At 35.8% G+C, this 72,089-nt stretch overlaps 1 pseudogene; it reads left to right on the top strand.

Annotated features, from left to right (window-relative positions):
- Nucleotides 1–39,565: 39,565 nt before the first annotated feature.
- LOC145689250 (histone-lysine N-methyltransferase SETMAR pseudogene) lies at nucleotides 39,566–40,069 on the top strand (annotated as a pseudogene).
- Nucleotides 40,070–72,089: the final 32,020 nt, after the last annotated feature.

Below are 72,089 nucleotides of genomic sequence, written 5' to 3'. Positions count from 1 at the left end.
CGAATTTCTCTTTCCCCCTGTGCAATAGTGTTCCAGTCTAATTTGTTTGGGTTGGTCTATTGTTTTTACCCACCACGTCATTTAATTCATTGAGTTCATTTTTTTTTAGTTAAAGAGTGCCTTTATGTAGAATCTATTGCTAGATAATTGTTTCTGTCACGTTGAACTTACGAGTTCCTTAAACCACAGAGTATGTTCTTTACTTAAAGAAATTGCATTTGCAGATCGTACTGAAATACAACCCTCTTCCTATAAGCAGTCTTTTATACGTTCACAGAACCTCGTACTTGACAATGCAGTAAAGTGTTTGTATGTAGTGTGTATCTATATAGCGATCTTCACTTCCTTTTTTAAGCAGTCTTTCACTTAAGTGAAGTAGATAGACCTCTGTATTGAATGTGGCAGATGTTAGGATGGTGTAATGTTTCACCTGAAAGCTTGACGAGGGCAAACAGTGGGTGTTCTCGTGTATAATCGATAGAACAGTCTCCTGCCAGGTGCCACAGATCCCACACATCACAAGAGCTTTCCTTACGGGAATTTATCACTAGAGAATTTAAACTCACAACCATACGATATCCTGTAGCTAACCTTGTCCTACGTTAAATATATTATGCAAAAGGGATACATTTGTATAGCAACCTCAATTAGAATGTGTATGTGTGTGTGTGTGTATACGCTTGATTCTGCTTCACTTACTACATCTGGCAAAAAAGGATTACGAGCATTCTCGGTGTACGTGTGTGTGCTTGTCTGCTACTCTTTTGTAAATTAGGCAGTATCCTGTAATGTAGATACATGTCGGAAAATTATATAACCAGGCGTGGCTTACAAATTGCATAGCTATTTGGATACGGCTTTTATCAGTTGGAGTAAGCACTTTCGCTGCTTATATTTTACAACATGTATAAATGGTATTTCTTTAAAGTTTTGTTAGACGATGTTTCCGACATAAATTAACACACGTACTTTAAAATTCTTACAAAAATTTACCACTATGTAGTTGAAAGTTTGGTATTAACCTTCGTTGATACATTAGATTATTAGATTGCTTATTTCTATATTAAAGTTTAGTGTGACTTTTCAACACCGAAGTACTGTATATAAGACATTGACTTACAGTTGAAGATGAAACCCAAATTATAATAATGTGTTCAAAGATTAATACTTTCGACGGGAATCGAACCCGAGACCACATACGTCACAAGCATACGCGCTATCCACTAGAAGAACGGAGAGAACTGTTACCAATAGGCTATATGATAAGGAATGTATTGTTTAAAGTTGAACCCAAATCTCTATTTAGGTTTCTATTCCGGGACCATATACACACAAAAGCAAATTCGTTAGCCGTTTGCTAAACGTAGCAATTGATTGATACACGTTAAGGTCCTTTCAGGCACGAAGCCTATACGAGAAATGATTTATTGCTCGATCTACTGTTCCCTGAGCTCAATCCTACATTTTAATGATGTATAAATTGAAGACAATGAAGAGTAACAAAAGTGCGGGAAGTAAACTAGGCAATATCTACAAAATGCTATTAGATAAAATAATAGCTATTTTCAAACTTTTCTTATAGGCAACAAATTTTGCTGTGCTGTTTATAAGAAAAGTTTGAAAATAGTTGGAGGATGACCGTACTTTGGAATTTTGTGGCCTAATTGCCGAAGATGCTGCGGATCTCTCAGGTGAAGCTGGTGGTATGGTGCTGTCAGGTATAGTGGTATATCTGATGAATAACCTGTCAACACTATGGTTCAGTCACGACTCCAGAGATTGGGCTGAGGTGAACTACTCTCCAGTGGCTATATATCTATATCTATATCTATATCTATATCTATATCTATATATATATATATATATATATATATATATATATATATATATATATATATATATATATATATATATATATATATATATATCCCAGATATGTTCTATTGTGATGTAGATTAAATACATCATATATAATATAATATTAGCCTTTTCGGTATACAAGAAAATACAAAGGACGTTCAATAAAATTTTAGGTGGTTATAATATTGTTAGGTAAATGTACTTTGATCCCTTGGCTACAAGATCATGTTACTCAATGTGGTCTCCATCTTCTGTGACACATCTCGTCTAATGTTCTTTACATGTCTTGAATGTATTTTGGTTAAATTTAAGTGACTAATTTTTACACCATTATTTCACAAAAGAAATGAGACCTTGTAACTTGGAGAGGTCTCAGAGATTTTCCCTGGCAAGAGGCTTTCAGAGAGCCAAACAGGAAGAAATCTGAAGGTGCCAAGTCGAGACTGTAGGAAAGCCGAGGGAGGATTTCCTTTTCCATTTTTATGGTTTTCTGCTGTGTCATCATAGGTGTGTGAGGCTTGGCATTGTCATAATGGAGTTTGATGACCTTTACCTTGCAGCTGCGGTCATCTGGTTTGGAGAGCACATAGTGCCTTATCCAATGACAAACAATAACGTTCCTTGTTAATTGTGGTGTCATGCTCCAAGAAGTCTATGTAAATGATACTGCACTGCTCTCCAAAGAAGTTGCCTTATCTGGAAAGTTTAGGTTTCATAAACCGCTGCAAACAATGTTGGGTACTGACGCGGTCCAAATGTGTGATTCCCATAAACCGGAAGCAACTTCCTATGAATTGATGTGGTTGATTCATCACAGGTTTTGAACAGGAATACCATTAGTGACCAATGTCAAGTCCTGATGTCTACTTCAATGTTCATTGTGGTTTGCCTGGGAATAATAGGAAACAACAATTATTACAATTTTGAAGCCAAAGAATCAAAGTATGTTCACCTAACATTTCATAACCATATTGCAATTAATAAAAATATTATAACCATCTGTGCAAAACTTATTGTACGCCCTTTTCGTAGCTGCCTCTCAAAGAGTTTTTTGCCCACCATTTGCTCCCCCAAGAAATTAAAGGTTGCGTCGTCACTGCTGTGGTCTCAAGTGATTGTAAAACGAAATGTTTAAGTTTTACGTCCCACGGATGTACCGGTTAGACTAAAGGAGATGGTGATCATGAAAAATGAATGAAATGGTGAAATGAAGAAAGTGGGAGGAAATGAAATAACCACGAAGAAACCCACGCACACGGTGTTTGTCCATCACAAAGCTCACTTGGCGCCACCTGAGATTGAACCAAAGACCCAATGCTCCAGAGGTGAACACTCTACCACTTTGCCACGGCGGCCACTCGATTGTAAAACTGGAAAAGTTTTATTAGGATCATTGCTCTCCTTTGTATCTTATTGAGTAACACAATATTTTACATAATGTCTAATGTGAAAGCGTTTATATAACTAATTATACTCTGTCAGTTCAATATTGTTGTGACTAGTGTTTCTTTCAGCAAAAAATTATTCCTGGGAGACACACTTAGTACTCGGAGCGGCATATATTATTTTCATACGGTAATATTCTATTTATTATTATAATATTATATAGACGTATTATTTTGAGTTCCTCTGGGGGCACTCTCAGAGCTCTGGAGGGGCACTGCCCCCCAAAAAAATGTCTGGAAGAAACACTAGTTGTGAAAGTTACATATTCTACAACCAATATTTACAAAAATGGAATTTAACTATTTTATTTTTTTTTTATTATGTACGACTTTTAAATATATATATTTTTTAATCTTAGGAAGAAAAACATTCTAAAATTGATCAATACTGCAAAGTTGAACGTGAGACATTTCTGTTTTACCTTACATAACTTATAATTATCCAGTAAATGAGACAAACGTTTACATTTCTCAGCAGGGAATGAGATTCAATTAGTAGCTACTAACGAAGTTTCATTTTCCTAAATGAATATTGATGATTTCATTACATTACATTCCCTCTTTCCTACTATCCTCAATCAAACAGTAAACATACACAACTGAAAATAGAGAATTTAAAATTAGCAGACATGTTTCAAATATAGAAATGCATTTACCCTACATAAGCAAATGTAATACAATTACAAGACATTGGCTATGATATAAATTATCTCTGCTACTTTTTCACTTTACTGGTACGCTGAATTGGTGAAATATATTTGTTTGGTTTTTTAAAAAGTACTACGTCAAAACAAAATGCAAATTAATTTACATTGCGGACAGTGGGGAAATTAGTAATCAACATTAAGCACAGGGAGAATTAATATTGATTATAGGGCGCCATAGATTGTGTATCAACACAGCTAACAGGTCACAGAATACTTGCTGAGCTTTATAAACGATAAACTGCACATAAACCATGGTGTACAACAAACAAATAACAATGCCCGGTGCGCTATGTGATCAGATATTTCAAGAATAATAGCTCAATATGATGTTCAGTTCATTTTATTTTGGTATACAGCAGATATATGTATTTGACATGTCGGCAGGTACATGTGTAGGCAGGTACAGATGAAATAAACTAGTTATACAAGGGTGAACCAGGATTTCGTGAAGGGGGAGGTCCGTGACATGAAAAACTTTGTTCATAACACCAGGGGCTCGATCTTACTGGCAACTGGCAGTATTTTACTGGCAACATACGGGGGGAGGGGGAGTGGCATAAAATACTGAGGTTATCACAACAGGAGCTCGATCAATCTAAACTATTTTTCTGGTAACATATTAGTTTGTTAGGACAATAAAATTAGGATAGCTAGTAAGTATTTAAATAGCAAATCGTGATGAAAGCTCCAGTAAATGAATAAAAAATAGTATTGAAAAAATTTTACAATATCAACGTTCCTTCCTCTGTTCATTCAAATAAAACAATTTTCCTTTCATTATGACATCAACTATTATAAAAAATACATACCCACTATTATAAAAAAGTATATACTCAATAATGTGTTGTAAAATGTTTTACAATATCTGCGTTCCTTTGTCTGTTGAATCAAATGTTAACACAACTTTCTTTCCACATAACTATTTTTGTTTTCATTATTCCGTCAACTACTATCGGTTCCAAATGACAGGTTAAAGGATCAATGGAAAACTGTTTCTGAAATAACATATTTGATACTGCAGAGAAGCAATGACGAAAAATTATGATTAAAAAAAAAAGTCCATACTGTTACAGGACGGCACTATGCTTTCGAAAGCTTGCCTGACTAGTACCAGAAATTCTGAGAAATCCGTAACTTTTCTAGAAATTTCCAATTCCCTGACTTTTCCAAGATATCTCGCTCATTCACCGCCATGTATTGCAAGTAATACAAATCTCCTTATAAGAAAGACTACTAAAAAGCTTGCTGTAGCTCTTTATTTTTAACGATGATTCTTCTTTTTCTCGTTTCTTTTTGTTTCTTCCTTCCTTAATTCATTTTATTTCTGGTTTCGAAGTGGGGGTCCGAATCCCCGGACCCCCCTTGACTACGTGCCTGTGTGGTAGGACTAAAAGACTTCAATATAGAAGAAGTGCTTTTAGTTATAGCAATATTTTTCCAATAATACATTTTAGTCCACATTGGAAATCGAACATCATCACATTTCATTAGCTAATGATTTCCCCGGCTTTTGTGATAGCTCATAATATGCAATTTTACAAATAGAAATATATTAAGCGTAAAAATGGTTGATTCTAGTTGAAATACTGATTACTTCCTAGCTACAATAGCAGAGACGAAAGTACGGTGAACATTACAAAAAAAAAAAAAAAAAATCAAATTCGTGATTTCAACGGATTTACATGTTTTCGTGATTCTTTACATGCCAAAAAGAGGATTTATGAATGTTTGTTCATCTGTTCTTTCGTTCATCTGTTTGTGTGTACTCTGAATTTGTCTATACTCACCTAAAGGCCATATTGCTCAACATACCCAGACTGCATAGAAACAAACTTAAGGCTAGTTTCGAATTTTAAGTTACGTTAGGTTAGGATTTAGATTTCTGGGCTTTCGACATCTATCGACATCACTCGGCAAGCACACAATCCTGGAAGAAAGGATTGGGGAAGGAAGGAAGCGGCCTGGGATCTACACGTTAGGTACCACCTGGTGTGAATGAAGAAAACCCAGGAAAACCTCATTCAGGGTGGCTGGCCTGAAAAAGCGTTTTACACTTTATCGACTGAGTGCCCCCACCGTCGAATTTTCCTCCTTGCTCCCAAAATAAAAGGAAGTTTGCAGGAAAGAGACAACCAAGTTTTTTTTCATATTCTCGAAAATGATTACACGTACGAAGTTTGTGTCGAATTACTATACTAATTAGCCGTTTATGTAGGAAAAATTCAGAGGGGTAATTTATTCTTGTGGGTAAGTTCGGCCTGGACGATTTATCTAAGAATGGACACAGGCAATTTTGTTCATCTATACAAACAAAAATGAAAGTGACTATGTTTTTGAACTGATTACATCCTTGAACTACACGACCGATCTCGATTAAATTTTCCACATAAATAAAGTTCGGGTCTGGAATGGTTTTTATCTTTTCATTTTGACGGTACAACTTAGGATAGGGTAGGGGGAAGATATATATATATATATTTAAAAGGTCGAAAATGACTTATATTAGTGCCAAATCCATAATTTTCGGTGTCGCTGAGATAAACAGTGGCACTTCCAGATTCCGTTTAAATCCAAATTCAGCCCCGCAACTTAAGGAAAATGGATATATATATATATATATATATATATATATATATATATATATATATATATATATATATATATATATAAATGATAGAAAATGATCGATATCACAGAGTATTTCATTAGTAGTAAAAACTGACTGATATGGAACATATTATTCATTTTTTTTTTATTTTAACTCAGCGAAGCGCGTAATTGACGCTACTATTTCATAAATGGATGCTTAATAAATACATATTTCATGAAGAACTCTAAAATATAGGTAAAGTTGGTTGAGTAAAGCAGGTTGTAATACAAAAATATGTCATCCAGTTCTCTGCACTTAGAGTCCAAGAGTTTAATACTGCCTGAATTCTCCTATAGATTGCAAAGGGGGAACAAGATAATCTAAGTAATTAATCTCATTATTAGTCACCTCCTGTAGAGTAAGAATTTTTGCAATAATAAATATGATAATACACATATTTATTACACAAAATAATGCACAAAGCTTTTCATAATTCAATCAAAAGTAGTTTTCTTTTCATATTTTAGATATATAGCATATAGTTTCGGAAAGGTGACGGTGTTTTCTGTGCAAGACAACATAGAGGTAGCAATCAAGAAGTTAAATTTCCGATGCAATTATTCGGAGAAAGAAATATACGGTTCTTTTTACATACTGAGTGATTTCATTTATTTTATTTAGCGTCCCTTTTCTTTATTGTGATGTTGCTAAAAGTGTGATTGAAATTTGAGGCAATTGGCATCTCAACTACATCTGTATATTTCAATTTACGCTGATGTTGCTGAAAGCATGATTGAAATTTGATTTAATTGGCGTATCAACTACATCTGTATATTCCAATTTATGTTGATGTTGCTGAAAGCATGATTGAAATTTGATTTAATTGGCTTATCAACTACATCTGTATATTCCAATTTATGTTGATGTTGCTGAAAGCATGATTGAAATTTGATTTAATTGGCTTATCAACTACATCTGTATATTCCAATTTATGTTGATGTTGCTGAAAGCATGATTGAAACTTGAGGTAATTGGCGTCTCAACTACATCTGTATATTCGAATTTATGCTGATGTTGCTAAAAGCGTGATTGAAATTTGAGGTAATTGGGGTCTCAATTACATCTGTATATTCCAATTTTTACTGATGTTGCTTAGCGTCTCAATACATCTGTATTTTCCGATTTATGCTGAGAGAAAATAAGATAACTGCTTTTCAGACTCGGGAATATGGAATCCTTCTGTCGAATTAAAAGAACTTATCGAGCTGTCCTGTAATTAAACGTTCAAAATACTCACTGCCGTTACTGGAGTTTTGATTCCAGTTTAAGATTATTTATCCTGAAATTCCCGAAATGATGTAAGACATCTGCTGCCATTTGCCACCATAAGTTATCTGAGCGAAAGAACATGTTCTCAGCTCATATATATGAAAAACAAATACAAGAACCTATCATACTGAACATGCAGTTAGAGCTACGTCGAAATTATTCACTTTAATGCAGACATAAGGAAATTGCCTTTGAAAAACAGTATCATCCATCAGTATTAACATTGATTGTAGTATCAGTATTGCATTGTTACAAATGGCACTTTTGTGTTAAAAAATTGTTATCTATCACTTTATTTTTTTATCATATGTAAGTATACTTTTTAAACCAATTTTTATTTAGTGGAGGCCGCACACAATTACCAGTTATTACAAAGGATTCGCGCTATCAGAAGGATTGAGAAATATTTTTTATCTCATACATTGTCTAATATATGTTGCTTTTAGTTTTTCATTTATTTACTTATAAATTAAACCATGATGAAACCCAGGTTTGCTTGTCATGATGCTTCCTGATTATCTTCAGTTGATGCTGATTGGGTAGAGAGGAAAACTTGCGGTTAGTGTAGTCAAAACTATTTTTATTTGAGTTGTGTGTCTGAAAATTTCTAAGTATGTATTATCTAGGTCATATACTATATGGATGTGAGCATAGCCAAGGGAGGATTCACACTGTAAAGACTCCCCGAAAATTAACTAGAAACACGGAAATAATTTAATGCAAATATGTATCTCTTGTTTTATTTTTCAATATTATGAGAACTTATTTCTAATTTTTAGAGTACGAAATAGCGAAATATTAGAAGTACTTAATAAATAAATGACTTAAGATTTAGGCTTTCACAACACACAAGATATGGTACAGATTTCTCTTAAAAATGGACAATGTACTGTTATTTCATATACATTAGTATAAAATTACCAGCTATTAATGGCATTATGTGTGTTCTTCTTTAGACTAAAAAAAATATATGTACTAAATGATAAAATTAAAAAGCAAGCATCAATGAACTCCTTTGTTTTCTAACAGGACACCGAGTGTTTGAACCGTCTCTGAGTTTCCCCAGAGCAGAAGATTAATAATACCCTCGTCGCAACTAACATCATATATCCTATATCCTTGCGTTATGTTACTCCACTTCATTTCATCATATAAATTACATACCATGTTCAGGTCACCTTCTTCGGTATGCCTAACTAGATAAATATATTAATAAGTAGAAAAATCCTGTTACCCATTTCCCAATGTTACTACCAATAAATGAATGCTCACAGTCCCAGAGAAGGCGTTACCATCTACGGCTCACCAATCTTCAGATAGGAATGAAATTGCACATTAAGAAAAAAAAAAAAGTGTCACATTCTTTTAAACGTGACGAATGTATAGCCTACCGAAATGAAATTTCTGACTATAGCCCTTTATATGAACATTGTTTTCAGATACGGGATTTAATTTTTATATTTGATCATCTATACATTTATACTATTTTTATTTAGGCTATTATTTTTGGGGGATGAGAAGAATAAGGATGATTTTCGCTTGTTAGTTTCGGACAATATCATTTTAATGAGATATATTCTTAACTTCATTCTACACTTAGATTATTCATAGTTTATTTGAGACGCCTAGTACGAAAAGCCGCCAAATCCATTTTTTTTTTTTACCGAAATTGAGTTATATATCGCTTGTTATATGTTTGATCAAAAGAAATCCCACGGAAACAGAATTTTATTTAAAAGCTTAACATGTCATACTAAAAAAACTTGTTCCAATATGGGACTTTGTACGCGTGTATATGTAGCTTCACTGCACGTTTTGCGAGATTACGTGAAACTAAGTGAAATGGATGTGGCGGATTTTGATACTAGGCACTCATTTATTTATTTATTTATTAAATTTAGAACTACAACTATTTAAACATTAAAAATATGTTTGAGTCAAATTTAAAAAAAGGGGCCGCGGTGGCTCAGTGATAGAGCGTTCACCTCTGGTGCTAGGGGTCCCGGATTCGATCCCAGCCCCCGCCAAGTGAACCTTGTGGTGGACAAACACCGTGTGCGTGGGTTTTCTCGGGGTTCTCCCGTTTCCTCCCACTTTCTTCATTCCACCATTTCATTCATTACTCATCATCACCGTCTCCTTTAGCCTAACCGGCATAAACGTGGGGCGTAAAACTCAAAGATTTCATTTCATTTTTTCAAATTAAAAAAAAATATATTGAGCTGTTCGTATACAACGCTATGCCGAAGATAAATGTTATCGAGAAGGTAAATTTGTAAAGAATATTTGTGATAGCAATGTTCTACGGAATACAACTCTTGCAATTATTCGTTTCCATTTTTTATTTATTATTTTCTTTTTTAGTCTGTTGAAAAATTACTTTTTTCTTGCTGTTGCTAACTTCTGTTAACAAAATACGCAAAACTAAAATTTCGTTTGTTATGGACAATTTCTCCGGGTGTATTCCTCCTGGTATACGACTATGATAATATTGCCTACAGACATGTTAATATGTGCATGCTGTTTTAGCTATGTTTGTGCCTTGAAGGATCCCTGGAAGACAACTTTTTGTTTACCCAGTGTGTGTGGCCAGTACCACACGAGTTCCTTTGAAACTTGTACTGATAAATTAAGTTTCCTCCATTTGCATGCGTTACGTTTGAGGCTGGTGGGAGCACACCAGAAACTGACTCTGAAGTTTTTTTTATTTTACAAGAGTTGTCTAAACTAGTTGTGAATGTGTTACCAAAGTGAAACCACCAATCTATCCGTCTACTCTGAAATAGTTATTTCTTTACTTGGAAAACTTAATACAATCGAAAGATTGACCGCACCTACCCACTTGTAAGCCATCTACTTTTTACGCTTGTCTTGACTTTAAAAAAATACCTTGGTCAGCTTACGTATAAACGGAATCGTTAACACGACCGATAAAGTAGATGACACTCTTAATTGAAGCAATAAGGAAAAGGTTCCGAACACTATCGCCAGAATCATCCATAATATGTGTTTATCATGGTGTATGTAAGTTGTACGAATGATGCCAGCTCATTCTCCAGTCGAGAATACAATATCAAATAAAGAACATTAAAACAGATGATTATTTAATCAATTTGCCCGAAACAATTCTGAGATCATGTTCCGGAAGACCAACACACGTACAAAATGAAAATCTAGGTGCATTTCGCTAGCCCCCCCCCCACCTTGGAGTTCCGAAACAAAACCTATGCCAATCGTCTGTGGTACGTTTGTGCCGGAGTGTACCGCAAAAATTTTCGTTTTTACCACTTCCGATACAAAGTTATAAGAGTTTTAAAGTGGGGGGGGGCTGGGGAAAAGGCAGCCCCCCACATTGGAATTTCGAAACGAAACCTATGCCAATTGTTTGTGCTGGAATGTACCGTAAAAAATTTCATTTGTACCACTTCCGGTACGTTGTAAGAGTTGTAAGTTATAAGTTATAAGAGTTTTAAAGTGGGGGGCTGGGGAAACGGCAGCCTCCAACCTTGAAATTTCGAGACAAAACCTATGCCAATCGATTGTGCTACATTTGTGCCGGAATGTACCGCAAAAAGTTTCGATTGTACCATCTTAGGTACAAGGATAAAAGAGTTTAAAAATGGAGGGCTGTGGAAACGGCAGTCCCCACCTTAGAATATCGAAAAGAAACCTATGCCAATTGTTTGTGCTGGAATGTACCGTAAAAAATTTCATTTGTACCACTTCCGGTACGTTGTAAGAGTTGTAAGTTATAAGTTATAAGAGTTTTAAAGTGGGGGGCTGGGGAAACGGCAGCCTCCAACCTTGAAATTTCGAGACAAAACCTATGCCAATCGATTGTGCTACATTTGTGCCGGAATGTACCGCAAAAAGTTTCGATTGTACCATCTTAGGTACAAGGATAAAAGAGTTTAAAAATGGAGGGCTGTGGAAACGGCAGTCCCCACCTTAGAATATCGAAAAGAAACCTATGCCAATCGTTTGTGCCGGAATGTACAGCAAAAAGTTTCGTTTGTACCACTTCCGGTACAAAGTTATATGAGTTTTCAAGAGGGGCTGTGGAAACGGCAGCCCCGCACCTACGAATTTCGAAATGAAACCTATGCCAACCGTTTGTACTACTTTCGAACAGGAAGGTACCGCAAAACTTTTTGTTTGTACCACTTCCGGTACAAAGATACGAGAGTTTCAAACTACGTTGCTGCCGTTTCCACAGCCTCGCCACCATTGAATTTCGAAATAAAACCTATGCCAATCGTTTGTACAACTTTTGTATAGGAATGTATCCCAAACATTTTTGTTTGTATCACTTCCAGTACAAAAGTATGACAGTTTTAACTAGGGGGCTGCCGTTTCCAGAACCCCCCACCTTGGAATTTCTAGATAAGACTATGTCAATCGTTTGTGGTACGTTTTTACCGGATTGTACCGCAAAAAATTTCGTTTGTACCAGCTCCGTCACAATAATATAAGAGTTTAAAAGTCTGGGCTGTAGAAACGGAAACTCCCCCTTTCAATTTCCAAAATTGTAGATTTTCCCAATCGTTTGTACTACGTTTGTAACGGAATGTACTGCAAAACGTTTGCTTGTACCACTTCCGTTAAGAAGACATAGAAGTTTTAACTATGGAGCTGCCGTTTCCATAGCCCGCCATCTTGAAATTTTGAAACAAAACCTATGACAATCGTTTGTACTACGTTATTTCTGGAATGTAGCGTAAAAATCTTCGTTGGTACCACTTCCGGGACAAAGATATAAAAGTTTTAAACTAGGAAGCTACCGTTTCCACAGCCTCCCAACCATTGAGTTTCCAAACAAAACTTATGTCAATCCCTTTTACCATGTTAGTACCGGAACGTACAGCAAAAAATGCGCGTGTGTCCCTTCCGGTACAAAGATAAGGGACATTTAATCTATGGAGCTGCCGTTTCCACAGGCTCCCACGATTGAATTTCGAAATAAAACGTATGTCAATTATTTTTCTACGTTTGTAGCGGAATGCACAAGAAAAAGTTTCGTTTGTACCACTTCCGGTACAAAGATATAAAAGTTTTAAGCTAGGAGGATGCAGTCTCCACAGCTCCATACTTTAAAACTTCTATACCTTTTTAACGGAAGCGGTACAAACGAAACCTTTTTGCGGTACATCCCAGTACAAACGATTCAGAGACTTTTCATTTGGAAATTGAAACGCATGGTGCTGTCATTTCCACAGCCCCCACTTGAATACTCTAATATTTTTGTACCGGAAGTGGTGAAAACGAAACTTTTTGTGGTACATTCCGGTACAAAATTAGTACAAACGATTAGCATACGTTTTATTTCGAAATTCAATGGTGGCGAGGCTGTGGAAACGGCAGCCCCCTAGTTTAAAACATTTATAACTTTGTACCGAAAGTGGTACAAACGAAAAATTTTGCGGTACATTCCGGCACAAATGTAGCACAAACGATTGGCATAGGATTTGTTTCGAAATTCCAAGGTTGGAGGCTGTCGTTTCTCCAGCCCCACTTTAAAACTCTTATAACTTCGTACCGGAAGTGGCACAAACGAAAATTTTTACGGTACATTCCGGCACAAATGTAGCACAAACGATTGGCATAGGATTTGTTTCGAAATTCCAAGGTTGGAGGCTGTCGTTTCTCCAGCCCCCCACTTTAAAACTCTTATAACTTCGTACCGGAAGTGGTACAAACGAAAATTTTTGCGGTACATTCCGGCACAAACGTAGCACAAACGATTGGCATAGGTTTTGTTTCGGAATCCCAAGGTGGGGGGACTGGCGAAATGCACCTTGAAAATCTTCAGGTAGCAATTAAGGCGAACAATGGCCAGACATGTGAGGAACTGGGACTAGAATTCAATGTGAGTGGAGAAACCATTCGGCAGCACATCCATCAACTTGGGAAGCCCTACAAGTTTGGTCGATGAGTCCCACATGATTTGACTCCGGGCCAGAAGGGAACGCGAACAGACACCCGTGTTCCTTTGCTGTCTTGTCTGAGAAAGAAGCCACTTCTGAACATAATGTTACATGTGATGAGAAGAGGTTCCTGTACAAAGCTCCACTGCGCTGTCATCATTGGTTAGCATCCCATGAATCGGTTCCAATACAGCCAAAATCAGCACTGCACCAGAAGAAGGTTCTTCTGTGTGTTTGGCGGACTGTTCGCGGCATCAGCATCGGGAACTGCTACCAGTTGGTCAGAGCATCAATACAACTGTGTACTGTCAGTAGTTGAGCCGTGTTCAAGAAAAACTTACATTTCTGGGACCAGCATTTCTCAATCGCAAAGGGGTCTTTTTGTTACAGGACAACACTAAGTCCCACTTGGCTAGAATTACCCGGGACATCATTCCACGCCTTGGACGGGGAGCACTATTACAGTCGCCATACTCTCGGGACATTGCACCTTCCAATTATCATCTGTTCCATTTCTTGAACAATCATCTTAGAGGACGCCAGTTCAAATCCCTAGTAGAGGTGCCAAATGCGCTTGATACGTTCTTCGCTTCACGGCCCACCAAGATCTACCGTAATAGAATCTATGGCCTTCCAGAACGTTGGCAGAAAGGTCGTCGATGCTGATGGGAACTATTTTTGGTCTTCCAGGTACGTCGTAGGTGATATATCAATGTTTGGAGGTGTTGGGTGAAAAAGCGACAGAACTTTCTTGGTTACCTTATAATATACTTTAGTCAATATTTCAAAACTCACCGTTTACTAGTTTATGTAAGCATATAGTTATTTTGTTCAGTGATATACTAGTATGTATATACGTATGAACTGTAATATATCTAAATTCACTTAACAAATTACACTATAATGATTTGTTTGCAGTAATAGATTCCTGCTTTATTATATTGTTGGAAGATTGGAAAGATGTGTTAATTGCAATAATACTTACCAAATCATTGCAATGTAAAATTGTTGTTAACAGAAAAAAAGAAGGATATATAATGTTCTTGTTTATATTGTAATTTTTGAAGATTCTACAGAGTTATAAAATGTATTGGTTCTTATAGCTAAATTTTATATATATGTTTCAATTTATATAAGTATATGTGGGAATACAAAATGCTATTAAAGTACATGCACAGTGGTATATTTTGATGCAGTATGGATTTATAACTGATTTATGTAAATATGAGAATGTTTATGTGTAGTTAGACGCACCTAGTAAGCCTAACGATAAATGCAAAGTTCTTGTTGACTTATCTACTGCACCACGTATAAGAAATTTTGTACATATAACATATATACCTTAGGATTATGTTTCTACTTCTTGTATTTCATTTCATTGATTTCTACATTTACCAATTCAAATTACAGACACATATTCCAATTTTGATATACTAGGCTCTTAAAAAGAGATACAATAACATTAATGCTTTGTAAATATTTCAGTATTTAGCTAAATGAAAATAAACTGCTTAAAAAGCATTTCATGTTGTCGATGGTATTTCACTGCTAAATCTAAATTCCAAATCTCTACAGATACGTAAATATACTTGAATTACATAAATATATTTGAATTTCAGTTGAAATTATTTGCTTTGTACATATCATAATCTTACATATTTTTAATATTAAAAGATTCGTTTTTTGGAGTTATTAACTTTATACTACTTGTAAATTATATTTAAATCCTTTTGCATTTTAGAAATCTACAAATATCATACACATTTTTGTAGAATTATAACAAATATTTGAAATTTTTAACATGCCTTGGTAGACCATTTATGAAAAGAAGACATGAGTCACGGGCTCGAACCATGTGATATATCAGAACTCATGTTCAGATCTCGTCTTGTCTACTGTACAGATTATAAGAAATACATATTTCTAAATTACAAGTATAAGCTCCTAAGCCCGTAAATTTCTGCGATCTGGTAAACAATGAGGAGAAGTTCACATCCCTTTAGTCATCCTTGGGGATGAATTTGGAGGAACCCAGCTCCATCCACAGCCTTCAGATAAAAAAAAATACAAAATTAAAAAAAAATAAAAATGAAATGAAATGAAATCTTTGAATTTAAGCCAGTGAATAATGATGGTAGTTAGAGGAAACGGGAGCAACCCGAAAAAAAAAAACACGGACACGATGTTATTTATCACCAAGTTACTTGTCCGGAGATCGAATTAGAGACCCCATGCACCGGAGGTAAGCGCTCTACCAGTGAGCCACCGTGCCTCCATACAAAATTCCATGTTCCAATGCTCAACTACTTTGGAGATATGATGAGTGGAGAAAAACATAAAAATTATCTTTCCCGAATTAGTTGTCGAATTCGGCAAGATCTCTTTTTGTCCATACAAAATTTCAAGTTCCAACACATAAATATTTCGGAGATCTAAGGAATGGCAAGAAAAGGTTGAAAAACACCTCTCCCCAAAGGAGTCTAATTTCTCAAACTCTGTATTCATGAAGAATAAGGTGTAGAATTTCAGATTTCTATATGCTCAAAAATCTCTGATATCTCCTGAGCGACGAGAAAAGATTCAAGTTCCTTTTCTCCCTTAAAGGTAGAATTTCGAAAAGCTTTGTCTTATCACCATCTAGGATTTAAAGAGAGCAGCCTATCTGTACAAAACTTCAAGTTCCTACAATCAAAAGTTTCGGAAATGTAGATAACGGAACCAAGTATGTTCAAGGCTCTTTTTCCTTGTTTTGGGTTCTAACTTCGCCAAAGCTAGTTTTACTCCCTAACTCATTCCCAAACCATTTTGAATGTCTGATGAAATCGATGTCACATTGCCGAAATTAACACAAATATTTAACAACGTCCATTTGGTAGTATGGTCAGTTTTGTTAAAAATTAGGTAATGAAATAAGGGGAAAGTTGTCCAATACTATGATGTTCTACCGGATACTCTGAAAATCAGATATTCTTATCATTTAAATCTTCAAATATTAAAAACGTATTTAGATCCATTATTAATTAGGAATTCTAAAATTCCTTGAAGTATTTTTCTTCGTGTCCAATTCTTGCAGTAACACTAGCCACCTTTTGGCGATATTATTGATTTAGTACAGCACTAAAAGTACAAATCCGAAGCTGAAAAAACACTCGAAACAAATCATACTTATCGCAGTTAACAACGCGTTTGAAACTATGGGAAGATAAAGAGTTTTATATACTTGTCGACAGATAAGGTGGACAAACAGACGAACATATCATTCTACAATAATTCTGATGTATATGTAAAACATTATTAGATAATCTCATGTTACACAGATCTAGAATACGAGCAGTGGCGTATTTAAGGGGGCTTCCGAGCTTGAGCCCGCCCGAGATTTTATTTTGTATTTTATAGTATCAGTAAACGAAATATCTTGCAGAATTTTCATAATTCCAGGAATAAAGTTAGCAAGGCCCCCTCGAAACAAGTCGTAAACACGCCACTGGATACGAGATAGGGCCATTCTGTTCTATACTTGATGTATTCTGTCTATTAGGAAATCTAGAGTACGAAATGTGTAAAAAAAAAAAAAAAAACGAACTTTTGAAATAACGCACTAACAGTCAGAGGGAGCGCGATGCGGCTATTAAACGCATCTAGCGACATGTTTAGACAACGAATTGCTATTTGACGCGTTTTGCTATGACCAGCGTTGCCAGATCTAGCATAATGATGCTAGATCTAGCATAATTTGCATGTCTTTAGCATCTAGCATCTTGCTTTTAGCATCCTGCCCAAATCTAGCATAATTTCAGCAAGTTTATCAGAAAGCCGCAAAACCTGGAGATGAGAAAGAAGTTGGCCGTGGGAAGAAAAAGAACGGCAGAAATGTATCTTCTCCCATTGATTCATACAGCCGATAAACCATACAGGCAGTTTCATTTTTCGAAGTAAGTTACAAACGGCTTTGGGCTTTTTTGTTGTGGTTGTTGTAGTTGTTGTTGCTCCACCCAGGGTTTTCTAATCCTCTAACTACGAGGCATGGGCGGAGCTATGGGGGCCATTCTTCCCCCAACTTTTTGACAACTTCACCATCTTTATTTCTGACTTCACGACCATCTTTATTCCTGAAATGAAAGGTCCGAAACCGACCAAAAATCTGCCCCCAGCAGACAATTCCCAACTCCGCTTATGCTGCGAGGTAATTTTCTTTCAAAATATGTAAACAAGCACTTTTTATTCATTTATACGATATATACGTCATTGAGTCTGGCAACGACTGCACTAGTTTAGTTGAGTTAAAGCTTTGGTGCATGAAGTATTGAGTTCTATCCACGCATTCTTGCGCTCTGCGTATTTTGTTACGTTATCGTATCTCAACTTCGTTTTATTTTTTCTTTTAAAACTCCTGAATTAATAAATATGAGGATCTATCATAATTTGACCAAATCTAGCATAATTTTGATCAGGTTTTGGAATAATTAAGAGCTGTGGGTCTGGCAACGCTGGCTATGACTGTTAGTTGGCGAGTTAGAGCCGCAGAAGTGAGCAGGCCAGCAACCAGCCACAGAAGTTTGGGGGGGGGGGGGAAAGTCATTAAAAATTCTCTTACAAATAGCTAAATTGTATTTTTGTAATAATAATAACATGTTGTGTTAAGGTCTAGAGGGGCCACGAAAAGTTTAGAGAGGCAGGCTCCCTAGCCAACGCTCTGGTTGCGGGCCTGGAAGTGAGCACATGCATAAGCTGTTAGTCTGATTAATGATAAAGTGTCAATGAAAGAGCTCGAGTAACAATTTATGTGTGTAATATTTTGATACAAACTTGGCAAAACATTTACAGAGACATTTAAATTGCTTCTCAATTCATTCATTGTCTTCTCGTTCGAAAACGGCATGCGTGAGTCAGTCAAAGATTAAGGGGATATTAGTTGTGTTTTTTTGATTGGAAGGACATTGACCAATATGTGTTTGTGTCACATGGTGAGATGGTAAACAAGCAATTGTATTAGAACATTTTAGCGTGGTTTGAGGGATGTTGAAGAGGAAGAGGCTTGAATTGTGGGTGAACTAGACTTGGATGGTGCACCGTGCCAATGGACCCTACTCACACTTTGCTCCTTATCTGTAGTTATCTGACTAAATATCAGACTTCCCTTGTACCCCATCCATTCTATTCTGTGGATCTAGCTCCAACAGACATTTTCCCCTTTCGCGAAACTTAAAATCACTGCGAAAGGACGTTGTTCCCAAACCATAGAAGAAATTAAGGATATTGTGACAAGAGAGGTACATTCCAGGAGGCTTTTCATACATGGCAGAAACTGTAACGAACTGTATTGCCAATAGAGGAGTACTTCTTCAAAGGGGACAGTGCTTAAAATGTACAATAAGTAATAAAAGATGATACAGTAGAAGTGCGGTTTCTTTTTGAACGCACTTCGTATGTGTATATTTCCACTAATTAAAGATATATTAACTTGTGATGTATCGTCTCAATTATCACAGAAAACACTAATTATGACCTCAAACCTTCGTTTCGTTTTGCAATATCAGCAGGCAAGCGACATTTCTTGCCGTCACGTAGTTGTCGCTTAGCACAACTAGTGACAAAACTGACAAACTGAGGGATATTGTAAGTACATAACGATAAAAAATATCTAAAATATGTTCACCCAGATGCTTATGCACGCTGTTATTGTTAAATATGAAACGAAGTTTACGTATTAGCGTTATTAACCAACTGATTATGTTTTTGCTTTATAAAAACGATACAGTAGAAGATTTCTTTTGTAAAAGCAAAGTAATTCGTTTATCCTTCTTAACTTATTCATTCTCTCAGCAAAAGCTGCTTTCCAGCACTCAATAAAGGCTTCCTCCTTTGTTGCTTCACCACAATAGTCCGAGAACCAGGATCCAGGTCAACCATCTTTTTGTTTTACCAGCACAAATACGTACGTACACGAATTGAATAGCGTCACGAGAAAGCCATTGAATGCTATTATCATAGCACATGTTTACATGCAAAACTTCTATTTCATTTCTCTTCAAGTGGATAGACTGATTTCGATCCTCGATGGGAGAATACGAATATGACACTCCAGTGGGTCATATAGGAAACTACTTTAAATTGTTGGTTGGGGGGGGGGGAAGAAGTGATAGACCAGTGAATCAGTGGTGGACTGCTTGCCTCTGGTGAAAGGGATTCTTGGTTTGACTCCAAGCTAAGTAAGTTTGTGGTGAACAAATCATATCCGTTGGTTTCACGGGTTCTTCCTAAGAAGCATAATCGTGGAGTCTTAAAGAAGAAATTTCATTTTAGTACTATGGTCCCATTCTATATTGCACACAAAGGACGTAAATACAAACCATTTACTCTCTTCTCTTATATTGTATCATTATGTACATTCAATTAGAGAGTTGGGCCGCGGTGGCTCGGTGGTAGAGCGTTCACCTCTGGTGCTTGGGGTCCCGGGTTCGATCCCAGCCCCCGTCAAGTGAACTTTGTGGTGCACAAACACCGTGTGCGTAGGTTTGCTCGGGGTTCTCCCGTTTCCTCCCACTTTCTTCATACCACCATTTCATTCATTACTCATCATCATCGTCTCCTTGAGCCTAACCGGCATAACCGTGGGACGTAAAACTCAAAGATTTCATTTTTTCAATTAGAGAGTTTTTTGATAATATCTTTATTGCTTTTCTATCTTAATTTTGGTATAGTTATTTTATAGTTAAAATAGTGCTCCTATTATGAACCACATTATCTTTTTGTGTAAGGGTACAAACGTGAATCATACGTCAGCAGCTAATCAGCTAATATTTTTTGTTACGCTTGATTTTGTTTACTAGTCGTTTAGAAGCAAGTCTAAGTAAAGATAGGTTCCAACCAGACCAGAAGAGAAGAGGTAACTAAGTTAACTTGTTCAACCAGCGGCCATCTTTAATCCACATAAAGTTTCCACTTGTTTGTTTGGACAAAATAAATACATTATCAAGAAACAAGCAGTAAAGAAATTCTTATAACTTATATCGTTACAAAACAAAAATTAATCGATTGTGGGGCAGTCGACTACGGGAACTAAAAATTTTAGTATTTTCATCCCAGTGTTTATTAGACAGTTTTTTTTAAAACTTGACCAAACTGTAATTATGAGGGTTTTTGTCCTTAATAAATAGTAGGGATGCGCACGAGATAAGATTTGAGGCTGTCTCGTTTCGCAAATGTACTGTAAAAGTGATGTCTCGACTGGAAAAATGTATATTTCTGTACTAAAGAGTTGTGTCTCGACTCGAAGTTTGTCAGGAAAATTCAATTTCGTCTCGTCTCGTGCGTATCCCTGATAAATAGACAATGAGCTCACGCATCACTGGAGGAAGTATGATTTAGTCATTTTGGGTTTTCAGAAACTCAAGTGTTTAGTGGGAAGCAACATTTTATTTATTGTACTAATATGGTTGCTCCCCTTTATTTACTTTTTTACTTTCTTTACATGAAGGTTACAGATCATTTTGAATTCTGTAAGTAGACATAGTTGATATTTTCTCGATATAATTATGTATTAATTTTGTGCTCAATTTTCGATTAACAGAAGTTGTTAAAATCTATTGAATTGTACTCACTCTTCAATGTGTACCTCTGTTTATCTCTGTTTTTATGTAGCTCAGTAAAGACATTCGTACCGGTATTTCATAATATTATCTAAGTGCATAAAAATGTAACATTAGCTCAAGTTACTTCCTCCCAAAATTACCTTGATCTGCTTCCAACTCAATGTTTCAACATCCTAGTGGGAGAATATCTTGGTAATCAGTTTTTTTTAAGTACTAATTTAAGTAAGTTCGAAAAGGATAGACGTATCTATTGGCTATCATGAAACCCAGATCCGAAACCTAATTTCAGAGCTTTTAAAAGACATGGTTTATCAGGAAAGGTTATTGATATTCAGCACGCACCAATTTAAATCATTCTTATAAGGCAAATATCAACAGACTAATTCTGCCCAATACGGGGGCGTCATTTAGGGGGCAGGGAGGGCAATTGCCCCCCTAAGTTTGACATTTATAGATTTTATTAATAAAATAGTAGTAAATCAGTGAAAAATGCGAAATTTTACTTATATCAAGGGGTTTTGCCCCCCCCCAAGCAAAAGCTGAAATGACGCTCCTGGCCCAATAGCTTACAGAGTTGTTGAGTTATAACATCTACTGGAACTGTGTTGAAGTGGTGTGAATAATTTTGGACATCTTATTCGTTCAAATTTCATGAACACCCTGTATATGTACATTACAAATTTATATTAATTTCCAATTATTATTTCTAAATACATAAAACGAAAGTGTAAATTACATGAAGTATTAATTTTGTATATGATATTACAAATTATATTATTCTTTTCCAGTCTTCAATAGCAATTTTTCATGGGAGTCAAACATTTGGTCAAACTAATTCTGCTCTTGTGCATTAGTTATTTTACAAACAGCACTAGTAGGGAGGTTCTTTTTGCTACTTTCTCTTCTGTTCCACTGCGATCACATCCAGTGTTCCAGCAGAGCATAAAATTTATTACAGTTTGCGTTAGTTGCACCTCGTAAAATAAAAAAAAAAGGAGCCTCTCTGATGGAGTATATATATCTAGAACCTAGCATAGTGCTTATCCGTCCTTTTTGCCCTTTGTAAAGACGACAGAGCTTCCCGGAATACCTCCCACTAGCTGTTCATTAGTAGTGCAGACAAATGAAGCCACACTGCAGGGGGTTGCGAGCCTTAGAAAATACAATTAAAAAAAACGTACAAACGAGGAAGAAGCATATACTATGTCTATTACCATGAAGAAAAAGAAGGAAAAAACAGGTGTTGCTTTTGTGTACCAAATATATATCTATAGTAATACCAATTCAGATATAACAAATGTTTTCACGAAGGGAAAAAATTCAACTGGTCAGCAGGCCTCTCTAAAACACACAGAAAGATTAATGGCAGAAAGTAATATTACGTAAGTATGGGCCAATTGAAATATAAAGGTTAATTAAAATTATGTCTTTGCACATTTTTCCACTGATTTTGTATATTTTTCTATGCCTTTGTATTTATTCTTCGTATTGTATGCTAACAGAAGTGTCCATTCTTTGCCCAATTAAAATAAGGTATAATGAATAGACCCTATGGCAACTGGAAGCTTGCATATTAGTTCTATAGAAATTGTCCCTTTTTCCTACCTTCTAGAAGAGAATTTTTCGAAAACGCTGAAACACGTGTTCGGTCAATTTTTAAGGAAAAGTTTAAGAGGCTTAATCACTGCTAATTTAAAATACCGCTAATTTTACAGTAATTATATGATATCTTCAAATAGATAAAAGATAATCGAAATGTGGAACATGAGCGCTCTAGACAATATTTTTTTGCATGAGGTACCGTTATCACGAGTCACCTAGCAGCTTTCCGTTTGCAGCCATTTAGAAACGAGAAAATAAATCCCGATATTCTAAATGGCTGGAAATCGAAAGCAGATAAGTGAGTCGTGATAACGTTATCTCATGTAAAATAATATTGTCTAGGGCACTCTTGTTCGACATTGTGATTATCTTTTATCTGTTTGAGCATATCACATAATTACTTTAAAATTAACGATATTTTAATTTTGCCGTGATGGGGCCTCTCAAATACTTCATATAGCGAATTTCATATATCGAACTTAAACAAATCCTCACACTTAGTATTTTCTAAATAAAACATAGGAAGTTTTATTACGCATACAAATTGCGCTCGTTTAGAGTGGATTTTTTTATAAAAAAATGAAGTTAATTGATTTTAGTTCAGCGTCCCGTTGGGCAGCAAGTCTATATGAGACGTGGACCTAGAGTTTAACGTGGGATCCGAATCACATGAGCTCCTGCCGGGAATCGAATCTGGATTTCCCATGCCAAATTCACATATTATATCCACATAGTCACGAGGGTAAGTCAAAGATTTTTCGAAGTGCTACAATAAATATTTCTTTATTTGACTTTAAAATTTAAATTTATATCGAATTTTACACCTAAAACTTTAGTGAAATTTTATGTTTAACATTTTCTGAACAAAAAGAAGTAAATTTTAATATAGTAGAAATTGTCTCTCTTTTTTCCCCTTACAGGTGTAATTTTTAAAACTGCTAAAAATCCGTATTCCTTAATTTCTAATTTAGTTTTGATATACCGTAAATCACACTCCCAATTCAAGCGAATTTGACATTTGTTAGAGTAGAGAATCGGACATTTTAGCATTATAGAAATTTGCCCATGTAGGTGCGGAATTTTCATAAACACTGAAACATATGTTTAGTTATTTTTTATAAGAGATGTTTACAGAATATGTCCAGTTTTATCTTCCTAACTTCAGAAATTTATGGCACATTCTTTCCTTCGAAAAAAAAACTTTGAACTTTGAACCGTTCAGAATTTCAAAACAAAATCTTTCTTATGTCTTGTTTTCGTAATAAACTGAGCTTTTGTATAAAATTTCACGTTTCTGGCTATAGTAGTATAGTCTTGTTGCTGATGAGTGAGTGATTTAGTTATTTCCACTCTTTTATATAAGCTAAAATTACTCTTTCCAATTTACTCCAAAGATGATTTATGACTGTGTTTAGCTATCTTTAAAGCGAAATTCGAACTATACCTTCTGTTTGTGTCGAAGTAATCGTACTTTCAACATGATTGGAATAGATGACCTAACATGACGAAAGCAACTGGCTTTCGGGATTAATTAGCGAGAAGCTAAATGAACAAACACGTATCCTATAACGGGGTAGCGAGCCTAAGCCCAAATCACAATGAAACTAGTGAGAGCGAGTTCAAGTCAGTGAGAACCTAATTAAGGATAACGAGCTTGAGCCCCAATGAAGCTAGTAAGAGGGAGTTCAAGTGAGTGCGAACCTAATTGAGTATAGTAAGCTTAAGCCCAAGCAAAAATGGAAAATATCTACCGACACTGTCTTATACTAGTCATCTACGTATTATGAAATACTGAAGCTGGAAAACTTGAGCTGCGATGTTGAAAACCGTTTATTAGAGACGATATAATGTGATTTATGTAATGAAAAGTGAGTTTTGTTTCACATTCTAAAACTTCGCTAGACTTCTAGACTATGGGAACTCAATACTAAAACCAGAAATAGTAGATCTATAAAATCCGGTTGCAATAAAGGGTTAAGGTTGAACGTGTTCTTTGCACGCTGAAACCATATCAAAAACAGTTTATCGCTATGTTCTACATTTATTACTGTGTAGAAATTAATATGGAAATCGGTAATAATCTGACAACTTCTGCTTTAAATAGAGGTATAAATGTTGAGATGAAAGTTATTCTTGGAACGGCGAACCAATATTTTCTTTTCAAAAATATCATTTCATGCATGCTATTACCGGTTTTGATCTCTTTAGGGTGATTAGTGCTGATACGGAAATCTCGTGCTTATACCACTTCTGAATACAAGGACTAAAGCTGTGATTAGTAGGGGCATTAAGTCAATATTTAAAAAAGCAATTTCCCGGTATGTTTTGCAGTTTGTGCTCAATAGAGACCAATATTAGAGTACATTTGTTTTACCTTGGTACGCTTCCCGCCAGTGCACTTGGTTTGCTTTTTAAAATACTTTCTGCTAGCAGTCACGTGAACGTTTCAATCCAATACACGTATTATTGGCTTTGTCATGTAAGTTACGTTAGTTGTCAGCCAGCCCATCAAATTTGATCATTGCTCTTTGTCGGGTATTTGAAGTGATTAGTTGCCACACGCGAACAAGTGTGTTACAGTGGCTTGTGAGTGATGTGGCGTTTTGCGGTGTTTCTTAGAGTATTGTAACTCGCAACTTAAATGCGGTATGGCAAGAACGCGTTGCAGACAGATCCATCCTTTAGGCGAAATGTGTGCCAAATAAAACAAACGTACTCTAAAACCGGAAATGTTATTGGATTTTAGCTCCTTCCGGTTTTAGAACGGATATAGGAGTCGAGGACGAATATATTCTTGGAATATTGAAACGATTCCAATAAACTGCAAGAGCTCCTTCGTGGCTAAGCGCTTAGCGTAAGTGCCTTTGGGGAGGAAGACCCGGGTTCGATTCCCGGCGGGAGCTCATGCGGTTCGAATTCCACGTTAATCACTAGGTTCATGACTGATATATCCTTGCTGCAGATCTGGACGTTAAACTCAAAATCAACTCAACTCCAATAAACTGTCTCTTGCTACCTATACATGTTAAATGTTTTTGCTCTACGGTGATCAAGGCCCAAACTGGAAATGCTTTTTCTTGAATCAAGGATTAACCCCTTGCGTTTCGGGTGTTATTTCTTATGTGCGTGCTGTAAACAAAACTGTTCCTTTTTGCGTAAATTATACACATCCACAAGAGACACACTGCGCGAGGAGAGCATTGACATTACTGACAAAAAAATGGATTGTTGAACATTTGGGTTGTGAAAGGGAAATTGTGGTGTTCTGAAAATATTTTATGCTGCTTCATGTTGGCAACACTGACCGGAGGTGAATAGAGTGGTGCTACTTAAGGAGAAACAGTAGAACTAACTCGTTCCTTGATTCCGCAACAAACATTTCATGATCTTCAGGGTTAATACGACCCTTAATAAGGATATGTTTTCATGACATCCCCATGGATGTCACTGGTATTTTGCAGAGGAGTGTTTTATGACATCCACCTGGGTGTCACTGGTATTTTGCAACGGAGTGTTTTATGACACTCACCTGGATGTCACTGGAATTTTGTAACGGAGTGTTTTATGACATCCACTTGGATGTCACTGGTATTTTGCAACGGAGTGTTTTATGACACCCACGTGGATGTCACTGGTATTTTGCAACGGAGTGTTTTATGACATCCACTTGGATGTCACTGGTATTTTGTAACGGAGTGTTTTTATGACATCCACTTGGATGTCACTGGTATTTTGCAACGGAGTGTTTTATGACATCCACCTGGATGTCACTGGTACACAAGGGATTAAGGTAGGATATGAAAGATATTGTCAGGACGCTGAATTGATTTTTTAAAAGAACACATCTCGCTATCTGTCACCGTTTTGGCTCGGATACTTGTCGACAGACGGACAAAGTCGTTCTATAAACCTTGCCATACTTAGCATAGTCAATTGGAAATCTAATGTTAGATCACAAAATAATTAATGTTATTGAGAGGAAGCCTAAACCAATGTTTATAAAGTTGGTATAAGTAATCCATATTAACTAAGTCTAATAAAACAGCAACTACATAAATCTATCTAAACTAGAATATTCCTGAAAATATCAGTGTCTGAGCACTCTCTAAATCCACCCATGACCGCGTGAGTTCATTGGAAGATCGATAGACTTACTACCTTGTTAGCTACATCAGCTGCAGAGAAGGAAAACCAGAATGGGCCCTTTATTCTCCAGGTTCAACCAGGCTGAATGAAACGCATGCATGGTTAATTTCCGTTCGTGTAGTGGTAGCATTTTTTCTCTCTCTCTATTTTTTTTTCGTCCAATTTCTCTCTTTCAGCCAACAGTTCCTACGTTTTGACTTTATTTCATGTTTTATTCCCCTTTCTTCTTGCATCAACAATTCTAACCGAAATACATTCATGTAAAACATACGTAACTTGTTTTGCTTTACTTGTATAAATAATAAAAAAAGTTATTCTTTTTTTTATCTCATATTCTTTTTTGTGGGAAATTTTCACAAGACTAGATTTAAAATAAATTTGTGGTTTATTAATTTTCCTCACGTATTTGTTGATATTTTCAGGATGAATGTGAAATTTTATTTATTTTCTTTCTTTTCTTACAATTAAACACCTCCTTTTATATAGAATTTACATAATGTTTATTTTAATTTTTAATATTGTTCAGTATTAAAGGTACAACCTTCCTCAGGGGTATGTTACAACAATAAACTTCCAGTCTATATGTTTTTACAATAATGATGATGTCAATGCAGCTAAATTCCGATTACGTCTTAATGGGCAACGGCGACTTATGCCCATCCGTTAGTTAGACTTACGTCCAAGGAAAGCGCATTTCTGAATTCTGTTTCTTGCAATTGATAGCTACAGTGATTATCTCGGCTGAATTCTTTTTAATTTAGTTGATCCGTTAACACTAGAATTTTTAAAATAGAACTATTTTATTTTTGATTCAAGATTGGTTTTCCAGAAAGAATGGTGGAGTTTCATAAGTCTGCTGTAAAGATGTTATAACACACTTGGATGGTTGAATAATTCATAACTTCCTTTGGCAACTTAAATTGTTCTACGGAATGTTTTTTCGAACCATTTTTTAAAAAACGATTTACGCAATTTTGTTTATATTTCATTAATAAATGTTTAACTAATAACTATATTACTGTGTAAATATTCTTTACGAAAAAAATCAGAATATATAGTTCACTCTTGGGATTGAGTTTCTTTCCAGACTACTTTCTCAAAAATTGACTCAGTCAACAATGATCATATGTCATAAATAAATATTTCATTATTATTCCTGTAATGTTAAATACAGTCGTTCTTTCAGAAAAATGGTCCGGGAGGGCACACTAAATATTCCAGCGGGACACTGCTGGTTCTATTCTATTTATTATTATATTATAGACGTATTATTTTGGTCTTCTCTGGAGGGCACTCTCAGAGCTCCGAGAGGGCAGTGCCCACCCTAAAATATGTCTGAAAAAAGCACTGGTTCCATATATTGCTTCCATTAGACTATCCACAAGAGGAAGTTCACTTTTGTAGGAGATTTTTCTTAACAATTTTCTAAAATTTCACTCATGCAATTTTGATTATATTTTCTAACTAAATGTTTCATTAATAACCCTAACTTATGGCATAAATCATTTCTTATGGAAAAATCTACAAGGAGTAGTTTATTTGAGTGGATGAGCTTTTGCGTGAAGTTTTTTTTTTCTGAAAACACCTTATAATTTTGTTCACTCACAAATGTTTCATTAATAACTGCAGCACAACATAATTTAGCTTAGCAAAAAACGTTTTGTGCGTTGACCCATACCTACTTATTTACTTTCAAGGAACGAAAGGAAAGAAAGTAGAGTGAATGTGGAGAAAAAATTTTAGATTTTAATGGATTTACACATTTCGTAGATACAGTGTTTCTCCATCTGTCAGGTAGTTCGTACATTCGTCCTTTCGTACTGATGTACAGTACACTAGAGGCCATACTGTTCAACGTATCTCAACCAAATTTTAAAATTAAGTTTTTTTTTAAATGTGATTCTGTAGAGAAATGTTTCGAGCTTTCTTTCTATCTCTAAAGAAAGTAGTATAATTAAGGCAGGAGTAAAAGTGGATCTGAAAAGATAAAGGTATAGTAAGTAAAGGCATGACGTCACGCCGTTCCTCCTGCTTATCTTTGCTCATTATGAATTTTTAGAACCTGGGGGAACGCCGTCTCCCATCTCGAAAAAATATGTACGGCGTTACCCCTGGCTTCAGATTGAAAATCAAAATTTATGATTTTTACTCAAAATCGACTCTAACGCTTTTGCTTATATTTCAAAAATGAAGTCTTGAAAAAAATTAAATCACGTGCTATAATTTCTTTCTCTGGGGAAAATCGAGAAGGGGTAGTAATTACGGCAATTACGCGCTCTTATAATTATTACTGCTGAAAAGATCCTTCAATAACTACATCAGTGTTCTCCAGAGCGTTGCCATCATACGAATGGAAAGTTCTACATTACTCACATGGTGATTTTAAAGTGATATAGCAGAGAAAATTGTTCACGAAAGTTGTGCATTTTCTTACAGTAATAACCAATAAAATGTACACACTGATGTAAAAAATGGATGTGGCGTACGTAAAATTGTATCTTACATTGTAAATCGTGTAGTTTTTGGACTTAACGTGTAGGAAACGTATAACTGAAAACGCATGTTTTATAATACTTTCTGTATAAGTGTTCCATCTGTATGTACTTTCCGTATGAATCAATATAGGAGGTCAGTATCTCACATACAAATGGACGTATATAACATATAGCTGACTAAGGTAACATACATATATGTATGTAATACAAGGAAGAGTGTTAGATATCAGACATCCTGCAACGACATGATGTAACATCTAAGGGCAGTGCCTATGTAGCATACGGGTAACATATGCTCCGTACTGATTTCTATAGTAAGCAAGATGATTTCGTATATTTATACATACCGGTGTCCGGAGAACGGATTTTTCTCAGTCGACGACACAATAGAAGAATATTCACTGTTTATAACTTCGTTAAGCGCCATGTACGGCGCATGGGACCTATAGGTGATTCTCTCAACGGACCGCGTCAGTCCCATGGGTCCGACATGTCTACTCTGTTATGTTTCTTTTTTAGGAGGCCATACGAAAGGACAACAGTCTCCTGCATGAGTTGGTAGTTAACACGAGAATAAACATGATTGAATATCATCGATGTTGCAAGCAGCAAGAGCAAGGAGTATTTTGTGAAATGTGCATTTTGACTTTCCTCACCTTCCGCTGATAGCGGCATTCTTCACCAGTGCTGCTGTGGATGTGATAAGACAGTGTTACAACTAGAGAAAAGAAACGATCTTGAAAGCCTTGACTGGACTAACCATTCACCCTACTTTATTTTACTTCACAATAACAAATTTCCAGTTGAATTTGTGAACAAAACACCTCCTAGAGTATGACGTCATTACTTAATACTTTGACACCTTTCTGCTCAAAAACACAAAACGAGCTTTGTTTTGTGTTATGGTATACTGAAGGATTAACTATTCCCAAAATTTCAGATGTTTTTTTTATCCAGGCCCATTGGAGGTATTGGACAGTGAAACATGCCAAATTGGCATAATTCCCAAACTTTACGATTTTTTAGGCCATCCGGAGCAGCTACAGGTCTGTAAATTTATGTGTATTAACTTATGACTCAGGACTACATACTCAGACAAATTCAGACCTCTACGTCAGTTGTTTCCTCTTCCCAAACATGTCTTCAATGTCCAAAAATGTTGCTACTGAAGGCCTTGATTTCACCCTTTCAAGTGGTTTTAGACAAAAATGTTAAGAGATCAAAGTTTTAGCTCTGCACGAGCTCTACACGAGACTTCTAGCAATTTTCAATTTGTTAGGACAAATATATGCTGAGATATTCAAAACAATGTAAACGCCTAAAATCGAAAAACGCGAAATGGCGGCAGCTGCCGTGTCGCCATGGGATGTTGTGGTTTTGAAGTACCCTGAAATAGGTTAAACATTCATGAAAAAATTATTGAAAAGTTCGAGCGGCAATTTTTCTTTTTTCTCGATGACTTTGCATGGATTGACCCGAAAATGTTTCAGCACAACATAATTTAGCTTAAGGAATTGTAGCAAGAAAGTTTAGGGTGGTGTCCCATATATATATTGTATATATATTGAACACCTCACATGAACGAGTACTGTGTTGTTTTCTACGGTTAGCATTACGCACTGTAGTTTCTTTACTCCTTTTTCTTATGCAACCAATTTGACAGCTCTAGCATGTGGGAAGTATGATCACAAGGGAAACATGGAAAAGAGGCAAAGATTAAGCTTGAAAGATAACAGAAGGATCATTTCAAGAAAAACTGTAAATCATGAAATATCATGAACCCAAAACTTGTTTATTTTTTAGTGTTTAATGGTACCTCGTATACATAACGAACATATGATTTGTATTCAATAATTAGCAGCATTTATGTCACCACAAAGAATTGAAATATGACACTCTCAATATGCGTACCTACACTCTTTTTGTTCTCGTGGCTGTGTGGTTAATGAAAAATATTTTGTTTATGTATCCGATGAGAAGAATAGAAAGTTTTATTAATAATGTATTGATATGGTACTATGTCCATATTGATATGAAGGTATATTTGTTGTTAAATTATATCATAAAATAAAATAATATCATGTACTCAAATTAAAGTAATTCAATTGGAATAGAATATTTATATAAAACTAGCAGAATTGCGCGTTCTTCGCACGGAAAGAATAAAGCTAATGTAAAAGAATTTTAAAAAATCTGAAAGATATTAAACCTTCAACACAGGAAAAATCGTTTGGGATGCTTATTTTAAAGACAATATGCTTCACAGTACATATGTCTACTTTAAAACTTGACCCCTCCAATACCCAGCTTCGAGTCGTAATTCGAAAAACCGGCTTCATTCGCGATTAGTACTGGTCATGATCTCTCTCGTACAATATTTTCTGGTTCTAGGTTACTTCTTTTCATGAGAAAATCTAGTGACAGACATACAGACTCATACACATATTGTGTTATTTCTTAGCATGCGTAACAATAAATGTTCTGTTTCTCTTCCGGAAGTTTTGTACTGAAAATCTTAAAACCCAAGTGCGTTAAAAATTAATGTATACTAAAATTAAGTTTAATATTTACACACCATTGTTGAGCACACAGATTCGAACTGTAACTTAGTATTAACTATAAAATTCTTTTAAACATAATCTGAACACCAATGAGGTTGTCATCCAGCGCGGTGTGCGCAATTATAACTATAACATAGTAAGTTGCACAATGCTTACTTTTAAAAAAATAGATTTAGAGTTTTAAAATAATTGATGACTATAAACTTGACTAACGATATAATCTTACAAACATCTTTATACAGAATAAGATATTTAAAAAGACATGGAAAGAGTCGGATTTAAATTTTATGAGGACCTAACGTACTGAAGGTAACTATTTCTTAAATGTCCAGCTGTCCTTTGTCAATGACGAATTGCAACTGGTTTGCTTTGTGCTGAATACATGCTGAATACTAATCTATGGACCTAATATGGATCTAACCTATATATTTTGTCAGTCCATGCTGAAAATAGGTAACCTAAAGAAATGAGAAAACCAGTAATATTTTAGGGAGCAGACTAGCAGGTTGAGCCCCATTACTCCCATTATGGAACAACAAAAAACACTGTTCTTGTATGCATGATTTATTTTATTCAGTGATTCAAATGTAGAACCTTATAAAATCCCATCTTCAAAAGCAGAAGTTCCCATTTTGTTCTTAAATTTCCCACGAAAAACAGTAATTACAAAATTTTCTAAATTTATAAAATATGAAAATTAAAAGTACTACTAACTAACTAACTAACTAACTAACTATGGCCTATGGAACCCGGAGGTTCAGTGCCGCGTTCACAAAAGCTCTCCACTGACTTCTATCCTTAGCTAATTGCATCCAGTTTCTACTTTGTATTCCAATCTCTGCGAGATCCATCTTAATATTGTCCTCCCATCTGCGCCTAGGTCTTCCTAATGGTCGTTTACCTATGGGTCTACCAGTCAAGACTTTGAAAGCGTTTCTACCTTCATCCATTCTAGCTACATGACCTGCCCACCTAAGCCTCCTAGACTTGACGACCCTAACAATGTTGGGTAAACCGTATAAACTATGTAGTTCCTCGTTATGAAGCTTCCGCCATTCCCCATTCTCGTTCCTCTTGGGTCCGAATATTCTTCTCAGGATCCTGTTCTCAAATACTTTCAGTCTATGTTCTTCCCTCAGAGTAAGCGACCATGTTTCACAACCATACAGAACAACAGGCATGATTATCGTTTTATATATTTTAAGCTTCAAATTCCTCGACAGAATTCGCGACGACAAGAGATTTTGAACCGAATAGTAACACGAAATCCCTGCTTTTAGTCGACATTTAATTTCTTCGTGAATATGATTTTCGTCTGTTAATATTGATCCTAAATATTTGAAAGTATCCACTTTATCAAAAGCATTATTTAATATTTTAACGCCTTCACAATTTGCCGTATTACGGTCCCGACGCACTTCCATGTATTTAGTTTTCTCTGCATTTACTTCTAAACCCATGTCCCTGCAAGCGTTTAATAATATCTCTGCATTTATTTCTACTGTTCTCCTATCATCCCCTATTAAATTTACATCATCAGCATATGCCATAACCTGGTGAATGCCGTTCAACTCTAGGCCCTGGTTGCTATCTTTGATTTTCCTTATGGCGTATTCCAGCACAAAGTTAAATAATAATGGCGACAACGCATCTCCTTGTTTCAGGCCATTTTCGACGTGGAAGCTCATGGACAAAAATTTTCCTACCCGGACTTTACTTTGGGATTCACTTAAACATATCTTAATTAATCTAATTAGCTTTCTCGGTATTCCAAGTTCTGTAAGAACGTTGTATAATGTTTCTCTCCTAACCGAGTCGTAAGCCTTTCTAAAATCAATAAATAGTTGGTGTACCGGGGTATTGTATTCCCACTTCTTTTCGAGTATTTGGCGAATGGTAAATATTTGGTCGATAGTTGATCGATTTCGTCTAAATCCGCACTGATAATCTCCAATAATATCATCTGCATATGGGATCAATCTTGCTAACAGAATATTTGAAAGAATTTTATAGGATGTTGACAGAAGAGAAATGCCTCGATAATTATTACAGTCAGTTTTGTCGCCTTTCTTGTGAATTGGAACAATGATTGATTCTTTCCACTCTTGTGGCAATTCTTCCTTGTTCCAGATAAGGAGAATGAGTTTGTGTATCTTGTTCCACAATTTTTCGCCTCCAGCTAAAATTAACTCAGCCGGAATTTCATCTACACCCGGAGATTTGTGTTTCTTCAATTTCTTTATAGCGGCTTCCACTTCTATTCGATTGGGTTCTGGAATATACGGTTCTGCGGTGTGTATCTCCTTTTCTCCACGCACATTAGTTTTTGGCTGCGTGTTCAGCAAATCGTCAAAGAAATTTTTCCATCTATTTAAGAGGCTATCTGTATCGGTGAGAACTGTTCCGTCAGATTTCTTTAATATATAAGCACGAGGTTGATAGCCTTTCTTAAATTCGCTGATCCCCTTATACAAGTCCCGAATATTTTTATTTTTACTATTATCTTCAAGTTCCTTAATTTTAGCTTTAAAAAAATCCCGTTTCTTTGTTCTAAAAGTTTTGGAAGTTTCCCGCCTGATATCTGCGAAATTTTGTGTAGTTGTTTCATTCGGATTTTGTAGCCACCGTAATTTTGCCTGTTTTCTCTTCTCTGCTAGTTTAATGCATTCTTGGTCGAACCGTGGTTTGTTCCTACGTATTTCCGCGTGTCCCAATTTTTCTATTGCTGAACTTTTAATGCTATCTCTAATTTCAATCCAAGTATCCTCAACACTAGTGCACTCCGAGTCTTCTAAAACCGCGAATCTATTCGAAACTTCAATCTGGTATTCCTCTCTTACCTGGCTCTCTTCTAATTTCTTTAAATTAAATCTCTCCGTTTTCGGACATTGAATATTACCTTTATTCAACGATAATCTCTCCCGTATTATCGCTACTACCAGGTAGTGATCAGTGTCACAATCAGCCCCTCTAAACGACCGGATGTCAATTATGCTAGATTGTCTTCTTCTATCTACTAAAACGTGATCAATTTGATTATGTGTTTTTCCGTCTGGTGATATCCAAGTGTATTTATGAACGTCGCGATGTGGGAATTTTGTACTCTTCACGATTAGGTTTTTGGATCTTGCAAAGATCACGAGTCTAACACCGTTGTCATTACTTTTCTTATGCAAACTTTCGTTCCCTATAATCGGTTTGAAAATATCCTCTCGTCCTACCTTCGCATTGAAATCCCCTAATAGAATCTTCATATGGTATCGCGGGAGTTGGTCAAATGGTATACGGACAAAATCTCGCGGCCGAAACATCGCCGCCCAGAATCTCGCCAGCCAAAACCTCGCGGGACAAAATCTCGCCGGGCCAAAACCTCGCGTGGCCAAAACCTCGCCGCCCAAAACCTCGCGGGACAAAATCTCGCCGGGCCAAAACCTCGCGTGGCCAAAACCTCGCCGCCCAAAACCTCGCGGGACAAAATCTCGCCAGGCCAAAACCACGCGTGGCCAAAACCTCGCCGCCCAAAACCTCGCGTGGCCAAAACCTCGCCGCCCAAAACCTCGCGGGACAAAATCTCGCCGGGCCAAAACCTCGCCGCGAATGAAACTTTTCTTTAAAATTAACCCAATGTGTTTCCTAATATTCGATTCCACATTACAAATAATAATAATAATAATAATAATAATAATAATAATAATAATAATAATATACAAAACATCGGGCTTTCTCGGGTTATTCCCGTTTCCTCCCACTTTCTTTATTCGATCATTTCCTTCATCCTTGTCATCTACGTCTCCTTTAACCTATAGGACATAATCAAGGGACGTCGTAAAAACTCATATATTGTTTCATATTTTCATAAATATTATTAGATTTTTGTTAAAATTTTAAGTTTTCGGATGTTCCAAAGTTCACGAAACTAACCTCGTTAATTGTCATTACTTTCCTTATGCAGACTTTCTTTCCCTATAACCAGTTTAAAAACATCCTGTCGCCCTACCTTCACATTGTAATCCTCTAATACAGAAATAGAATTTTCATATGGTATCGCGGGACTTGGTCAAATACCCGTGATACTTCTTCTGAAACAGCGTCTTTTATACCGTCATCCTTATCATCTGTTGGAACATTTACACTTTGGTCAGGCGAGATTTTGGGTATGGCGATATTTTGGGGCGCGAGGTTTTGGCCCGGCGAGATTTTGGCCCGCGAGGTTTTGGGTGGCGAGGTTTTGGCCAGGCGAGGTTTTGGCCCCGCGAGATTTTGGCCCGCGACGTTTTGGGCGGCGAGGTTTTGGCCAGGCGGGGTTTTGGCCCGGCGAGATTTTGTCCCGCGAGGTTTTGGGCGGCGAGGTTTTGGCCAGGCGAGGTTTCGGCCTGGCGAGATTTTGGGCCGCGAGGTTTTGGGAGGCGAGGTTTTGGCCAGGCGAGGTTTTGGTCCGCGAGGTTGTCGCCGCGAGGTTCTGGCCGCGAGGTTTTGTACCCAAACCGGTCAAATATCCGTTCCACTTCTTCGTAAAAACTATCTTTTATATCGTCACCCTTATCTTCAGTTGGAGCATGTACATTTAAAACAATAATATCACACCACCGTCCCTTAAGAGTAATAAAAGAAAGTCTGTCAGTAACAAATTCAACCCGTTTAATTGCTGGTAATATTCGTTTGTGAACGAAAAACCCTGTTCCTAACTGGTGATATTTATTTCCTTCCCCGTAAAATTTCCGGAATTTTCAGATCCATTTCCTTCCCACCTAACTTCCTGAACTCCTACTAAGTCCATCCTGTATTTCTCTAACTCACTCGTTACAGATTATAACGCGCCTGCCCTATAAAGACTTCTAATATTCCATGTTCCAAATCTCATGTCCATTTTCTTTTGCTGATGTCGTGCCAAGTTATCAGTCCTTGTCCGAGGGTTTTGTGAATGTTCCTGAACAAGTACCTTTTTTTACAGGATGAGGGTGTTAGCCTTACCCAAACCCCCAAGCTGGAGGACCACTCCTAGTCGTCTGTCCGCGACTGCTTATTCAGTATATTCGCAGCTAACCTCTATATCTAGAGGCCTTCTCCTCGATCCGCAACCTGAGGACGCGCCATGCCGTGGTGACAGGAACCCACGTTACACGGATTAAAGTACTACTGTATATCAGTTACTTTGTTTAATATTTGAGTGAGTAAAGTCTGATCTTCTAAATTCCAAATAACAATTTTCATTATCTAGAAGAGACTATTGAAATTGTTGTTAAAAACAAGCACATTGTGTTGTCAGAATTTAGTATATCTATCACACTTTTGTACCACATTGTTCTACTGAAGTAATGAAACTAGACAAACTTCATTCTCCAATTATTCCACGTGGGATGTTTTAGAAATTGTCTGTCTCTCATTTGGTAATTTACTTTTTCTGTTCATTTACGTTTCTTAAACTGCAGAGTACAATTTACGTTCCTTAATGCTTGTTTTATGAGTTTCACAAGTTCCTGCTTAAATCCCTTTCACACGAAGAAGTACTTTTCAATAACAAAATTTGACAATCAGCACTGACTTTACGTTTATTAAAGCATCATTAGCCCGCTTTCTGCTCATAAAAAAAAATATTAGCGTATATGGCATATTTTGTTTTCACGCTCTACTCTAGCCAATTGTTTTTAAGTTGGTCACAAGAAAGCGTGTGAGAGTAGATTTGTATCAAAGTTGCATCACGTGAGTGTGACGTAATGTCACGTGGTATTATTATGGGGGTCAAGGTGGAACAAACCGAGCCGTGTGGGGCTTCTAACCCGATTCGCTCGCTGACGCTCTCTCAGCTGTTTCGTAACGTAAGTAAATCACTTTTTACATATAATGTATTATATAACATCTACAAGGCAAATGATTATTATTTTTATGTTATTTTAATGATAAAATTGTTATTAAAATTTAAAAAAAATAAAAAAATTCTTTTGCCTGGTTTGAACCAACGCTAAAAGCGATTTTCATTACTAGAGCGTGCGCTAGCATGCTCAGTCACGAGGACTGACAGCACTTGGGGTTTGATTGGTGTTACATATATGCTACATGACGAGAAACGGAAAACTTCAGCCAATCAGAACCGTGTATTTAGCTCCTATGGCTAGGGTCGAGAGTGATTAAAATATATGAGCATAGATTTAATAAATGTATGAAAAATTCCATATATGCTGCCAATTTTCACGAAAATTCCCTCTATCTCTATTCGAAAATGGGAGAAAATAAATTGATTTTACGAGTTTTTGTCCTTTAATTTTTTGGGGGCTGGCCTAAACTGTAACTTATTTAGTTTATACGAAAATTCGGCAGTATCTGCAATACGAAACTAACATATTTTTGCTGCAGCGCCCTACTGTTGCATAGATATTAGCCTTCAAGTTGCATTATTGTTCGTATATTTTGTTGATTAATATTGCTTCGTCACATTTTATGTGAATGAGTGCATACTTTTCTCCATTTATTTAATCAATTATTTCTTTCAAAGTTTATTTTATTAAACGCCTTCAATGTTTTTATCAATTACAAATATTTACAATCACAAATTCTGGTGACAATGAAAGGTGACATCTAGGGCCCACAATTTTAAAATAGAAACAAAAGAAATAAATAGAATATCAGCTGATTAAAAGAACAAACAACTTGTAACGATTATAATAAAATAAAACAGAAATAACCGTAGTAATCATTTCTGACGCCAGGGGTATCTGTATGTGACGGTTTCTGAAAGCTGAGTCATTGGCAAGTCGGCTAACGTAGATAACAGGTCGCAATCGACAGTTCGAGATCAAGGATTCGCAGTGAACCATGTCTGTGTCGAGAGCAGTAATCAGGGCTTGTTTAGTGTATGTGTTCAAGTTGGGCTCAAAAGGTATGGAAGCAACAAGAAAAAAATGTGCAGTGTTTGGAGAAAGGACAATTAGTGAATGGACAGCTCAAATGTGGTTTCAGACCTTTTCGACCGGTGATGAGATAGTTGAAAACAAACATCGACCGGGCAGACCAAAATCTTTCGACTCAAGGCAGCAATTGAAGAGGATTCAAGTCAAACAGGTCAAAAACTCGCTGAACGATTTGGGGCAAGCGATAAAACTATTCTGGTGCACTTGCATGAGCTTGGAAAATCGAGGAAACTAAGTGGGTCCCTCACGTTCTGACTACTGCGAACCGTCTCCAACGACTGAACATTTGCTCTTCCTTGCTGACTAGGAACAACAAGTGTCCAACTTTGGAGTGTGTGATGAAAGGTGGGTAATGTACGATAACAAAAAACGTTCGTACCATTAGCTATAGCTATCGTCAAATGAATCCATGCCTTTAAGTGCAAAACATGCTCTGCATCAGCGGAAAGTGATGCTGTGTGTATGGTTGACTACTACTGGGATTGTGTATTATGAGGTCTTGGAAAGTGATAAAACCATAACCAAAGAGGTGTACTCAGCACAATTGCAAGGAGTAGCCGAACAGCTAAGAAAAAAACAACCTGCACTAGTGAATGGGAAGGGTGTTCTTGTCTACCAAGACAACGCTAGACCTCATACAGCAAAGATGACCCTGGAGGCGATTTCTTCTCTCGGCTGGGAACTTCTGCCATATTCAGCGTATTCACCAGACATTGCTCTATCAGACTACCATTTTTTTCTGTCTATGGACAACCACATGCGTAATCGACAATTCAAAACTCAAGAAGATGTTGAAAACGCGATGGCGCAGTTTTTTGAGTCCCAACAGAAAGATTTCAGAAATGGCATCTACAGACTTGTAAAACGATGGGAGAAGGTTGTAGAAGCGGATAGTGTATATTTTGCGGAATAAACATCAGGTAAACGCATTTTTGGACCTTTTCTTTTTTTACTGAAACCGCTCAAACTATCTTGGTTACCTGGTAGATAAAAGATAATCGAAAAATGGAACAAGAGCTCGGAAGACCAATTTCCAACCATTTAGAAAATGGGCATTTCTAAATGGCTGCAAAGGGAAAGCTACTAGGTGACTCGTAATAACGGTATCTCATGCAAAATAATATTGTCTAGCGCGGTCTTGTTCCACATTTCGATTATCATTTATCTAATTGATGATATCACATAATTACTGTAAAATTAGCAAGTATTTTAATTTTTCACTGATTAGGTCTCTTAATCTATGATCAAGAAATGTCTACTGATAACAGTGCTCGACAAAATGAAACTTTTTGAAAGCTGTTTTTGATTTGACACCTGATTTTATATAATTTGGGGTTGCTAATTACGAAAATAAAATTAGTTTTCCTCCCATCATGTCAGGTTTTTTCACAAATCGGAAAACATGATTGCGTAAATTGTTCTATTTACACAGCAACGCTGCTAATATAGAGTAACATTATGACTATATATTTATAACAAAGGAACATTAATTTGCGACAGAACTAATCTGAACATCGATATTCTAAATAATTAAGGTCATCAGTGACGTAATTAGGGGGGCAAACCGGGCTTGTGCCCCGGATGCCGGATTGGGAGGGCCCAAATTGGGCAAATATTTGGGGGAGCGTTTTGGTTTGGTTGGTCAGAGGGGCGCTAAGCAGCGTTCTTACCCCAGGCGACAACTAACGTAGTTACGTCGCTGAAGGTCATTGATGAACAACTTACCTCATTTTTGTCTCTACCTTTTCACTTGGAAGCTCCTAAAACTGGACTTCCTTTTGTGAGTAGTTCCTGAATCTTCACTATCAACGTCCAACAATAATCTACCAACATTGTTGTTCTCCAACGTGCCTGATAGTGTAATTGAATTGCTTTGATGTCCTGGTGAAATCTTTCATAATGGTCTTCACTTTAATCACCGAAGTTAGAAGGAAAGCTGTCTAAATGTGAATACAGAAAATAAATCTTAAGACTCACTTTGTACCCCAATGTTTTAAACTTCTGGAGCATATTAGACACAATGTACTTGTAATTTTCGTCTCTGTTGTTCCCGAGAAAATTATGACACACGTCCCTGGATGCACTTCATGCTTCTTTTTGAACACTTGCCATACAATGTTCAAAGTCTGACTGATCTGAGACTTTCTGATCTGAGGACCAATGAATAATCCTCCTTTTAACTTAGCACTTGAAAGTTCTGGGAATTTTGTCACTAGACACTAGAAGCACTGCCCATCTTTATTCAGACCTTTGACAAATTGTTTCATTAGACGCAGTTTAATATGCAAGGTGCTAATATGACTTTTGAAGGGTCTATAAGGCAGATTTTTTTTCACATTTTTACTTCCTATATGGCGGCTTTCCCTGACAAACAATTTGAATCCAGTGTTTATTGCGTTCTCTGCTGTTCCATTCGGAAAATGTGGCGTGAATATCTGGTATACCCTTACTGTCCAAGAAGCATACATATCACCTTAAATCGCCGGACAATAACCACTGATGATCCTCGCATTTTATTTTACTTAAAAAAACATTTCCATATTTTAGTAAGTCTCCTTTAAATGTATAGAATTATTTATGGGTATACAGAGGGTTGTTGGTTGCTGTTGTGAAGAAGCAGACAGTTCAAACTTCTCTTGTTGGAATCAACGAAAAGCCTCCATTCTCCTGCATTATAGTTCTCGCAATCATAACTTACAAAGCACTGTTATTGCGTTCCAAACGTACAGTGGCGTATTTATGATTTTGTTTCGGGAGGGGCTTTGCTAACTTTCGGGGGGGGGGCTTTGCCTGAAAATGTGAAAATTCAGCAAGGTATTTCATATACTTGACTATAATAAGTAAGATTTCGGGGGGGTGGGATTAAGCCCGGAAGCACCCCTAAATACGCCACTGCCAACGTATAACGCGTTGATATCATTCAGTGCTACCAGATACAGTACATATTTTTTCAATGTTAGCAGAATAAGTAACTGCACGTCTTTTATTACTAATTGAAAGATAATCAGAAGAATATGGCATAGAAAGTATCTTTTCATATTTGTAATTATAATCAGTACTTCTTCAAAAATATACATATATACGGCTATTTTCCTCTCCCCCTCCCTTCTATTTTAAGAAAACTGTACGTGATACGACAAAACTAACTACATTTTTGGATTTCACAGACCAAAAACATTAAGAAAACCTTAATAGTTTCCAAACAGCAAAATCATTGTAGAGCAGTGTAATTATTTGATTTGTTTAATGATTCGCCGTTTCAACAACAATAGTGTTGTGGGTATGAACCCTTGTCAGTAGTTGTCTCTACACTTCAACAAAAAGTTGTATCTGCACTGAGAAAAAAAAATGTAGGTGGCATACTTAAAAACGTAGGTTACATTCGTAATTCCTGTAGTTTCTGGACCTAACGTACAACCGTATATAACATCCTGCAGCAAACGTATAGCTGAAAAAGTATGTGTTATACGTACTGTCTGCATAAGTGCAATGACGTCATTCGTGTGACGTCATCTGTAGTAACAAGTATATACGGAGGTAATATCTAGCTTTGTGACGTCAGGACCGTATGTAGCATGTGGGTTAATAATGACGACACACACTGACTATCAGGACGGAGCATAATTTCAAGAAGTATGCAATATACGTTCTGTACGTATGTTTCTTTCGTTCAACCCCAAGACAGCATCTATATTGTATTTGTGCCCCGTACGTACGACTAGATACAGTATACGTATTGTACGTATGTATTATACAGATTTTCCTTATGTCGCACACAGCTTGTCCCGATACAGCATACAGAATATCCGTATGCACCATACAGAGTGCACATGTGTAGCTTACAGGCTGTCTGCATGCAGCATATAGATTGTACGTATGTCGCGTACAGGTTGGTCATATGTAATGTATGGATTGGATGTATATAGCTAATAGGTTGTCCATATGAAATATACGGATTTTATCTGTATCGCATACATATTGCCTTCTTGTAATATATGGATTGGACATATGCAGGATCTAGATTGTACGTATAGTGCACCATTATTAAAGTGCTGCAACATATTGCAAAATGCATGATACATTCTTACTGTAATGTCATCAAATATTGTTTTTTCTCTGTATGAAAACAAAAATAGCTTAAAATATGGTTGATCTCCTTTGTGCCAATAATAATAATAATAATAATAATAATAATAATAATAATAATAATAATAATAATAATAATAATAATAATAATAATAATAATAATAATAATAAACAATACTACACTTTTCAAATCTTAGTTTGGAGCAGTGAAATTGTCCAAAGAAATGTATTTACCAGGGTGTCCTATAAGTTTGGGCTTCCTGCTAATTCGTTGGAAAGCTACTGCAAAGCCAAGTGTTGAAAAGTGGCACAAGCGTTAATTTTAAAATTATGGGCACAAAGGAAGTTAACCATATGTTAAACTATTTTCGTTTTCATACAAAGTAAATCAATATGTGATATATTACTGTAAGAATTTATCATATGGTTTGCAGTTAGTTAGTTGCAGAACTTCAATAATAATGCAAAATGCACAGCCATATACAATCCTATATTCAAACTCAAACAAAATTTACGTACAATCATTTATTAAGCTGTTATCATCCATTGTTTGCACGATATAAAGATTATTTTACCTCATTCTTTTCCTTAATAGTATCTTCTTCTAAAGTGCAGTTGTTACCACAAGGGGCCTGAATAGAATTTTCCAGAAATAACTTGCAATACAAGAATTTTTGTCAAAGTGAAGTCAGTTTCGTAGAATACTCTGTGTATAATGGGACTTTGAGACAATAGTTGAAATTGAAGTGTGAAACGTTTGAAAGTCACAGAAAAATAAAACTGGGAGAAGGCTGTTTCAGCCTCTAATCGGGGCTACTTTACACCGATCAAACGTAACCCTTCAAATAGGAAATTATTACTACTGGTACCTCCTGCCGTCTAACTTTAGAAAAATTTCCTATTCAGGTAGATGTCGGAATGGATTTCTTGTTGGAAAATAAATTACGAACAGCGGCGGATTCAGAAAAATAGTTTCAGAGGGACTTCACGCAGAAAGATTTCTTTTATTTAGAAATGACTAGACGTTTTGAAGGGCTTGAAGCGTAGACGCATAGAAATGACTAACATTAGATTTTTTTTAAAAGAAATTCTGCAATTTGGGTGGGCTTCAGCCTGAAAGCCCCAAATTCCGTAAATCTTCCACTGATTACGGTTGGGATGGTATTCTTGGATATAAAGAGCAACCAAGGCAAATCAGATCTCGGAGATTTTTGCTGTTCTTGAGTTGTTATTTTTGTGGGACATACTAAACTATCAGAATGTGGTTCCTATGTCGGTACCAGAAAATACATAATTTTCTTTACAAATATCGATAATTCGTACTAAGTACTGACACAGGTACCGTAAGTCCAACCTCAATATTTGTAGACTGCATGCAGTATTGTGTAGGAAGTGAAATATATAAATACAGGAGAGAAAACATTGCAGTTCGTATGTTGAAAATACTTTTTTGTAAGTGTTGCAAAGTATCTTCAGCTATGAGGTTACTTTGCAACTAAGTTTATATGAAATGAAATCTTTGAGTTTTACGTTTCACGGTTATGCCGGGTATGCTAAAGGAGACGATGAGAATGAATGGAATAGTAGAATGAAAAATGTGTGAGAAAACTGGAAAACCTCGAGAAAAATCACACACACTGTTTCTCCAACACAAAGCCCATTTAGCACGTGCTGGGATCGATCCAGGAACTTCAAGCAGGAGAGGTGAACGCTCCACAACTGAGCAACCACGTCCCCCAAAACACAACCTCAGAATATATTTCATATAGAGTAGAAATAACAATATGTTGTAAAAAAAAATGGCCGGTCTGAAAGGCATGTAAGCTAAAAAAAAATACAATTGCTACTCGATTTGTTTACTAGCATTGTTTAATTATCTACAGTACTGAACATCGCAACACCAATATCATTATGTTGTCATATCCTTTCAAAACTATGTCAACTGCATAGACCTGCTTGCCTGCTTTGCTTTGTGATGTCCGAAGAGTAGACGACTGAAGGCGAAAGCAGCCAAGTAGCATACAAATTTATGATGCTGAAGGCGTTATTTTACACAGCTATGGAGAAAAGAGATAGAAACAAAAAATAACAGGAAATCTTTGTTTTACGTCCTACGAATATGCTATGTAGGCTAACGGTCACAAATGAGTAATGAAAATTGATGATCTTGGAATACGATTTGGTGGAATAATGAGGGAGAAAAATAATCATTGATTAAATATTAAATTGAAAAGAAATAAGAGCCTGACGCGCAAATACTTATCTATCCGGCACCCATCTTGATCCCCATAAAATATCATAAAGTGCTTGATTGATTCTAAACCCAATAATAGTAATAGTAATTTAACAATAAACACAGAATATATAATTTACGCACCTTGAAATGTAGAAATTAATGATTGTAATCCCCAGCTTTCTAATAGACCTTTGATTTCTCCAAATGAAGATTCGGAAATCTTGTTTCTTCTCAAGCAATAATGGGTTACAATAATCAGTTGCAGTCCAAAGCCAAGTCAGTAAGTTAAGCATGAAAATAAAAGAATTCATTAGTTAGATGCATACAAAATCCTACGCATGTAAATCCGAATCTACTTGTATTAAATTGTAAATTTAAACAAACTAAATTATACTACAGTCATAGTGACATCAAACCTACATTAAATAAGGTATACAGGGTGTCTCAAAAGTCCCCTGACATAGGGTAACTCTGTTATTATCAGAGTTACAACAAAATGTAGGAGGGGAAAGCATCTCCAAATATGATGTTTTCAATCTAAAGTGAAGGAATTTTTAAAATCGGATGACCCGTTTGCGTTGTACACTCTTTATGCGCCCAAAGTGAAATGAAAATGCAACGTTGCCATTTACCTGGACCCACAACATAAGTGAGTGAAGTTGCTGTCTTTTACGCTAACATGTCGATGGCCAGCCCCCGTTTCAAACAGTGACTTCATTCACTTATGTTGTGGGTCCAGGTAAATGACAACGTTGAATTTTCATTTAAAATTGGGTGCATAAAGAGTATACAGCACAAACATCTCGTCCGGTTTTTTAAAAAGTGTTCATTTTAGATTGAAAACGTCATATTTCAAGATGTTTTTACCTCTTACATTTTGTTGTAACTCTGATAATAACAGAGTTACCCTATGTCAGGGAACTTTTAGACATTTTGTATACATCATAAGAAGTTCCTTTCTAAATTCTACACGGATGTGGTTTCATTGAATGTGAGGTGGGTGATACACATTAGGCCTTTTGGGAGTACGTCACACGGACAACCGTAATTTTGTGTTCAAAATTTTTATTATGAACTGGTGGGATGTGAGATACATATGGCCACGGGGTAGAATTTTTTCAGTATGTCAAATATGCAATCAGATTTCATGCAGCTTAATTTGGTGAAAAGCTATTGCCAATTGAACGTTACATTTACCTCTTTCTTGCAGATGTTGAACCATGCAGTTAACACGTGAGGAATGGATCGAAATAATCAAACTGTGGGGCGGGAGGAGTATATGTGCAGTGGTTGCCGATTGCAGAGTCATCCACAATGTGACTCTGTGTCACATGTTTCAGTGTCACAGTAATTAACTAAATTTGAGAAGACGGGCAATTCGTGAACATACATCGTAGCGGTTCAAACTCGCGGGCCCTTTCCCTCCCCCATTTTGAACCGGTACATGAAAATGTCATTTTCTCCATGTTTGCCTGCGCCGATTTTGAAATTTCCTTCACTAATCGATTTCTCTCGTCGAGTACTACAAGAATCAGTTAAAATCTCGCGGGCCCTTTTCTCTTCCCCATTTTGAACCGGTACATGAAAATGCGATTTTCTTCATGCTTGCCTGCGTCGATTTTGAAAATTCCTTCACTAGTCGATTTCTCTAGACGAGTATTACAAGAATCAGTTAAAATCTCGCGGGCCCTTTTTTCTTCCCCATTTTGAACCGGTACATGAAAATGTCATTTTCTTCACGCTTGCCTGCACCGATTTTGAAAATTCCTTCACTGGTCGATTTCTCTCGTTGAGTACTACAAGAATCAGTTAAAATCTCGCGGGCCTTTTTTTCTTCCCCATTTTGAACCGGAACCGGTACATGAAAATATGATTTTCTCCATGTTTGCCTGCGCCGATTTTGAAAATTCTTTCAGTAATCGATTTCTGTCGTCGAGTATTACAAGAATCAGTTAAAATCTCGCGGGCCCTTTTTTCTTCCCCAATCAAATATTTTTGTATATTTTGAATGTATTCAAGTATGGAACAAAAGTATTTAATTAATTCCCTTAGTAGGCTTCTCAACAATATTTTTCAACTTAAATTTTATTTATTTTAATTATTTATTTTCTTGTGACTCGATATTTAATTGCAATCGTTCATTGGGGAGAAGGGTGGCCATTCTCAAATATATAAATATAGTATTCTTAAAATTTGTGTCTTCTCGTATTATTAGTTTCTTCCACTAGACCTGGAAATTGCAAAATTAATACCTGGAAAACCTGGAAAATTCAGGGAAATTGAGTTCTATATTTATGTATGAACCCTGCTATTTACAATTTTTTTTTAGAATAGGGAGAACTGTACAAAAAGGTGTTTTGGGAAAGGCATAACAGTAGGTTTCTGGGGGGTGTTGTTCGAAATGAAAGGAAATCTTTAAGTTTTACGTCCCACTATTATGCTGGCTAGGCTAAAGATGACGTGGTGTTGTTCGGTGGGGGTCAATGTTGCCAATTTTAGGAAAAGTCACTAAATCAGGGGAATTCGACCTCAACGATAGCGTAGGGTGACCATAAAATTTTCAGTTAAAAACGGGACAGGTTCTGGCAACCCTAGACTTTTAGATCTACCTTTGTTCTTATCAGTGCCTTGATATTAGTGTTCCCCCTCTCTCTCTTTGTTACAAAGCGGGTACTTATGAAAAAGGAAAGACGTTGAAGTTTGTTCAACACACAACCAACTGCTAAAACCTCTGCTGCCTTTCGAGCAGTACTGCGAACTATAGAGTATGTTTAATATAGGGAATTTCAATTCAATTTTTGCCTCTTTGTTATGATTAATACTTTTAAAAGGAGTAAAGGTACTGGGTTTGTTATTTACTTCTTTCATTTACATAAAACGGGACGAATGCTACTTTTTCCCATCTACTGACGGGACGGCCGGGACACGCCCCTAAAACGGGACTGTCCCAGTCAAAATGGTACGTATGGTCGCCCTACGATAGCGACAAAAATAATTTTTCCGGTTGGAGACTTTTTTGGGTGATTTTTAAATGACGATTTAGCTACTTACAAATTTAGCGACTTTTTGCTGCAAACAAAATGTTCATCTGTAGAGAAGCATTATTAGTTCAAAACAGTTTTTACATTCTTTTTTTCTGTTTGTTTGTTTTAATCAGCGCAAGTGATGAGTTTGAAAATTCATCGTACCCACTGCCCCACAATCCTGCATTGTTATGTTACCCTTGCCCTCTATCGAAGAACAACTACAAAATTGATGTCCTTTAGTTCGCAGAGTTTCCGTTGAGAGACACACGTAATACATCATTACCGATAGCAACAAGATTAGCTATAGATGCGTGAATAAAGGCGAAGTGGGTGTTTGTTATATTTGTCCTTTGGGGTCTTTTAATTATCCTGCATTTTTTTTTTGTTTTTTTTTTTTTTTTTACAAAAAATTGCTTAACGTAAGTACTGTAGTGTTAATTATTTCGGAACTATTTTGACTCCACAATATGAACAAAAGTACCCGAAACAATCTGAAATGATCCCTGAATTCATGGATTGGTTGCGCCCTGTTTACAAAGATGTGAGTAGAACCAGCGGCGCAAATTTGTCTTCAACATTGGTGGTGGTGGGGGGGGGGACGGGTAAGATCGTTACCATAGTTTTATTTTTTTTTTTTTTTGTGATGTCCAAAATACTTATGAAGTTGAAAAACAATGTTGTGGAGGATCAGAGTTGTCTTCAGCGTTGGGAGGCTGCAGATTTGAGGGTTATTCTGGGGGACGTCTATTTTATCTCACGTTCCTTTGTAGCAATCGGACAAAAATCATCAAATTTCTCCCAAAAAACACATTTCAAATCGGATTATTGGGGAGAAGTCCCCCTCAGTTCCAAGATTGGAGGGGACATGTATCCGTCATCCCCCCGGGATTTGCGCCAGTGAGTAGAACATATTGTTTAGTTTACATCTACAACTTTAAAACAATGCTTATAGACAATGAATTTCTCGATTATTTTTTATAACGACTTTTCACCCAAAATTGGAGTCGTCACCTCTCGTTTCGCAAACTTATTGTCAACATTTTGGCAACACTGGTTGCGGGGAGTGCTACAACGGATGAGTCAAGTTATTTCCTCGCTTCCGCTGTGAACCTAAGTACAAGATTCCAAAAGTCAATTTTTTTTTGGTTCCAAACAATATGTCTGCTAGGTGAAAGCATAGACTGGAATGTGTTTCACTCATTTGCATACAAATGTGTTGCCTTTCCTCTAATCCCATAATAGCTTCTTTCCGAAAGTTAAAAAAATGCAATTCTTCCTTTCTTAATAGTATTTATAACTCAAAGTATTACGTAAGCATTGTATGTTACTTATGTAGCTCTCAGAGCCGCAGCTATGGGCGAGCAAGCAAAGCACGTGCCCCGGGCGCGTGGTTGGAGGGGCGCCTAAAAGAGAGGTTATATATTAGTACTTTTCCTGGCGGTATTTAATACTTTTCATCAGAGTGCGAAATCATGAAATGAAAGTGAAAGGAGACTGGAGGAGTGAAGAGAGAGAGAGGGAGAGAGAAAGAAAGAGAAAGAGAGAGAGAGAGAGAGAGAGAGAGAGAGAACGCTCGCACTTTTAGACTTCAAAGTAAATTAAGTCTTATTTACCTTTTTTGTCCCCCACCTCCCCCTCCCCTAAGTTCTACTGTCAAAGTAAATAGCTAAAACACTCCCAGGCCAGAACCGCTTCCACGTTGGAAATTTGATCGAGATTGGTCGGGCGGTTCAAGTGATTAAGTAAAAATGAAATGAAACCTTTGAGTTTTACTACGTCCCACGGTTATGCCGGTTAGGCTAAAGGAGACGGTGATGATGAGCAATGAATGAAGAAAGTGGGAGGAAACGGGAGAACCCCGAGGAAACCCACGTACACGGTGTTTGTCCACCACAAACTTCACTTGGCGGGGCTGGGATTGAACCCGGAAGCCCCAAGCAGAAGAGGTGAACGCTCTACCACTGAGCCACCGCGGCCCTTAAGAGATTAAGAGTCACAAACAGAGTCACTTTCAATTTTGTAATATATATATATATATATTGCATCACTGACTGATAAATAAAATGCTTGGATTGTATATATAAAAGTCGCCCCTGCCCGTAGGAAGCTTCATTCGAACTCGGAATCTAACAATTGCATCTGTAAAGCAGTGCTGAGTTGATTTTAACGTTCCTTTCAGCAGCAAGGCTGTATGAGACATGGATTTACAGATTACCATGGAATCCGAACCACATACGGTCCGGCCGGGAATCGAACCCGGGTGTCCTACGCCAAAGGCGTGTACACTAACCACTTAGCCAAGAGGGAGCTCATCTGTAAGGCAATGTAAGCAAAAAAAAAAAAACGCACACTGGATGTTTGCGCGACTGAGGATCAAAACATTCTCAATGGAGTATGAGAAATAGTAAACGTCAATCAAAGTGTGCTTTTCCTTATTCGTTACTTGGTTAATACTTAATTCCTTCTAGAAATAGTGAAACAATACTATAAAGAAACACTAATTAAACTAATAACTATTACGTTGTATTTCTTACCACACCACGAAAGTAATATACCGTTTTTACCAGCCATAGAATTTGAACCTAGTACTATACTGCATTAGTCACACCGTAACGAAAGCTGAAATTCAAACACCTGGCACTCGTAGCTGTTGAAGGTTTGTTGTAGCTACAGTATATCACGTGGCCTGCGTTGGTACTCCTCAACATAAATACGTCACAGCCCAAAGCCAGGAAACATCACAGACAGAAGCCAGCGGCACAAGCAGTGCCTGACACTTCACGAACTCAAACCCGCCAAGACTCAACTGAACATGACCAATTACGTTCTAGAAACCAAACCAATGCTAAGGCACAAATTCACCAACTTCCTATATGATAACACAAGAAAAAAATTCTAACTTTTTGGGTCCAAAGTGATGACATAACAATAATACTAAAAAGGTTTTAATTCTCAGTAAACCAAACATTAATTAACTACGTTTTTTTAAAAAATTCAGTGAGGGTGTAAAATATGTCAATATCTTCGTAAAATATATATATATATTTCAATGTAAACAAGTTCTTTAAACAAAAGAAAGCTCTGTAGTAGAGCGCTACCTCTGACCCGTTAGGTCCCTGGTTCGATTCCTGCTCCCGACAAATAGGCTTTTGGTAAACACTGTAGTTGTGGTTATTCTTAAGACTTTCCAGTTTCCTTACATTTTCTTGATTCCACCATTATCATGTATCTCATCGTCACCTTCTCTCTTACGTTGATGTACAATCATGAAGCGTTAAACTAAAAGAAAAAAAATCTTGCAAATATCCTAGTAAAAATGAGTTTTCTAGACTACACAAGTGGCCCCGCGTAGCGTAGTCGCTAATGCTCTCGCCTTCGGAGCGAACGGTCCCGGGTTCGATCCCGGTGGGGGAACTCGGTCGAAAAAGTATCAAAAGATTTTAAGTTCAGCCATCCTGAATGAAGTTTCCTTGAGTTTTCCTCATTCACAGCAAACAAATGCCGGAGTAGTACCTAACTTATAGATCCCAGGCCGTTTTCTTCCTTCCCCAATCCTTTCTTCCCTTCCTCTCCCCGGATAGTGTGCTCACCGAAGGACATCCATAACTCATATGTGACGGGCTAACAAGGCCATTGATGCCGAAAGCCCAGAAATCTAAATCCTAAATCTTCACTACACAAGGAAATTTTCGCGCTGAAAACGGTTTCTTAGCAATTATGTTAAGCAGTTCTGTAGTAAATCTGTACCAAGTAATAAATCGTCACACATAAAACGGAATGAATAAACACATAACATTCATTTTGTTACCTTGAAACGTAAAATGTTTCAAAACATGAATATTCAAAGATTTCTCAAAATTCAGATTCACCCATTCCATTCTCCTCAATCATTAACGAGTTACAATAGTAAGAATTATAGTCATAAACTACCTTACTTAGTTAATACTATATTAAAGCAAGTTACACTAAAAGAATATATAATTAATGGGATCTTTGACTAAAGTAATAGTTAACTATTGTACTTACCCTGGCTTTTGTTTCCTCCATCTCTTCTTTTGCGTTTGTAAACAACTTCGTTTCGCAAGCAAAAGACGGTAGTTCAATGACGTCAGCCATGGTGAAAGAAAGAGTGTCTATAGGCGGTCTGGATCTCACACACAGATGGACGTATATAACATATAGCTGAAGTATTTAACATACGTATATGTATGTAAAATACAGAAGATTGTTAGATGTCAGACATCCTGCAGCGACATGATGTAATATCTAAGCGGGTAAGAGGCAGTACCTATGTAGTATATGGATAAAGTACGTTCCGTACAGATTTCCTTAGTAAACATAACGAATCCTTGTATTTGTACAATCGAATTTGTACAATATACCGCTGTCCGGATAATGGATTTTTCTCAGTGTGTGCTTTTGAATTGTATCGTAATATGGGCAAAATTAAATGCAAATCTATGACATGAGATTTTACTGTTCTCGTTCTCGTGCACCAGTTGAATAATGTGAAGAACATGCAGGGCCGGATTTAGCATTTTGGCGCCCCTAGGCCCAGTAATTTTTTCCACCCCCTAGTCTTGTTAAAGTTACTTTCCTAAAAACCTTTATTAAATAATTATATCAGGCCTATATGTTAATTGCTTAAACACTACTCCACGATGAAATTTCATCATTGCAAGTTTTTTGAGGAATTTACTTGGTTCTGGTCTTAACAAAATACCGTTAATGTATTAACAAAAGATTGGTGAATAACTTTGGTTTTGTTCAATTTAGCCATTTGGGCAAATAAATAAAAAAACTGTAGTAAAAAATAAGTAAATAAGTAAAAATAAACAACCAGTTCTCCCGTGTTTGAGATCAATGTTGTAACGAAGTTGATGCATAATGTTGAAAAATAGTTTAACTTTACCAACAATTATTTGTTCCAATGAACTTCAAAATCAGAATGCTTTATTAGCCTGATTTTTTAAAATCAATTCAAAAAATATGTTAAGTTATGGCTATTTATTTTTATTTCTAGATATTTTTTATTTTTTTTCTCTCGGCCGTGCGCCCCCTGGGAGCTTGCGCCCATAGGCCCGGGCCTACCGGGCTTATTGGGAAATCCGGCCCTGAGAACATGCAAACACTTTAAAATGCGAAAGAGAAACTGTTATCTCAGAGTCGAAGCATGTGTTCAATTTGTTATTTTAAGAGAAGAGAATCACTCTTTGCAAAACATTGCTCAGTGCTTTTACCTTATAAACGTGGATAAAGTCTACGTGCCAAGTGTCGCGGAGAGTTCCTATCTACATCGTTGCTGTTCGTCAACTCTTGTCTAACGACGTGCTCTGTCAATACTTTTGTTCTAAGGCATCGATCATTGAATTTCTAGGTCAATGGTTCGAAGACAGGCTGATGAAATGCAGCACGTGTAGATTGACGTTAGATAAGGTGATCTTCAGGTGTATGCGGACAAAGCAACAATCTGTATCTTTATTCATTAAGTAATACATAAAAGGAAAGGATAAATACAAAAATAGATATAATTTTAATAACGATCTGATAATGGAAATTCACTGTTCATGATTTTAAATAAATAATGTTTATCGTTTTCACAGAGTTTCAGTTCAATATATCACATATCCAAAACTTTATTATTATTATTATTATTATTATTATTATTATTATTATTATTATTATTATTATTATTATTATTATTATTATTATTATTATTATTATTATTATTATTATTTATATCACATCATTCATCGCGCTGGATACTATATCTTTACAGAAATAACAGTAAAAAAGGATTGAAATAATAAAATTATAAATAAATAAATGTTGGAAAGTATCATATTGAGGTATACAACAATCATTTCTAACTATTCTCTCACAAGAAATTATCAACTAGCTTCATACACGAACGCATAATTTCGAAAGGAATATGACAAAAGCAAGTATCTTACATAAACACTGAAATATAAACAACAAGTAATCAAAACTGAATCTCCAAACAATTTTACATATTATTCTTCATATATACTATCTTCCATGTAAATAGGCATACAACTACATAACCGTTTATAGGAGTCAACTATCTAACGTTGCATATATAAATCACTTCCTAATCCTAATATAATACGTCATAATCATTCAACCTATGAAATCTAATAGCTACAAACCAAACTATAAAGGCAATTGCTGATGGTATAACTAATGACAAAGCTTCATGCAGGACGGATCTTCGCCCTATTCTTCACGTGTGAAGCATGGAATTGGAATCGCAGGGCAACAACCTAAAGGGGAAAAAGGTTATTCGTACAAAATCACAAAATTCTTAAAATGGTAGTGGTGTAATTTTTTACTCACCTGTTGTATTTCAACAGTTTTCAGTTGAAATTGCTCACATCTTATTTCATATGATATATTTAGGTATTTTCTGTTCTGTACTCATAATGCATACCTGCTTCGGGCATTTTATTAATTCATATTGATAAAGTTACCTACGGGAAAGTTACTGTTCTAATAAAAAAATAGACGGAGTTATCCGAAACGTTCTTTTATTTTTGGAAATGTTCCTTGGATGGCGAGCTAGGTCCTGGTGTCGCCAAGCGTTATGGACACGATGAACTGAATCTTCAACATGCACGCGACATATTTATCTACTTGCTAGAAGAGCATCGCTTGTCTCCTGTTGTCATCATGGAGAAAGAAGTAGTTCAGAATTTTTATTCCATTTTAATCTTCTTATAAAAATGATAAGTTTATATTAACCTTATGTAGTTTTAACAGCGTTTATTACTCTTTCACTTTGTTTATTAATATACGAGACGAAACGAAAACGAGACGAGTGTCAGTACGAGAAGCTCATTTTCAATTAAGACGAGACATGTCTCGAGTCTTATGGGCAACACCAGATCACTGAAAGTTTTAGAACCTAAATATGGTTTTATTGTTACATGATTCATAAAACTATAAATTGATTCAACATTTAAAGATATGCAATTCATTACACAATATACTCCAATAATAAATATGGTTTAAATGTTTTTATCACACTCTTCGTGTACCTGACGTGACACGAAAGGATTATAGATAAGATTAAGAAGACAATTACGGCATAAACTTTTACACAAATTTACAAAACAATACGAAAACAAATTAAGAGGTGAAAGGAAAATTCAAGAAAAAATACGAGAAGAAAGAGAAATTCAAAAAAAAAAAGAATTTTAAGACGAAAGGAAAATTCAAGAAAAAATTCCGAGAAGAAAAGAGTATCCAATAAAATTTACGAAACGAAAGAAAAAATCAAGAAAAAATTCTGAAACAAAAGGAAAATTCAAAGAAAAATATGAGACGAAAGAAAAATTTAAGAAAATTTACAGGACGAAAGAAAAATTTAAGAAAAATTTTGAGACGAAAGGAAACTTCAAGGAACAATTACGAGATGAAAAGAAAATTCAATTAAAATTGAGACGAAAGGAAAATTTAAGAAAAATTCTGAGACCAAAGGAAAAATCAAGAAAAAAATTAAGAGACGAAAGGAAAATTAAGAAAAATTATGAGACAACAGGAAAATTCAAGAGAAAAACGGGACGAAAGGAAAATAAGTCACAAGACAAAAGAAAAATTTAAGAAAGATTATGATACAAAAGGAAAATTAAAGAAAAAAAAAATACAAGACGAGACTACAAAACCTTATTTCTCGTCTCGTGGACAAACACTACTTAGGGACCAAAGATTCCCATGGTACAATAATTTAAATGTTTCTATTACATATCAAAATCTACCAGCCACATGGCAAATTTGATCCAGATCCCATGTATTCAGTTCAGCTGGTTCTTGACTTTTCAGGTAACAACTAAAATCTAACGAAGGACGAAACTAAACGGAAATATGACAGTATGACAAAACGCACAAGTACGATAGTAGTCCATATAAATTCACGTTCCTTTTAATATATAGGCCCCGGGAGAATTCTTTCGACTTTCTTCCTCATATTATTTCTCAGTATTAATTGTTAATTGTCAGTGTAAATTGATTTTATAGACTGTATTTGCTAGACGGTTAAGTAAATACTAACGAATCGATCAATAAAAACGAATGCGTAACAGAGCTTGTAATGCTCCACTTCGTGATCGATTACAAGATTCTATTTATAATTATGTTATTTACTGTTTTATAGTTTCTTTGTTCTGAAATTTCTTATTTGTGATGTTCAGTCGTTTATTCATATAATAAGTTATTCTATATTGCTTCAATGTATGTATCTTACAAATTTTATACAGGTAGTAGGCAACTTGGATTTTAGTGTGTGCCATATATTTAAGATATCTAAAAAGAAAAGAAGAAAAATTGTACGTGAAAAGAAGACAAGAGATTAAGATCCTCGATCTATGCATATGAAATTAATTGGAATGATATTTTAGAAGTTCTTGGACCCATAGGGTCCTCATAATATTTTCTTCCAACCCGATGTTCCTGATGTCTATTGTATAGCTTCACATTAATGTACCCTCAAAATTTTAGTTGCTTTAATGAAGTTTGATGGGAAAGCTATTTTCTGGGTTTCGTCTTCAATCGTTGCGAGTAGCTGCATTTATGACTCGTAAGTTGCAAATGAGGATATGTATTAATGAATATGTTTGATAGAAATGTGTTGATAATCAGAATAATACATGATTATATTATTCGACAGATAATAAGTTGTGATTATTAAGTCATTAAAGATATTAATATAAGCATAAGAAGCAAATAATTAATTAAAGAATATTAATGAAATGGCGTAATTTATTGAATATGAATAATATATATACAATTACTAGAGATTCGTTTGAAACCTGAATTGTCTTACATAGCCGTTATTCATAGAAGCGAGCTACCTCGTAACGTTATTCAGCCTAACCTAACTAACTAATATACTTACCTAGAAATCCTAACCTAATCTAACCTATCAACCTAACCTAAAACACAGAAGAATTAAAATACTTACCTGTCAGTGATGATTGTTCTTTTCAAATGTATATTGGATACATGGGTACGTAGTGCTATACAATGTGTGGGCCTTTAGAAATTCGATATTCTTTGTTTTCTGTTGTTATTGGTTATATAGTTTCATCTGATTCGTGGATAGAAGCTTTTGTTCCAACGGACTTGGATTCTGATACAGAAGACTCAGATGCGTTATACAATACTTTGCAAGATCTCTTGCTGGCGACCAGATTATGGGCTGGTGCCATCTCGTGGTGATAGCTATTTATCTCCATGAAGACTACGAGATGTCATCTTTACAATATTTTTGATGTGCACCTATTCCAATTTCATTTTCTATGGAATTTCAGTGGTTCGATGGGCTGCAGACTTTCGATACTTCTGGAAACCATATGGAAGTTAATAATGAACCACCGTCATCTGCTGTTTTTCTGCTCCACACAGCAGAAGGGGCGCAGTTTCAGAATGGCGACATCATCGCAGGATCATATTGGAGCTGAATCCACCTACTTGGAAGTCAAATAGAATATAGTGGTACTGGAACAAAATGTTTATGTCTACGAATCAGAAACTAAGGAAAATTGCACATTTAACGGACGTCGGGAAAAGAAGAAGGTTATGGGTGCCCGAAGGGTTCAATTTTATGCATTGTGCAAAGATAATGCAAAACCAAAATATGAGTAAAGACGGTCAAAAAGATATATGTGGTAGTGATGTGAAAAAGAAAATAAATGAACTAAGTCATAATCAAGCAATACCGTCTATAAGTAAAGCAGGTGTACGGATACCAACGGCAATCATAATGAGAAATACGAAAGAAACTAATGAATTATGCAATATAAAAGGTGATAAAGAAAATAACTTGAGTATAAATGATGCCAGTGAAGTTACAAAGCAGGATTTATTGAATATGATATTATGTAGTTTTGAGGAATTTAGTCTGTTTTTCCAGTCGGAGACGGAAAATCTATGTAAATGTATGGAAGATGTAAAATTGGAATTGAAAAGTGAAATAAAGCAGGTAGTTACTACATTGAAATCTGGCACTCAGAAAACTAACACGGAAACGAATAGTGACGTAGAAGATACAAATGAGAAAATAGTTGCTGGTAGATCAAATGAAGTAACTGACAGAGAAGAAACAAATGCTAATCGCGAAAAAGCAAACAATGCTGTGATCAAGTCCAAAGAGAACGCAATTATTGAAGCTTTGAAGGAAAGTGATGTTATGGATGATTTTGAAGAACTTCATTTGAATGAATATTCTAAAGATAAGGATGTCGATAGTGAATCAATGAAGAATACATTTGGCAAGCCACAGGTGGAAAGTGCTGATAAATCAAATCAAAGTGCTGACGAAAATCAAATAGAGAGTAAACATGAATTAGAAGTGGAGAAAGTAAATGAATTAAAGGAAGAACCAAACAGTCAAGATTTTGAAAGCGGAGATGTTACTGAAAACGAGACTGATAATGAGGAATCTCAGGAATTAGATGGCTTGGATGAAACCAAGAGAAATGAAAGTGACCTGGAGTATACACAAGCAGACAAATACGCGACAATAGAAAACGAGAAAGACACAGACATCAATGCTAAACTAAAAAGTGAGAATCCTTACAATATGCAATCACGTGAAAATGTTCACTTCAAAAGGTGTAAGAGAAAAATTGCAATAAAGAAAAAGAAAAGAAAGAAATCCAAAATGAAAAGATATTTGATGAACAGGCAAAAGAAGAAGCCACAGTCGATAAGATGTTCAAAGAGAAAGAAAACTAGAAGACAACTCATAGAGAATTTTTGGAAGAAAAAGAAGAAGAGAAAAACTCAAAAACAACTATGTAACCTGAAGAAAAAGAGGAAGAGAAGAAAGAAAATTGGACTGAACAAGAGATGGAAACACCATAGGAGGAAAGAGAATAAAGTGGAAAAAGAAATACGTGGAAGAAAGCGGAAAAGAAAGAAACAGAGATATAATGAAAAGATGTGGAACAGAAGAAGCTGGAGAAGAAAGAGACGGAAAAAGATAAAATCGACAAATGGATGCTGTTTCATTGTGTGTTTTGCAATTTATTATTTCATTCAAGAATCAACATCGACTAACGGATTTTTAATTTTTGTTCTTGTTGTTTATTATGTTATTACCATTGTTTTGTTTGCTGAACTTCTAACCATAAATTTATACCTTAATACACTGGTCCCTATATTATAACCAAAGTTTGGAAAAATTACGCTACTTTTAAGATACAGCCTTACAATTTTAAGTAGCTCAATACTATTGTAATTTAAAGCATTTTCATGTTCAGAAAGAAAGAAAACAATTTCATAATAATGATTCTCAACGGACTTAAACAAATTTAATAAAATTTTATCTCAAGATAAAATTTTTGCATGGCCCGGGAAATTGTAATGCTCCACTTCGTGATCGATTACAAGATTCTATTTATAATTATGTTATTTACTGTTTTATAGTTTCTTTGTTCTGAAATTTCTTATTTGTGATGTTCAGTCGTTTATTCATATAATAAGTTATTCTATATTGCTTCAATGTATGTATCTTACAAATTTTATACAGGTAGTAGGCAACTTGGATTTTAGTGTGTGCCATATATTTAAGATATCTAAAAAGAAAAGAAGAAAAATTGTACGTGAAAAGAAGACAAGAGATTAAGATCCTCGATCTATGCATATGAAATTAATTGGAATGATATTTTAGAAGTTCTTGGACCCATAGGGTCCTCATAATATTTTCTTCCAACCCGATGTTCCTGATGTCTATTGTATAGCTTCACATTAATGTACCCTCAAAATTTTAGTTGCTTTAATGAAGTTTGATGGGAAAGCTATTTTCTGGGTTTCGTCTTCAATCGTTGCGAGTAGCTGCATTTATGACTCGTAAGTTGCAAATGAGGATATGTATTAATGAATATGTTTGATAGAAATGTGTTGATAATCAGAATAATACATGATTATATTATTCGACAGATAATAAGTTGTGATTATTAAGTCATTAAAGATATTAATATAAGCATAAGAAGCAAATAATTAATTAAAGAATATTAATGAAATGGCGTAATTTATTGAATATGAATAATATATATACAATTACTAGAGATTCGTTTGAAACCTGAATTGTCTTACATAGCCGTTATTCATAGAAGCGAGCTACCTCGTAACGTTATTCAGCCTAACCTAACTAACTAATATACTTACCTAGAAATCCTAACCTAATCTAACCTATCAACCTAACCTAAAACACAGAAGAATTAAAATACTTACCTGTCAGTGATGATTGTTCTTTTCAAATGTATATTGGATACATGGGTACGTAGTGCTATACAATGTGTGGGCCTTTAGAAATTCGATATTCTTTGTTTTCTGTTGTTATTGGTTATATAGTTTCATCTGATTCGTGGATAGAAGCTTTTGTTCCAACGGACTTGGATTCTGATACAGAAGACTCAGATGCGTTATACAATACTTTGCAAGATCTCTTGCTGGCGACCAGATTATGGGCTGGTGCCATCTCGTGGTGATAGCTATTTATCTCCATGAAGACTACGAGATGTCATCTTTACAATATTTTTGATATGCACCTATTCCAATTTCATTTTCTATGGAATTTCAGTGGTTCGATGGGCTGCAGACTTTCGATACTTCTGGAAACCATATGGAAGTTAATAATGAACCACCGTCATCTGCTGTTTTTCAGCTCCACACAGCAGAAGGGGCGCAGTTCAAGCTAAAAAAAACTCTCTTATTGCTAATTCGCGGTTATAACGGTTAGGGTGCGTGTCTTCGCCGTTTCCAATAATGCATCTACGCATATATAAGCTATTAAAATTTGTTATATCTTACTAGGGAAGGTCGCTAGGTATTACTCTGACTTCATATCGATACTATGCTCAATCGATTCGCTTTTACGTATGAAATAATTGCGCAAACGGAGAAATTCTCGATCGGCAGTGTGTTCGAATTACGAGGGTACAAAGTTCAAAATTGAACAGATTTTGCGAATAGTTTGTTTGGTTTACTTAATCAAAATCTCTTAATCATATCAATGTCACTTTGTTGCATCTAACTTACTTCTACCGTAAGCTACTCAAAATCACTAAGTCATATATCTTCTTTAATTTGGTTTATTCTTAATCTGTGCCTTACTCTCTCTTCATATAAATATAATAGTATCATAAATCTTCTTGAATCATATTTAACTTTATAATCGTAATTTTTTTGTAATCGTCTAATAATAAATCATATCTTTTTGGAACATCATTAATCTCTATCTTCATTATATTTTATTTTTTTCTATTTGGACATACTCATAACCATTAACCATAGAAACAGCTGTCACATTTTTAAACACTTTCTAACTATGTATTAACATATTCCAACTTTCTCCCCTCATTAGAAAACAGAACTTATACATCTTGCAACCTAATCTAACAACTATCAACATAATCTAATAATTTTAACTGAACCTAATCACAGAAACAGAAATCAAATCTAGGAAATCTAAGAATCATCCGAATAATCTTTATTTCCTTTCCATCTTCCGGACTTCAGTCTTCTTTGCTGACCCTGCCATCTATCCAACAGAAAATCTATCTGTATCTGCATGCACCTTTGCTTCTCTATCAGCTGAGCTATAATTTCGTTTCGTTTTTGCAGTTCATCCGACCACGAAGCGTTCTTCCCTGCTTCCTACTCTCAGACCCTTTCCTATTGTTTCATGAGCTTTTTTCTGTTAGTCAACCAATTGGCCCAAAACAAGTTTCACTCTCTTGGAAAAATTCTGCTTATTCTCGTCAGCGGCGTAGCGTAAGGGAACGCCGGTATGCCCGGCATCCCCTATTAATAAGAAAAAATACTATTTCATAGTAGATAAATTGCTTCCTTGTAATTATCGCAATTATTTCCACTGCAATCTTCTGGATGTGCTCTCTCGCCTTACTTTGATAAGCGGAACCTACGCATGCGCGTCACTCAGAATCACATTTTCTATCTTTCCTCTTGTCGTATGCTATGTTCCTTGGGCATCCAGGCCTACTGCAACAAACGGGGTTTTCGTCTGCTTTCTGTGGAGTGCGCATGCGCAACTACTTGCTTTCTTAACTCCCTTCACCCCTTGCAACTCTACATTTTGCCTTAGATATACGCTGGTATATCTTCAAGTATTTCCAACTCTATCTATTTTGAACTAAGCTATAGTTTTTGTATAGAACATACGAGCGCTAACGTCAAGGAAAGAGAACAAAATAGAAATGGCTAGTTCAATGCCTTTTTGAAGCATGTCGGTTATGTAAATAATAGTATAAAAATAGTTATGCTTTAATCGTAATTAAATGCATCGTAATTGTAATCGTAATTCAAGGCAGACTTTTAATCTTCATCATAAATACATAGTATATCCAGTGGCGTGGCCAGAAACTCTTTGAGGAAGCTCACACACACACAAGCATAAATATAAAGCATTCTGTAGAATCACGGTCACCGATCTGGTAGACCAAGAGAGCCAGGCATTCTCGCCCCTCGCAAAGATTGCTTGGGCTTTTCAGTCATTAGCACATATCCCGAGGAGATGAGGGGGACATGTCCTCTCCACCCGATTTGAAATTGTGATGATTTGTATCCGAATGCCACAAAGGAAAGTGGGAGGAAATTGTTTCCCTTGACTTGTTTAATTTAGAAAAGGAATCGTATTTTTTAATATTTCATTATCATTTATTATTGTTAGTCTATTTTTAACTATTTGTTTAATTCCTGTAACGATTCCTATAATGCTATTGTGATCATCATAATTTTGCTCAAATAAGAGTATTGTTGCGCCATACATAGTTGATTTTCTTTCATAGTTTTGGGGAAGTCATTATGTATATTATTACAAAACAAGTATCCTAAAATTTTGATGTGGATCATTGTGGATGCGTAAATAGAAACATATCAATTATAAATATGCATGTATTCAGATTTCAGAATGTGTTCACGACACTTGATACGTGTCACAATTTTATCTACATCGCCTGGTATATAATATACAACAGATTAACCTCAGAAATCAGATTCATCTACTGTAATATGAGTTTCATCACCCCTCCCCCCTGAGTAAGCCTCTAATATGCCCTCCTCCCTCAAATCTGCCCTCCTCCAAATGTTGAAGACAACTTTGATCCTCTACAGCATTGTTTTTCAGCTTCATAAATATTTGAATATCGCTTTAAAAAACGGGAACGGTCTTACCCGTTTCCCGAATGTTGAAGACAGATTTGCGCCCCTGCCTTCAGTATCTGGATATCTGACAACGAAATACATACTCAGAAACAGGCCCCCACAGTTGGTTTAAGTGTTTTCTATTTACATCATTAAATGATATACGTATACACTCAGGCCCATATTCACGAATGGGTGTCTGAGTTTCGGACTCAAGATGACAAATTTCTAGGGGTGACTTTTTAAAGAACGAGATTGAAATATGGTATGCGGAGAAAGAAGCTGCCCACGATAAAGAAATAAAGGGAACTATACTGGAAACAATGTTCATACAACAGAGGAGCCGAGTTTTCTTGTTACACGGTAGTCGTAAGAAGAAGCTGAGACAATTGCTTATTGGCTTCTGACATAATCCAAGTATTTGCTTCTGTATACCCCACTAGGCCACCAATTAGGGCCCCCCCCCCCTAAATTTTTTTATAACCTTATATTTCCCATCGGTATAGCTATGTGTTGCTGATTTTAGTAGTATTGTATCGCACAAGTGACTAACTTTGGCATCCCCATTTCGGAATACCACGCTACGCTACTGATTCTCGTTTATATCTATGTCTGGGTAATCTTCTTCCTGTTGTTGCGACATCCATCTGTTGCCAACTCAATCATATCCTGCCTTGCTTCTGTGCAGTTGGTCCTGTCCATCTGTTCATCCTTGTACTGAGTTATCTCTTTGTTCCACTGATCATACCACAATACGTCCACCACGCCGTAGTGTCGATCATTCTCGGATAATGCGTGTTCATCTTCCGTATCACAAAATATGTGATCTAACTTCAGCTGATTCGTCATCTCCACTAATTCATCCTGTTACGACTTAACGATGGTATTTCCTTAGGCTCGAAAAGTGTCATATTGACAGGCTAATGCAAAGTGATTCTTACGTCCGCATTTTAAACACTGTTTTCCCCACGCAGGACAAACTCCTCTCCTGTGTTGTAATCTACAAAAACTACATCTGGTGATTTTGGTGACGATCTTGGAGATGATGACGATTTGGGAGATGCTGAACTGGAACTATAATCACGACGGTCGTTCCCTTTCGAGAAACGCGCTTTCGAAGAATGCACTATATTTATCCCACTCTCTGGTTTAGGCTTACACAACCAAAACTGTTGTTATGTGCTTTCCATATTTAAAGCAATTTCGGTGGCTTTCTGGAACGTCAAATCCCTGGTGTTTAACAGCTTGCTTCTAATCAATTTATCTAGGACTCCAGAAACAAATTGGTCTTGTAGATTTTAATCCAAAAGGCATTAGTATCCACAATAAGATGATTGCTTTTTTAGGTCCAGTACAAAGCTAGTAATCGATTGATATGGCTTCTGTTTCATGATGTGGAATTGATATCTCTTCGATATGATGTTCACTTTGGCAGCATAATACATTTTCATAACTGCTTTAATTTTTTCATACGACCTTTCCGATGGTGAAGCTGGCCAACAAATATTACAGATTTGCTCATATGTTTCTGAACCAATAGCAGCGAACAGGGTTGATACTTTTCTATCCTCAGGAATTTGTGTGGCAATACACAAATGTTCAAAGCGATCTAAATATGCTTGCAGACGATCGGTTTCACAGTTAAAAGATGGAAAACTTGGCAACGAAGACATTGTGTAACAGATTTACCGTATCTCTTAATTCTTCAATACAATCTGTTAGCTTTTATCCTTCTTGGGTCATTCCTGTTATTCTGGAACCCTACTGTAGACTGCAGCAAAATTGTTAGGTTTACTTAATCAAAATCTTTTAATCGTATCAATGTCACTTTGTTGCATCTAACTTACTTCTACCGTAAGCTATTCAAAATCACTAATTCATATATCTTCTTTAATCTGGTTTACTCTTGATCTGTGCCTTACTCTCTCTTGATATAAATCTCATTAGTATCATAAATCTTCTTGAATCATACTTATCTTTATAATCGTAATCTTTCTTGTAATCTTAAATCATACCTTTTCAGAACATTATTAATCTATATCTTCATTATATCTCATTTATTTCTATTTGCACATACTCATAGCCATTAACCATAGAAACAGCTAGTGTCACATTTTTAAACACTTTCTACCTACGCACTCTTATATTCCAACAATTTGAAGTTACCACATTTTGAGATAGACGTTTCATTTTTGGAGTTTTCTTGGGTACCCAACAGAGTGGTGAGGTAAAGACATACGCAGTTTGCAAGATAATGGCACTTATTGGAGAAAGGCGAGGGTAATGGCGTTTTACAATTTGCAAATTGCCTCCTGTTTGACACACAGTATCGATAAGCTGGTCAAATATATTTGTTACCCTTTTTAGACTATATTATCATTCAAATATCACTTTCCTGTGTGGCCACCTTCAAACTGAACAATGACATTTGCCTCCGAAGCGCTTTGCCAGGAGTATAAAATCGAATGAAGAACGTCGTGGTATTCATAATTAATCTTGTTATAATCTATATTGGGATGTTCCTTCCCTCTGTAGGTAAGACTGAGACCAATATTTTCTTAAAAGGCTCTGTCACCAATGTGTTGTTTTGCCCAGCTTTACAACAAAAATGTTGCAGTTCCGCACAACACAGTATCATATGTGGAAAACAAAAATCAGTTTATTGTTAAAATGAAGTTAATCTAAAAAATTATCCACCACAAGCTGGCACGGACAGTGAATACGAATGCCAGTCTACACCATCGGCTTTTCATTTGTAGCCAATCGCGCGGAATTAGTGCTTGAAACTAATCGCGCTGCGCAAGAGCGTTCTGCTGCGGAACTATCCTTATAGTAGTACTTCAAACCCTATCAGGCTATGCTTATGTATTGCAAAAGACGATGTTTCAATACATCATCGCTTGCCATGTGTTTTAGTTTTCACCGAATTGAAATGCCTATTATGGAAAAATATTGGTCAAACTGCAGGAAATATTTGAGGATATTCAGCGACAAAATAGGCCGAAATTTAGATTTAATAGTTAGATTTAGGCCGAAAGTTAGAAAATTTAATAATTTACTCGTATTATTGTATTATATGCATCTGTTTCAGGTTCTGAACTATAATATATGAAGCCCCAATTACTTTAATTTTAATTTACTTTTTCTGGATTAATCAATTCAATCTAAGATCTGAAGGACTACCTTTAGTTTGCAGAAACGCTGGGTTTAGAAAATATAATCAACAAGCAACATTTCGGAAGTGTTGCTGGGAAAACTATGATTAGTAATACTTCACCTTACACTCTTTCCGAACGTACTTTCTTCTCGCTGAAATTTTGATAAGTTATGATACTTTGTTCCCTTATATAATCAACAATTCATTAAGTATCAACAATTCCATCATATTTCTTAAAAAAAAAAAAAAAACACTTTAAATTTCCAGGACAGTGTTAGCATATCTTTTTCCTCTACTTTCTAAGTACACATATAATTTCTAAGTATCATCATATACAGACTAATTGAAACATATCAATAACTCATAAATGAAATTTAAAAGACCTTATAATAGGTATTGAATTAATTAACAAGGATGTAAAACTACTTTATTGTGTTTAATTAATGTTTGAACTGAGTTACTGTTTCTGATTGATCTAATCAGCAAAACAATTAGGTTATGGTAATGAAAATGGGGTGGTGTGATATATATATATATATATATATATATATATATATATATATATATATATATATAAAATTTATTTTACGAGTTGGTTAATTACCACCTCTGGGTAATTGTATGAGATTGCTACTGAAATTGTATGAGTTTGTTCCACTTGGGCTATTACCATATGGTATGCCTTTTTTTCTTTGAAGACAACGTGTTGTATATACAAAGGGCTGGAACATAATTATGAACTCATAACTACCATGTAATTAACATGTACTCCTATACTTCTCACATTAGATTCTCGTCTTAAGCATGCATGAGATCAGTTCAAATTGCATACAGAATATCCATGAAAAACTTTGGACTTATATAAATATGAACTTCTTTCTGTCGCCATACATGGATGTCTTTATGAGAGCAATCATTACAACAACAATTATATTTTATTAGTGTACACATTTCACAATATACAGTATAACATCAATGTAACATAGGTAGAGAATGTTGTATTTGTTCGCCACTGTTAAGACGTGATTAGGCGTCAATCATTTTTATCTTTATCTTAAGATATTTCCTGAAAAGTAATATAGATCAGGAATTCAAGCACTTGACTACTTTTGTCAAATAATAATCACATCCATACAGTGAGGTGATCTATATGTTTTTGCCCTCGTACTGAAATAGTTATGCTACATATCTGTAACTTATTTACTAAATGAATTCATGTCTTGAGGTCCCAATACATAATTTTCATGTTTCTAGACACAAGAGATTTGAAGTTATGACGTCTGGAGTAAGGAAAAGTATTGCATCGTGCTCACACCTTTCCAGAAACAGTAAAAAAGTGAGTGTGCATGGGAAATGTTGGGCCTCTGTGTACCCAATGAGAATGACTCTTACGATCGACTTCTGACAATGGATGAATGTTGGGTATATAAAGATGACCCAGAGCCTAAAGTTGTGAATAACCAATGAAAACATTCCTGGTTCTCGCTACCAAAAAAAGGTCTGTGTGCAGTAGGGTGTAACGAAAACAACAAGTTTTGATTTTTAATTTGTAATAGGGCGGAAAAGTTGCCTTTTCGTGTAAATAAGATAAAAGTAAAATATGAAAAATATTGGAGCACGTCTTGAGGTGCCGCATGGACGACAAAGTTTCATAAAATTGCAATTTACGCTACATTTTAAAATTTCTTTTAAAAGAAGTTCTCATTTTTTTAAAAAAAATTCAAATGCTATCAAATAAGCTCAAAAAGACACAAACACACACGCACACGCCCATTATATATATATATATATATATATATATATATATATATATATATATATATATATATATATATATATATATATATATCTTTTTGGACTAAGTCTTGAGGTGCCGCAAGAGCTATAAAATTTTGTAAAAGTAAACTTTAGGAGCTAAATTTAGCAACATTTTGCCAATAAGAGTTGGCAACAGTTTTTTCATGTGGTGACAAGCTCAGATCAGGTGTCAGTCGCTTTGCCGAGTTCAGTTGAGTTGGCATCTAATGTGTAACACAGTAATGTAATATTTTGTTAGTTTATGTGCTGCTTTATTGTGTGAGTTAAAATGGCTCAGTCTAAACAAGTGAATACAAGACAAATGTCGGAATGTCCTATTTGTGGAAGATTTAGTGATTTTTGTGAAGTTGTACTGCCTACGTAGGAAGATGTAATGAATTAAGAGTGTTCTATTAGACATAACATCAAAGTTGCGTCAAGGAAGTATCCTTCTGTAACTGAAATATGTGAGACTTAAGTTCCTAAAATAGAACAGAGGAGAATTATTTACACGCAAACTGAGAAAGAATAAGATTCCGAGCCATCGAAAAAGCGTCGATCTATATCCAGTTACCAACGTAAAAATATCGTACAAGACGCAATAGACGGTTGTAGTCAAGGCGAGGCATTAGATGTAATAGCGACGGTGTCACTCATGATTCTGAAGATACTGCTTTAGAAATAAATGTAAATACAACTGTTATACAATGTGAATTGGGGAGTGAAATATACCGGCTTGTAGAAAGCATCAGTAACGATGACAGTGTTCCTCAGGACATTGATTCATGGTTTAATTTTTCTGTATCAAGTGACAATGATGATGAAACTTGTTAGGAGAGTTGTTCCGTGGAGAGCGATGCGAATAAAACAAATTTAACAGGTAAAGTATATTTCGTATTCTGGTAAACTTTACAGATGTTATTTCATTTTCGCCGTATATGTTGCTCTCCTGTACAAATCTTGAAACACAAAATTCTAGAGCCAGCGTTGAAAACTGCAACAAAACGTGAAAATGAACATGCTTATGTTTGGGAATACGATGTAACAGCCTTATCCGCCATCTATTTACATGGTATTGGTTTCGAAATTTTAGTTCCTTTTGTGAAACGCTGAACTTATACTATGTAAGAAAACTACTTTTATAATATTATAAAAACTTTTGTGCAGCCCACCAACAGATATTATCATTTTCTACATGCAGATGACATTTCTAAGTCGTTGCAGTTCTGTAAAAGGAAATCGCACTTTAGCACGTGCCACCACACCTCTCACAAACGAAATGCTTTTCATTGTGTATGGAAGCCTGCTCTCGCTGCTTGACCACGAATGACGTCATCACAAAATCTTTCTTCTTCTGTTATTCGGTAACGATTGAACGTATAGCGATCAAAGAAACACCATTCCTTTTAGAATTTTCAACTCTACAAATTGAAATAATTTGTAAAAAATGCATCTCTAAGTCGAACTGCTCCTTTAAGTTTTATCAAGAATGGGCACAAAGTACTAGTGTAACAGAAACAGTTACTGACGATATTGACAACAATGAAGAGCAAATAGAAGAGCAAAAAGACACGACTTTTGAAGAACAGCTACCAGGCCCTTTAAAACTGAAAAGAGAGAAAAAGATAAGCACTCAAATGCGTATGAAATTGTCATATGTAGCTTCCATTTATGACCGTACCGAAATATCAGATAGAGCTGCTGCAGCTATACCTAGTGCTGCTTTACAGGACTTGGGTCTAATCACAGTGGAAGACAAAACCAAAGTAATAGACAGGATGAAAATTAGACGAGCAAGATCAAAAACTCGAAGAAATGTTATTAATGATAGTCTTTCTTATCAGATAATCGAAAATAGAGGATTTTTTTTTGATGGAAGAAAAGACAAATCAACTGTTAAAGTAAAGAAAGGAACTAAGTTATACAAAAAAGTTATTTTAGAAGAGCATATTTCACTAATAGAGGAACCAAATTCAAATATTTTAGGTCACGTAACACCTAAATCTGGCTCTGGAAAGGACATAGCCGACAGTATCCTGGAGTTTCTTGAAGATAGAGAACACAACGAACAGCTTTTCAACTTTACTAGTATGTTTCTTCCATGGAAATGAGTTACCTTTAGGATATCCTTTTTTATCATTACGTGATGAAACGAAGTGACCCAATGAATTTAAAGGAGAAATAGGTCAGCAGCTAGAAAACTGTACTAACCTTCCTGTGGTTATTTTCTTGCCAATTGAAAATAACCTTCCTCTTTTGGAGAACATAAATGATTTAAGTATAGATCTGAAGTGTTTGTTGGATATGTGTATCGCTGTATCAAGTGTAAATTGGTCGCTATATTTATCTTTAATAAATCCTGGAAAACTTGCTCACTTCCGGTGTTTTACATTAGCAAACTGTATACTTAGATTGTATGTGGCAACTGAAAATCCAACTGAAAACCATAAGATTCTAGCTAAGTACATTGTGAAAGTGTATGCACCTGTGTGGTTTAACATTAAGTTAAAACCTTCATGTACTTATGGTTCCAAATATATGTTTAATCTTATCTCATATTCACGCAATCTCTCTGATGATTTCAATAACGTTCTGGGCCCAGTTATTCAAAGAAATGAGTACTTTGCTGCTGCAGAATATCTCCTTTTGTCCATGCTACGTGATGAGAGCAAAAATGGAAGAGAACTCGGTTTACGACGTATTTTAAAAGCAAGAACAGAAAAATCAGGAAGTTTAAAGTTTCACAGATAAACTTTGACGCAAAGGATTATATAGACATGATCTTATGGATTGAAAATGACGTAACTGAACCGTTTTTGGTAAAACATGTTCCCAGTAACTCTCTCAAAGTCTTTATACGGAACATATCTGAAGCTCAACCAAAATAGTAAAGTGGACCCGCTTATCGACTTTCCCCGGCTTCCTTGTCACACACAAGGAGTGGAAAGAGTTGTGAAACTGGTGACTGAATCGGCTCAAAATATCTGTGGTTCATTCGCAAGAGAAGGATATATAAGAGCAAAAATTGACTCACGTGAGAACATGCCAAAACTTGATACAAAAAATAGTTTAATGTGTTAATGAAGTAGAAGCAGTCATTTTGCAGCTTAACCTTTGTAATCATTAAGGGTATGATGATAAAAACGATAAAAAAGGAACTTTCAATTGCTAAAAGTATATTATGATACTTTTCCACGTGTATTCTAATAAAAGAATATATAATTGTTTTCACGAGCTTTTATTTTAACCTTATTTACTACTATTTGTAACAACAAAAATAGTTCCCAAAATTAGCAAAAATACAAGCGTTTTCACAATAATGTTTTTAAATTATATTTTGTAATTAATATTTTTCCAATTCTAATGCTTATATATTTATTTACAAGTATCTTTTGTAGCATTATATGTACGAGAAAACCATAAAAAATAATTTATCAAAGTTTAT

Source organism: Thermobia domestica, chromosome 7 (genome assembly GCF_964235325.1).
Source record: "Thermobia domestica chromosome 7, izTheDome1.hap1.1, whole genome shotgun sequence".
Classification (NCBI taxonomy): domain Eukaryota; kingdom Metazoa; phylum Arthropoda; class Insecta; order Zygentoma; family Lepismatidae; genus Thermobia; species Thermobia domestica.
This window is presented reverse-complemented; position numbering and strand designations above follow the sequence as displayed.